This window comes from Girardinichthys multiradiatus, chromosome 22 (genome assembly GCF_021462225.1).
Source record: "Girardinichthys multiradiatus isolate DD_20200921_A chromosome 22, DD_fGirMul_XY1, whole genome shotgun sequence".
Classification (NCBI taxonomy): Eukaryota; Metazoa; Chordata; class Actinopteri; order Cyprinodontiformes; family Goodeidae; genus Girardinichthys; species Girardinichthys multiradiatus.
In genome coordinates this window covers 22,618,897-22,689,910 of record NC_061814.1, presented here as the reverse complement: position 1 = coordinate 22,689,910, position 71,014 = coordinate 22,618,897, and the positions used below count along the sequence as shown (strand labels likewise).

General features: G+C 38.1%; 5 protein-coding genes across 8 annotated transcripts; 3 read left to right on the top strand and 2 right to left on the bottom strand.

Annotated features, from left to right (window-relative positions):
* The first annotated feature begins 10,061 nt into the window (after positions 1-10,061).
* comtd1 (catechol-O-methyltransferase domain containing 1) lies at positions 10,062-14,208 on the top strand. The gene is made up of 7 exons (XM_047352058.1): positions 10,062-10,219; positions 10,329-10,447; positions 12,422-12,527; positions 12,980-13,098; positions 13,493-13,547; positions 13,643-13,776; positions 13,858-14,208. The coding sequence occupies exons 1-7, from the start codon at positions 10,165-10,167 to the stop codon at positions 14,008-14,010; spliced, it is 741 nt and encodes a 246-aa protein (XP_047208014.1). The 5' UTR covers positions 10,062-10,164; the 3' UTR covers positions 14,011-14,208.
* Positions 14,209-16,601: 2,393 nt separating this feature from the next.
* LOC124859471 (neurofilament light polypeptide) lies at positions 16,602-20,605 on the top strand. Its single transcript, XM_047352267.1, has 3 exons — positions 16,602-17,531; positions 17,621-17,745; positions 19,169-20,605. The coding sequence occupies exons 1-3, from the start codon at positions 16,602-16,604 to the stop codon at positions 20,316-20,318; spliced, it is 2,205 nt and encodes a 734-aa protein (XP_047208223.1). The 3' UTR covers positions 20,319-20,605.
* Positions 20,606-22,280: 1,675 nt separating this feature from the next.
* Positions 22,281-28,860, bottom strand: vdac2 (voltage-dependent anion channel 2). The gene is made up of 9 exons (XM_047352545.1): positions 28,708-28,860; positions 26,960-27,031; positions 26,815-26,864; positions 26,384-26,536; positions 26,241-26,293; positions 25,442-25,669; positions 25,188-25,338; positions 25,028-25,085; positions 22,281-23,204 (listed from the first exon to the last, which is right to left on the bottom strand). Exons 2-9 carry the CDS (start codon positions 27,024-27,026, stop codon positions 23,113-23,115), a joined length of 852 nt encoding a protein of 283 aa, XP_047208501.1. The 5' UTR covers positions 27,027-27,031; positions 28,708-28,860; the 3' UTR covers positions 22,281-23,112.
* An 18,167-nt stretch (positions 28,861-47,027) lies between these two features.
* On the top strand, positions 47,028-56,488 carry LOC124858574 (histone-lysine N-methyltransferase SETDB1-B-like). 2 transcript variants are annotated; one of them, XM_047350625.1, is made up of 9 exons: positions 47,039-47,088; positions 47,189-47,201; positions 48,166-48,240; positions 50,028-50,471; positions 50,982-51,155; positions 52,926-53,127; positions 53,223-53,296; positions 53,698-53,888; positions 55,500-56,488. In XM_047350625.1, exons 3-9 carry the CDS (start codon positions 48,171-48,173, stop codon positions 55,614-55,616), a joined length of 1,272 nt encoding a protein of 423 aa, XP_047206581.1. In that variant the 5' UTR covers positions 47,039-47,088; positions 47,189-47,201; positions 48,166-48,170; the 3' UTR covers positions 55,617-56,488. The 2 variants fall into 2 exon arrangements, with proteins under 2 accessions (XP_047206582.1, XP_047206581.1); XM_047350626.1 differs by lacking the exon at positions 47,189-47,201 and having other exon boundaries at positions 47,028-47,088.
* Positions 56,489-61,899: 5,411 nt separating this feature from the next.
* LOC124859288 (polymeric immunoglobulin receptor-like) lies at positions 61,900-68,223 on the bottom strand. 3 transcript variants are annotated; one of them, XM_047352000.1, is made up of 10 exons: positions 68,147-68,210; positions 67,885-67,908; positions 67,431-67,751; positions 66,978-67,274; positions 66,345-66,417; positions 66,126-66,220; positions 65,990-66,027; positions 65,728-65,784; positions 63,106-63,171; positions 61,900-62,784 (listed from the first exon to the last, which is right to left on the bottom strand). In XM_047352000.1, exons 1-10 carry the CDS (start codon positions 68,190-68,192, stop codon positions 62,722-62,724), a joined length of 1,080 nt encoding a protein of 359 aa, XP_047207956.1. In that variant the 5' UTR covers positions 68,193-68,210; the 3' UTR covers positions 61,900-62,721. The 3 variants fall into 3 exon arrangements, with proteins under 3 accessions (XP_047207956.1, XP_047207958.1, XP_047207957.1); XM_047352002.1 differs by having other exon boundaries at positions 63,117-63,171; XM_047352001.1 differs by lacking the exon at positions 67,885-67,908 and having other exon boundaries at positions 68,147-68,223.
* Positions 68,224-71,014: the final 2,791 nt, after the last annotated feature.

The window sequence follows — 71,014 nt, the reverse complement described above, 5'->3', positions numbered from 1 at the left end:
CACATATACCTGACACACAAACTCCGTCAAATCTGTGAATTGGAATGAAGCTCATCTTTTCACCTGGTCTGGAAACAGGAGACCTGGTATCATGCCAAGAAAATCTTAATCGGTGGTAAATTAACTGAAAACATGATTTGACTCAGATTGCAATGATTTATTGCAACCCCATTAAAGTAGTGCATTGCATTGCATATCAATGGTCTAAGTAGATATGCTTCTTTTGGTAAATAATGCTGAAGCATTACCTTACTACAAAACTGATACTGTGGCACACGCAATTTAATCACAAGCTAGGCCCAGACTTTTTTGGCATATCAAAAAAATATGACTTGTATACTTTACTCAATCTTTTTCATTTAAATATCAGTGTGAAAGTACCTCAGTATGAAAAACATGTGAAAGGATGACAATTAGCTCTTCTCAAATTAATGTTTATTTGGATGTTAATAATTTGTACAATTTATGTAAATATAGGTGCAGCATTGCATTTCTTTAGTCTGTTATCATCAAAGCTGTTTTATCACAGTGTCTATTCATGTTGCTCTGTATGAGTAAAAAACATGATCTGAAACTTGTTTTCATTTTATTTATTGACATTTCAAGCATAATATGAACCAGGGATTTATATTGCTATTATTGTCGGCAACCAACGTTCTGTGGACAGTGTGGCACTTCACTGTGCTTTGGTAATAAAATCAACCTGTGTTGTTGTTCTTGGTGAGCTGTCTGCAGAAAGATCCCATCTCAGGCCCCCACTCAGCATCATTTTATTGGTCCAAAAACATCTGTATGACCAAACCACAACTGGACAAAAAAATGGAGAGGGGAACAACACTGGTTCCCCTTCCAAACATCCACATTCTGCTTTGCTTGTTGGTTCATTTGCTTTCGCTGTTTGGCAACCGAACATAAAGCCAGAGAAACAAAATTACGACAGGATCTCCGTTCAAACACACAGCTCAATATCCTGCTTCTCAAACAGCTATCTGGAAGTCCTGTCGGTACACATCATTTGGCCTTGTACCTCCGCTAAACTATTGAATTCATCATGCATAAAACATCAAAGATGCACATCTGAAAGAGTGTGTCCGCCTGTTTATTGGCTCTCACTGCTCCATAAACCATTTTCATCCTCTGCGGGATGAGACACACATGCTCCTCTTTCCTATTGATGGCATTTAACACATGAATATAAACTATAAAACACAATAATAAACATAAGCGGTGCAAATAAATCAGATTCATAATAACCCTGAGGTGGGATTTATGTAAGCAAAGATGGAGGCTTTGTGCAAATTGACGGCACAAGCTCTATCAAAGCGCCGGTGAGACACTAATATAGTCTTATAAACACACCCTGCAACACTCTAAAGTAGCTTCATCTCTCCTCTTTGGCCAGCATAAGTGCTTAAGTAATGTATTGCTTTCATAAGTGTGCAACTTAGTGGTACTTTCTTTGGTGTAAATGTGTCTCCATCCTCTGGGTGGTATGATTAAGAATAAAATACAAAGACTATTGCTGTGGAATAAATTCAAACTGTGAGCTGAGCAGCAGAAGGAGTTCTCTTTTAGAGAGGCCCCTGTGACAGCGGCAGAGAGCCCCAGAGAAATCCATCAGCAGCACACACTGTCCCCATGGCACCCAGGCTAATGTATCACCTCTGAATTGCAGTAATATCTGTCTGATGGATGTTTTTGGAGCACAGAGGGCCATATGAACCCCAGACAGGAGCCTCAATTGCAGGATGTAGCGCTGAAGAGATGGGGTTCCAGCTCCTGGAGGTCCATTATACTTTTCTTCTTTCCTCTCCTGAGTCCTGGACCCTATACCTCCTTCCAGTCCATTCATCCTGCCTTCTTCACTCATTCTTCGGCTATTTGTGTGCATGCATGCCTGCTCGCATGTGTTAGTCACAGGTCTCCGCTGAGAGGCCGACAGCCGTCCTGGGGCAATGCCTGGGTTCCTCCAGTCAACTATACTGCCTTCATCTGGCCTGATGAATGGCTAGCTGCCTTATCAGTCCCTCTGCCTGCAATCTCAAGTGGTTCCCCGGAGCCTCACACCGCCTGCAGGTTCGGTCGCTCTCTGTGCCAAGCAGTTCCCTCTGTCTCACGCAGCACACCCAGAGACACAGCAAACAGGGGCACACAATTACTTACAGATAATAATATTCCGCTAGATGTACAGTTCAGAAAAGACACGCAGAGGAACGAAAGAACACACCAACGGTAGCAGCCAAGAAAACCTCCACACAGCCTCTTCCACAAAGGCACACGCACGTCAACAAGCAAATCCATCATCTTTATTTCCTCCCCAATGTGCTCATATTTTCTCGTGGCTGCAGCAAGCTCACAAAAATATTTATTTTTGCTGATTTCTTTTTTTTTTTTTTATCGAGGAAACAAAAGAAATCACACCTCTCTTTCTCCCTGGCTCATGCCAAAATAATCAATGCTTTCTGGAGAGGGACTTGTGGCGCGACGTGCATGGAGGGAAGGCAGAAGGATGCAGACATAGCTCCAGGGCTCAGGTTGTAGATAATAAGTGAGGAGAAGTCCTTGGGTATGTTTTACAGCTATCAAGACTCATCATATTTGACATGCATTCTGGTGTTTACACAGACTCTTCCGTAAAATCCTCTGCAGCTATAGAAGGGAACCGGGTGCACGGAGCAAATACAATGCAAGCACACGCAGAGCACACACTCTTGCACACACAAGTGCTTCAGAAAAGAGGAACCGGTTGTTGTCTCTGCTTTTTTATTTCTCCCTGCCTCTTTTCTCCACGTCCCATCTCTTATCCACGGCACAATTGGCGGCGTTAGCACCTGTCAGCTGACTGACTTCTTGTTCCCGGCGGCTTATGAAAAAATCATGTCTGCTGGGCTTCAGAGGCTGCTCTCCCATCAATATGAATTCACCATGGTCTTCATGCAACATTAGGCCAGGTCCTGTTTTTTTACAGCAAGCTGCACGCTGCTTCGTCTGTTATACACAAGAGGAGATGAAAAGAGTAAATAGTCCTTTTAGAATGTTGCATTCAATCATGGGTGGAACCAAGTCGCCTATGAAAGGGACCAGTATACTTGGCTCTCTAAAGCACATTTGCTTTCTACCTCTAGATATAAGGTCGCAGTGCTCCGTGGCTTTTATTAGTGTGTCCAGTTCTCCTGTAAATAAAACAATTCTCTGCATGGCCCCGGAAGATTGTCCCCTGTTCTTATATTCCAAACAAGCTCTTACAGATTTATGTACTTTTAGTTTTACTGCTAAAGCAGGAGCAGTAAAGGTGGCAACATATATGGGGATTATACATATATATTGCAAAACTAAAGAGCCGGAATACTACAGCCAAATACATAAGTTAAATTCGATTATTTTTACTCATATAAATACACGGAATTTTGAAATTACCATTGTTTATTTGTATCCTAAAACACAGAATATTGATATAAAATGCTTAACAAAAGGGTATTAGAACTTGAAAAAGGTCAAATCTAGAGATGTTGACAGATATTTGTTTTATTATACTGACTAAACATCCAAATAGCTCTCCATCAGTTTACAACTTGGTCAATTCCACACACTCTTTGCACCTGTTCATCACCATTTTTCCCTTCTGACTTCCATTTCACCCTATTCAAACACAACGATGAGAGTTAAAGAGAATTCTTACACAAAAGAGACGCACTTGGACTTTTTATAAAGCAATGAAACAGAAAAACTGGATGCTGTTTATCGTAGAGAATGGAGAAAACGCTCATAGAATGTAAACCATTTGCTTACCATTGTTCTCACTACTCTCTGGTTAACTGCCTTTTTCTTGTTCACATGTACACAGTTTGCACTGATATGTGTGATTTACAAATGAGTAGCTGGTTTCAAACAGCTATATGCAGTGTTCAAAATGCTCCTCAAACAGAGCAACTACAGGATGTGCAGAACTCGGAAAAATGTATTTTGCTGCAGTGTTTCTTCCACTTAGAACAAACTACAGCAGGACTTGGAGACGTGGAAGAATGTTTGCCCACCACTCTTTGCAGAATTGTTTTAATTCAGGCACATTGGAGGGGTATGCACTGCTTGTTAAAGATCACACCACAACAGCTCAGCTGAATTTAGTTCCTTCCAAATACTTCCTTTCTTTATTACCTTACTACAAATCTGATATTTTTCAATATTTTGTTTTATAATACAAAACAAATACAAAACACTTTTGCAGTAAATAATTAAATTAAAGCAAATTTTAAATTATGTTAGTGGATAAACAACTGTACAGTAGCCTCAAGAACCTTTCTATAAACATATATCATCAAATATGTCATCAGCATATACATAAATAAAATAAATATTGGGAAATTAGCAAGTAGAGCTCAATCTATTATCTTCAGTTACATGTTCAAAATGAGTTACTTTGGCTAACCTACAAGAGCTTAACAACAATAGTCCCATATTGACATCAACCTGCTGATAATGCATTGACTCATTCAGCCTTCCCATTACATTTGCTTGGCTGGACCAGCTGCGAAAATCTCTGCTTTCCTCCTATTTTTCTGTTTCTCTCCTAGCCCTTTAAACATGCCGACAGTCAATTATCTACACCACTTCTTCCTGACATCATCGTTCTAATACAAGCTGCTCCTGACCTTATGTTTGTGTGTCTTGAGCAGATGAAAGCGCTGTGTTTCCCCCTGATTGGATTAAGTTCAGATGTGTTGTGTGTCCGGGTCTATTACACAAGCCCTGTTGTGATTGCGAACCCCTAGCCTGAATCCCACCCCCCTCCAACCCAACCTCCAAATCCAAATCGTTGCGATCCTCTTCCTTACAGCCACAGTTCCACCATTCTCCTCCTTTTACACCTCCTCATAGGCCTGCTCCCCCAGCTAGCCAGCTCCTGCCGGCACACACACATGCAGCACTGTCATGTGCACACTCATACATGCACATATGCCCCAGCTCAGTCATAGTACATGTGGCCATTGTGGACTGATGGAATGCCCGAGGAAACCCTGTTTCCCCATCCGCACCCTCCTTTTTTTCCTGCTCAGTTTTTCCAAGTCCAGAGGGGTCATCTCAGACAGGGAGCTTATAATCAACTCAATTAAGTGAGTCTGATTGCCATGGCAAATTGGTCTGGGTTATAACATTATCATTAGTGCCTCGAGTGCGGTCACAACAGGACGCAACAATCAGATGGGAGTGAGACTAATAGGAAGGGAGGATGCAATGACTCTGCTCTGGAACTTAGGCAAAGACTGAGTTTGCTTTGGTAGAGAGAAGCAAATGCAAATGTAACGTTTTGTGCATAACATAACAGAGGATTGCTACAGTGGAAATGGGCAATTAAAGCATTATTACTTCTTTACAGAGAAATTCTCTCTGTGACAATGAGGACTGACAACAACTGCAAGATGTTATTGGAGAAGCTCTACTGTATTTGAAATGATGCTGGGAGAACTAGCTTTAAACCCGGGGTTCACCCAGTAATTGTTTTCAGGATGTGACATTTGCCTCTTTTTTGTGGGATGCTCGAGGTGTCAGCACCTTTCACATAGCCAAGATTTTTTTTTCCTTTACTGTGGCTCACGTGCCCTGAAGCGGCCCGTTTGATCTTCTTGAGGACTGTCAACTTATTGCGTGACTGCATGGAAATTGAATTCTGTATTTATTTACACGGCAGGTTAATAGAATAGATGCCTTGGTGATTTAAAAGTCAAACAACCACACCTGCCATTCATTCCTTTTCATTTTTTTTCAGCAGAGGCAGATCCACTGCTTTGTTCTGTTTGGCTTGAACACACAAAGAGAGGATGATAGTGAACTGAATGGCTTATCCTTAGCATTCTCGCTGCAGAATGCACTGTAGCTCAGACACAAATGAAGAAAATCCAGATTTTTATGATTAGAAAAACAGTTCTTGGGATTATTTTGTCACAGCCTCATCCACATTCTGCAACCATTGCAATAGCCTGTTTACAGTGCCTTGAAAAAGTATTCACACCCATTGAATTTTTCACATTTCCTGAAGTTACAACTGCAGGAAACTGAACCCCTGCCCCAGTCTCAGGTCTTGTTTTGTCTCCAGGAGGCTTTCCTCCAGGGGTGCCCTCTATTTTATATCTCCCCATCAGCCCTGACCAGCTTCCCTGTCCCTGCCAAAGAAAAGCATCTCAACTGCATGATGTTGCGACCACTATGTTTTCTACTAATCATGATATGTCCAGGGTGACGTGTTTTTTTGTTTTTTTTTGTTTTGTTTGTTTTGTTTGTCACACCTGACTTTTTGAAGTTAGAAAGTTACATTTTGGCATCAACATATGCTTTGTATTACCAATCTTCCATAAAGGCTAGATTTGTGGAGTCCACAACTAAATGTTTTGGTACCAACAGATGTGAATCTCTGCAGCCCCTCCAGAGTCACCAGGAGCCTTTTCACTGCTTCTCTGAAGAATGCTCTCCTCATCTTACCTGTCAGTGTAGATGATCTTTTGGTAGGTTTACAGTTCTGCAATAGTCATTCATTTTATATTAATAATCTTCCATTTTAGGATGAACTGGACAGAGCTCAGTGAGATCTGCAGTACTTGGAATATTGTTTTATAATGTAACCATGATATTTTGGGTGTGTTCCTTTGCGTTGATTATGCTATTTATTCACAAATAGCACCCAAAAAATTTCTGAAGTCTTCACAAAACACAAAAAAATTTAATTACACCCTGATGAACTGTTTACTACGTAGGCAACTTCTAAAGATCTACATTCAGTTACACTAAGTTGCATTTAGGGTTATCATAGTACAAGAGCAGAATACAAAAGCATATCACTCTTTTTTGATATTTTACTAAATTTGTAACATCCCAGTATAATACACTAAAGTTTGTTGTGGCTCTGTGACAAAATCTAAAAAGGTTTAAACAGTAGGGATACTTTCGCAAGGCCCTTTAACACGATGCTTTTTTATGTGCGTAAGTGTGTTCAATAATACCTAATTTGGCCTTTTTTCTCAGATAAAAACACACCAATGTGGTGGCCCAGTTGGAATAAAATCACGCTCAGTGCACGCCTAAATAGACATGTCATGCTGGAGGATGCTGTCGTCAAACAGTGGACAAATCCAAGCATGTCAATTGAATGCTGAGAACTGTCTGTCATCTGTCCTGATGTTGGTCTCTCCATTGTGATTAACATCACTTAATATTCATGCAAGCCTATCTGACTGCTGAGATGATGCCAAGCTGACTCCTGTTGTTTGAGTACAGAAGAAGCTGTCTCCCTATGATGAATATGCGGATGATGTAAGAACCATGTGGTGTTATGAGCACATCAATATGTTGCGCCAGTATAGGCTCTGATGGTGTCGCAGGTCAATTCAATAAGAGGAAAGTGATATTGCAACAGAGACAGGAGTGTGCAGGCCTTGGTGTCTCTGAAAGTTGCTTGCTTGTGCATTTGCTGAACAACAGTGCCACTTGGTGGTCAATGATAGGTACCTGAAGAGAAAAACGAGGTGAAAGTTGCACAGACTTGCAGACTTGTCTTTGGTTTAATGTCATCTGATATGTGAAAATCAAACACAAACCCCTGTCCACAATACGATAGGTCTGGTTTTAAACTGACAACATACCTCAGTTTAGCTTATGCATCCCCTAAAATTTAAAAGCCTGTATTTTAGTTGTACCCAGTCCTCCATCCCACATGCTAAACACATCAAAACAGGAAACTCCTGAATTATTTTGTTTTATATTAGTAGTTGTATGTGTCAGATTTGTTTTCTTGCTTTTCCACTACATAGTTTGTTTTTTTTTGTCCTCCCTTAGAGAGAGTGCTTCAACGTGTATCATTGTGGCACAGTGACAGTCAAGGCCGGGAGGGGGAACGGTGGTGGGCTCACCGCAGATGGCAGTGCACATTTTTTCATTCCTTAAACAGACACAAAAAGCAGCCAAGGGACTAGGCCCTGTCTGTGGAATGTGCTGGGGAAGAGTAGGTACTTGGCACAAGTAGCAGAAACAATTAGCATCACATAAGCAGGGGCCCGGAGCAGCAGGAGGCAGAGGGAGAGGATGGTGGAGAAGAAACACGGCATCTCATTTTCACCAAGAGGACTTTAACAGAGAAGCATGCACACTTTGAGGCATCCTCTGCCTTTACTTTGCCACAGCTCAAACATTTTTCTAAGAGACAGTTTGTGTCATGGCTCATTTAAATGATGTGTTCTTGTTCCCAGCGTATTTTTGTTTGTATCTGTGCATGCTTAATTGGGGAACAGACAGAGGAAACGCCGTGTCCTTAGAGAGGCGCTGCATCCCACTCACATCCCGAAATTCCTTTTTGAACAATCCTGGCTATACCATCTTCTCCATTCCTGTTCTGAAGTTGTGAGAAAAGATGATCTAAAAGTGTGGATTGTAAAACAAAAACAAAACAGCCTGGCGGTCTTGCTCTAGAAAAAAGGGCTCATTAAATTTTAAATGGTTCAGAGAACCATTCAAAGAAAACAAAGTACAGCCTGCAGAAAAGATTTTTCCAAATCTGTTAAAAAAACATACATGACCCAGAGCCAGCCCAATATACAAGCAAAGTAAGGGTGGTTTAGACCCTCCAGACCAACAAGGGGAGCCAAGAGAAATAGAGTTGTCATACATGTCAGGCTCTCACTTGTAAATTTTTTGAATGAGCAAGATATAAATAGTAATCATCATTGAGAAAAACAAATACAAAAAAATCAAGGAATGAGTCTTAATGTGTAATTTGGCTGGAAGCCACCAGAATCAGATTTTGTTTAGGGTTCCCTTTAATTTGAAAAGGGTTCTGACAGGACCTAAACGTTTCCTCTATTTGATAGTAAAGTGTTTCACTGTTTTCCATTGTAAACTATGGTCATGTTTTCAGGTTAAAATAACTTTATTAAGGCTAAGCATTAAATAAGGCTTTACAACAACTTTTTCTGTCACAATAATACATATTAATTGTAATAATACAACTAAATGCAGTTGTACGTTGTACAAATATGTAGGCTGCACATTAGTTTTTGATTTTTTAGGTCATGTCATGTTCCTGACATAATCCTTGCAGCTAATCATGTCCTCTTCACCTAAAATGCGTGAGTGAATGTAGACCTCGATCCATAAGAGCACCTTTGAGATATGGTGGAAGACATTATGGATGTGCAGACCCAAACTCTGCAGCACCTACAGTACCTTAAATAATGCTCTCATATCAATTTGAACCAAAGTCTCAGAAGAATGTTTCTGACACCTTGTTGAATCTCTGGCATAAAGGCAGTTTTGAAGGAATAGATGGTCCAACCCCGTGTTAGCAAGGTTTACCAAATAAATAGCCCGGTGAGTACCGTACTTCGACATTCTGCATTCTTTTGTAAAAAATGCACTTTCAAAAGTAAGCAGGTGTTGTTGTAATTTTAATGTTAACTTCACACTTGTGTTTTTTAAAAGGAAATTTCAACTTGATTTGAAAAATATTCTGCCCTATAAATTTAGCAAACATTAGCATTTCTAAGCCAGTCTCCCAGTGTCCAAACAATTGTTTCAACAAAATTCATTGCAAAAGAATATCACGTGGCTGTTTCTTATCACTCACTGGTGAGGATGTAATCATTAAAGGCCGAACGTAGGGTCAGTTGGTGGCAGTCATGATTTTTACATGGTAGTGATAGACAGCAACCAAAAAACATAAAGTCAAACCTTTTTCGTTTTTTAAAATTCCCTTCTATTCATGCAAGGGTGGAGGTGTAAAGAAGAATTATATACCAGTGTAAGCTACAAAACTGAAAGCTATTATTAGCTGTAACCTATGATCATACGCTGCTTGATAAGCAAGCAGGTGTTGTCAGAGAAAATGTTTAATTTTTACAATGTTTGGATTGTTGGGGTTTTTCAGTATTTCACAATTTGTGGCTTGAGCAAGTAAATAAAGTGAACCAAATGCAAAGTATACTGCCTTTTTTGTCAGATAAGCTTATCTTACAAAACTTAAAAAAAAAAAAAAATCAATAAGCGTGGCCTTCCCTTTAAAAGGTTAACCAAATCAAACACAGATGGCACTGTCCAAAAGGGAACAACACTGAGAGACTCATCACAGTCAAACCCGAGCTGTTTAAAATTTCCCCTCATAACATCCCAAGACAACAGAGCAGAATGGCTGCAGACATCAAGATGCTAGTCTGCATTGGACTTGCTGTTGTATTAACAGGTAACAAAGGTTTAGGCTGTGAAACTGGATCAGGAAGTCTTTGAAGATTATTACAGGAATGTTTATTACATTAATGTTTATTTCAGCAGTTTTGTTTCTTGCTGATCAGGCATGGGAAAGTCTGCCTTTGTTGGAAAGAGCCACAGCGAAGGAAGAGATAATCTGGTGCTGCAGTACGTAGTTGACAACTCCCTAAGAGAGCATCCAGTCCTCACCAAACTCAGACTGGTAAGAAAGCCCAAAAAACATAACATTCTGACGTTTGATATCTTTTTTTAGGCAACTGATGACTTACTGATAACACATTGTCTCTATTGTTACACTAACATTAAGGAGACCAAATTCTGAGTAGTTACAAAGGAACAAAAAGGTAACAAATGATTAAATTAGTGCTGATGGACTACTAGGTAATAAATTATTTCTAATCAGATGTGATGATAAATAACTTAATTACTGTGTGGTTTAGTGATGAAGAAATCCAGAGAGACTTTGATATTTATTTAATTATTGTATTGCAAATTCCTACTGGAGGCCTACATACTATTTTTACTTTCTGCCGTGCCCTATTGGGCTGCACGGTGGTGCAGTTGGTAGTACTGTTGCTTTGCAGCAAGAAGGTCCTTGGTTCAACTCCCGGCCAGCGGTCTTTCTGCATGGAGTTTGCATGTTCTCCCCGTGCATGCGTGGGTTCTCCCCGGGTTGCTTTTGTGTTGCCCTGCGATGGATTGGTGACCTGTCCAGGGTGCACCCCGCCTCCCGCCCATAGACTGCTGGAGATAGGCACCAGCTTCCCCGTGACCCACTATGGAAGAAGCGGTAGAAAATGACTGACTGAATATGTATTATTTGCCATGTACTCTTAATAATAACACTAATGACTGCTCAGTAACCATCTAGTTGGCACCAATTTGTTAAGAGGGCAGATGGTATTTACACTACAGGTCAAAGGTTTTAAACACATTCTCTCATTTAATGGTTTTCTTTATGTTTATGACTATTTCACACTTTTTGTTTACTATATAATTCCGTGTGAGTTCATTCATAGTGTTGCTGCTTTTGGTGAAAATCTACAATGTAAATAGTGATAATAAAGAGACCCATTAAGTGAGAATATTTATCTAAAACCTTTCATCAGTAGTGTATACAATGAGAAAATAAGAAATGTTCCACTATATTCCAAATTTCTCTTAAACAACTAAAGTTTCAGTTCCCAGCAGTTTTGTGTTGGAGCTATTGATCAGTCTGATTTTTTGAAAAGCATGAACTAATATTTATGAGTCATTAAAAAAGCGTCTTCCATTTTGTAATTTTGTTGCTTGTCCATGTTGAAAGCGCCACACATAATTTTAACAATATTCAGATAAAATTAATTATGCAAGTATCTCTGTTAAATGATTAACTAGCTACAGGAACATTTGGTCATAGGTTAATTAATAACTAACTATTAACAACCTCTTCTTTGCTCTTTCAGTGTCCACATTATGTGGGTTAATATTAAACATGCGATATTACATTACACATGTAGTTTATTATTTTTATTGCATTGTTTATGAGTTTGAAGTTCAGGATAATTAAAAGTCTCTCATTTTGAAATCACATCATGATTCCTCTGACTTTATAAATTGTCCCATTTGTTTTGTCTTCAATTTGCTAAACACTGTACGTTTGACACTACATCTACATCACACTAAAATACAATTAACACAAAAAAGTGCAGTTAATAACGTTGTGTGGTTACAGAGCAAAAGTAATATGCAGACCCACCTCAGGAAATACTATGTAGCAAGAAGTGTGTGTGTGTTTGTGTGTTCTTGTACTTGTTGCTGAGTGAGAACCATTTTTCGTATATTTATCGCAAAGTGAGGACATTTTGACAAAGTGAGGACATTTTCCTGGTCCTCACTTTTTCAAATTCCGTTCTTGGGACAGGGGTTAGGTTTAGGACAAGGGTATGAATTATTGAGTTATGAGAATGAGTTATTGTTAGGGTTAGGTATTAACTGGTTAGGGTTAGTGTTAGGGTCAGGGTTAGGCACTAAAAATCAAGGAAAATGAATGGAAGTCAATGGAAGTAACTGAAAAGTCCTCATAAAGATAGTAAAACACGGATGTCTGTGTGTGTGTGTATGTGTGTGTGTGTGTGTGTGTGTGTGTGTGTGGGTGTAAAGCTACAGAAATAGTTCTTGTGTGTTTTCATTTCAGAGGACCCTTGAAGATGAGTGGAGCAGAGTGATGGTGGCAGCAGAGCAAGCCCAGTTTATGGCAAATCTCATAAGACTGATCAATGCAACAAAAGCAATTGAAATTGGTAAGATAAATTCAGAATGTGAATCCGAAAGTTTTAAAAGTGACAGAAATAAATCTAAAATTGTATAAGCGGGTATTAATTATGTATGATTTCTATTGTGCAGAGCAGTTTGTTTTCCTCTAATAAAAGTTTTGTTAAATATATTACTGCATTCTGGTTCAGGTTTTATTTTTTTTCAAGTAAAGGATATTTTGACACTAAAATCAAAATTTAATGTAAAACAAAGTTCCTACTGAGATCTTTTCAATGGAAATGTCACAATATTTGTTCAATATATTTCTGAGTTTTGATCAATCCATTTATTTGCAGTCCAGCTTTTAGGGTCAAGCACTGATTAACTGTCATAATCCAGTACGATTCAGATGTGTACGGTCTGTTTTCATAACATGTTCTTGCCTTTTGACAAATATATTTCATGTACCTCAGTCTGTACTAACCAATGTATGATGCAGGGATGTACACTGGATACAATGCTCTGAGCATGGCTTTGGCCATGCCAGAGAATGGACGAGTGGTAGCTTGTGAAATAGAAGACAGCTATGTGGAAATAGCCAAACCCTTTTTTAAAGAGGTAAGAGCAGTAAAAAAAAAAAGAAGAAATCCGACTTTGATCCCTTTATTATGGAAATCATAAAGTTGCCAAGTCTTTAAAATATAAAAAAAATTAAAATGTCTCTTTTTAGTCTAAATTACATTACATAAGTGCACAATTATTGGTCTAACAACATCAGAATTTGGCATTTAGCTTTTGTCAGAGCTAATTTGTGCAGCTGACAGCACGTTGTATATCTAACACCTGTCAGTGTGTCTCCAGAAATCCTACAGGCTGGACACTTTCAAGGTGTCTGCTCAGGAAACTGTGTTACCGAGCCAAGCTGTAAAATCCATTCCTGCTTAGACCTTGACATAACATTATTTTGTAAAGACTGAATGAAACTCAATTAATAAAATTTTACTTTCTGCAGGCTGGAATGGAAAATAAGATAGATGTACAGCATCAAATTGCACTTAAAACTCTGGGTAAGTAGTTTTATTGTTCTCATCATTACTCTCCTATATAGATGAAAGTTTCATTTATATTTTTGTGTTTGTTTTGTTTACTTGTGTTTGATCAGATGAACTGATAGCAGCCGGGGAAGTAGGAACATACGACTTTGTGTTCATCGATGCAGATAAATCCAACTATCACAGATACTATGAGAAGTCTCTGGAGCTCATACGAAGTGGTGGTATAATTGCAATTGACAATGTAAGTAAACTTCATATATTCAGTTCACATTTTGACAACAAATGAAACTCAAATATCTCTGTGATGTTACTACACTTGCAGGTGCTGTGGAGTGGAAGGGTTGTGAACCCTGCACCCAATGATACCACATCTCAGACTCTAGATGCTCTTAATAAGAAGATACACAAGGATCAGAGAGTTGAACTGAGCATGCTCACTGTCGGGGACGGGCTGACCATTGCCATTAAATGTTGAAAGGGGAATTTTTATATGGCAATTGTGTTGTGTTTTGATTGTGCTATTCATTATCAGATTAAAGTGTGCAATCCTTCCCAAAGTTACCTTTCTTTTTATGAATTCAAAACTTCTGAGTCTCCACAGTTATAGACATCAGTATTGTAATAACATGTAATAGCATTTAATAACAATAAAAATATGTTGAGCTTCTCTGAACATTAAAGATCTCATTATGTGTACTGTATATATTATCTTACAAAAAATGAATAAACCCCTCACAATTTTGTAAATATTTAATTATATCTTTTTATGGGACAAAAATGAAGATATGACACTTTGATAAAATGTAAAGTACGGTAGTCTGTGTACAGCTGGTATAACTGTAAATTTGCGGTGTCCTCAAAATAACTCACCAAACAGCCATTATTGTCATTATCATACTCTGCCTTATTATGTCACAGTACATGTTGGCATTCATGATTCTCTCAATGAACTGTTGCTCCCCACAGCTGGCAGCACTCATGCCGCCCCAAACCATGACACTCTTTCCACCATGCTTGACTGTGGGCAAGACAGATTTGTTTTTTTACTCCTCACCTGGTTGCCGCCACACATGCTTGACACTATCTGAGTCAAATAAGTCTTGGTCTTATCAGACCACAGGACACGGTTCAAGTAATACATGTCCGTAGTCATCTTGTCTTTAGCAAATTATTAGGGGGCTTTCTTGTGCATCATCTTTCGAAGAGGCTTTCTTCTGGGATGACAGCCATGTCAGCAAGTTTGATGCGATGTGTCACATATGGTCTGAGCACTGACAAGCTGACTCCTTGTTTGACTAAACAATATCCCCAAGATAGTTAAAGTAATAATAAAAAAGTACCTTATTTCAGTTCTTGGGTTTTGTAATATGTATGAAAACATAATAAAACTGATCCTGTTCTTTCCAAGATCTGAAAAAAATATTCAAATCTAACTTTACATATTCTTCATCAAACAAAGATGAAGTACAATCCATGATTCAGTAGCTTGAGAACTATATTTAACAGCAGTAAGTTAAAATAGATCTTTTATGACTTAATTCATCTTTCACATAGTAGTGGAGGATGTTTGGCTCATACCAACCGCTCTGATCAGTTCACTGACGTTTGCAGACATTTATTTTTGCACAACTTAAGTTCTTTCCACAGTACTTCAATAAGGTCTGGGCTTTGACAGGGCAAATGTCACACCTTCATTATTTTCTTAGTTTTTAGCCAGTCACATGTGGGTTAATGTGTTTTGGATCAATGTCCTGCTGGATGACCCAATTTCTGCTGTCACACAGATTGCCCCACATTCATGTCTAGAAAATGATGGCATACAGATAGTGGTGGGTTTTGGTATGGATGATGTATATCCCTGTCCAGGGCATTATTCCATCAGGGGGCAGCTGTCCAGGGCATTATTCCATCAGGGGGCAGTATGACAACTCAAAAATTTGAAAGAAAATAAAAATAAAAAAACAAATTTTCTACTGCTAATTTGGATGTTCAGCCACAGGGTCTCCTGTATTGTTACAAAATAACTATATCAACTATATATGATAATCTCTAGTCCAAAATATAAAATTCTTATAGGTGGTTAAGTGGATTGACACAGCTTAAAGTTTATGAAACCTTTATTTAGAGCATGTTCAACGTCTTTTTAGTGTTAGATTAAGACAAGCATGAAAACAAGACTAAACACACTGGCTATTACTGGACTGGATTATTCCACAATGATAAACTGATTGTTTAAGATGGTTTTTTTTATTGTAAAAGCTTTAATCTATATGTAAAAACAAATCAAAAAATTGACATCAGATGCAAAAGGAAGGATTCACTGAGAGTTTCATCCATACAAAAACTACCATTGTAATGACTGCAAGGTGCCCAGAACCTGCGACTGCTAAGCGGAACCAAATCATTAACATTTCACAAAATCTGTGCTTGGGCAAGGTGGCTTACAAAACTGACTCAGTCACACCAGTTCTGTGATAAATGTGCCAAAGGTCCAGCAAATTGATGTGTGAAACTTGAAGAAGGAGAACAAAATATTTGACCCAAATCATAGTTTCAAAGGCAATACTAAGGAAATATGGGCACACTTTTCAGAGGAAAAGTTTTAACAAATTCTGAAAAAAAATGTATCTCTAATTATTCTGAGATTCAGGCAGAATTATTTGTTGAAATTCTGGCTGACTGATGTGAAGCCTGACTCTGACTTAATGACAGGCAGTAAGGAAAAACTTTTGTTATTTTGTTTTCAAACAGTGTGTGTAAATATAGTGCAATATGCAGACTGAGTAAGAAACACGTCTAAGACAAACATCTTCATTTGCTGCTTCTGTTGCTCCTACCTATAAATTCCACATATAAGGTTAATTGTTTTCAGATTGACATCGACACTGAGCTCGCCCACGTCATCGCTTTCTGCGACAAAATGTGGAGTAAGGGCTCATTAAAGCACCAGCTGACGCTACACCTTTTCAGCACCACGGACAGCTTCATTCTGCAAACAGGGTAGATGGCGTGGGGTATAAAAGCCCACACAGATGCCTCTCCGCACCAGAGATCCACACCGACTACATGAGTCACAGGATGGATGACAGGTTCGGCTTCCCGCACAGACTCGCTCATGATACGTATTCACAACACAAGCCGAGACGATCGGAATTAGAAACCAGGAAGACTTCTACGGATATGAGCTCAACAATCCCCAGATCTGGAAAGTGCAATGAGAAAGAGTTAATGCATGGCTTGAACGACCGACTTGCAGGTTTTATAGAGAAGGTGCACCAGCTGGAACAACACAACCAGCTCCTGGAGAGAGAAATTGAAGACATTAGAGGGAAAGTCAAGCCCGCATCTTGTTTGCAGGAGGAGTATGGCCCAGAGCTGCGGAGACTGAGGCAGCTGGTGCAGGATATCACCCATCAGAAGAACCAAATTGAAATCGAACATCATAATCTGGAGGAAGATCTTTCCACCTTGAGGAGACAGCATGAGCGAGAGACAGAGAGTAGATCAGAGGCTGAGAGCAACCTCATGGTCCTGAAGAAAGACATGAGCGACGCATATCAGGCCAAACTACTGTTGGACAGTAAAGTGGAGTCCCTTGTGGATGAAATCAACTTTCTGAAGGGGAACCACAAGGCCGAAGTGTCAGAGATGTTTGATCAGATCCAAAATGCTCAGGTCAAATTTAAAGCGCACGAATTTGGCCACTCCGACGTCACCGCGGCACTCCGTGACATCAGGAGGCAGCTGGAAAGTCACACCGTGTCCGACGTCAAGCAGGCCGGGGAAAGTTTCCGAGCTCAGTTCGCCAGACTGACGGAGGCTGCCGAGGCCAAGAGAGAGGCGCTAAAAGCGAGCCAACAGGAGATCCAGGAGTACAAGAAGCGTCTGCAGGCCAAGAGCATTGAGATGGACTGTGCTAAAGGCACCAGAGAAGCTCTGGAGAAGCAACTTCATGATGTCGAGGATCGCCACAAGGAGGAACTCATTCACTATCAGGTAAGACGTTCTTCCTCCGCTTCCTCCAGCGCTAACATACACAAAGATACACCATTTCCAGTAATTATGTCGTCTTCTCTCTTACTCAGAATACAATCAAAGAGCTTGAAAATGAGCTTATAAACTGCAAATTTGACATGTCTGGCTACCTAAGGGAGTACCATGACCTCCTGAATGTGAAGATGGCTTTGGATGTGGAGATATTGTCCTACAGGTATGATACAATTATTATTATTATTAATATTAGTAAATGATTATTAGCATTTCTTATTGATAATAAAAATAATAATAATACTAGAACATATGTATACTTGTAATGTTTCCTATAGGGGATATTTTATGCTTTCAATAGAGCATATTTAAATTTAAACGTGCAAAGGTACACTAAAGAATTGATGTAAATTTGTTGGAAATTCATTTATAATACATGTCATATAAACTGAAAGTGCAATAAACTCATATTGTTAATCAGATTAATTAGGTTATTAATGATTAATTAGGATTTGATTTATTAGGCAACTTATAACTACCCCTATGCTGATTTGTTTTTGTTTTTTTTGGTATACTCTAAGTCAAAAATACATAACTAAGTTCAAATCTGACATAAATTCAAATTCCTGTAAATAACAAAAACCCAAATTCCATTAATATTGGCTGAGATTAAGAACTTAAACTGCTTCAAGGGAAGGTTTTTGGTTTTTGTTACAGTTGCAAAAATATTTACACCCCAGTAACTTTTGCACATTTTATCACGTTACAACTACAAACTTCAACAAATGCTGTTTGGGTTTTATTTGATAGACCAACACAAAGTAGCCCATGTCTGTGATGTTGAACAAAAATGACATGGTATTCCATGTATTTTTAAAGTACAAAATCTGAAATGTGTGTCCATGTAACCTGAGAGGCCAGGCAGGGGTAGTATTGGTCACAGAATCAGTCAAGAGACCCATGGTAATGGTAACAGAGGGGTGGGAGAATCTAATGGCAAAAAGCGTTAGTTGTTCACTTCACAAACCTGACCCTTAGGGAGTAGTGGAAATAAGGAACACATTGTTAAAAGAAAATCAAGTCCTCTTTACCTCAAGCTAAGTAGGGGACATATGTGGAAAAAGGTGATCTGGTCAGATGACACTAAAACTGAAAGTTTTGTCCAACATGAAAAACAGTATATGTACTAACACTTTAAACACTGCATTCTCAGCATGAAACATGGTGGCGGCAGCTTGATACCGCGGTTAGGATTTTCTTCAGCCGGGCTGATTTAGAGCTCTAACTTCGAATAAGAATTATTTGCAAGGCTTGAAAATTTATGTTTACATATGCTTTCCATCCAGTCTGACTGAGGTTGAGTTATTTTGCTAAAAAGAATGGGTACAAATGTCAATTTCCAGATAAAGAGACATGGTGGAGGCATACCCAAAAGTCTTGCTGCTGTAAATACTGTGAAAAGTATTGACTGACACATTAATTTGTGTTTTTAACAGCAAAAGATGTGAAAAGGTTTGAGGAGTATGAATATTTTTGCAAGCCACTGTATATCAGATCTTTATATAGATTAACCTACAGAAAGATTAGAGGACAAAGAACCATTAGTCCATGTGCATTACATGTAAATTCTCTTTTCCATCCTGCAGGAAACTCCTCTGTGGCGAGGAGGCTCGGCTGTCCGCCATCTCTGACCCCCATGTCCCCTTGCCCCATATCTACCATCAGTCACCAATTTACACCCTCCCTAGCTTCAGTCGCCCAGGAGTCACACAAAGACGAGCAGAACCCAAGTACAAGTTTGTGGAGGAGATCATAACAGAAACCACCAGGGAGATCGAGATGACAGAGTTTGAGGAGACAGGATCAGAACAGACAGATGTGGGGAAGGATGAGCAGGAATGTGGAAAAAGTGAGAGAGGGGGCAGCAAAGAAGAGGGTGATCATAAGGACAGTCGACAGGATGAGGGAAACCAGATGTCTGATAGTCAGCAGAGTCAAGTAGCATCAGATGAAAGGTTGGAGAGGGAAGATGATGATGCAAAGATAGCTGATAACGTGGAGGATGATAATAAAACGCAAAATAGTACAGAAGAATCACAGACGGCAGCAGTTCTCCTGAGTGATGAAAACATGGACAGAGAGGTAGATAATAATAAAGCAGTTGAGAACACGAAGAACAAAACTGCAGAGATTGAGATACCTAATCAGCCAGATATCTCTTCAAAGTTGTATGATTTAAAGGTGGGGGAATCTGAGGAAAATCTTATTAAATCTGGGGAGGATAAACAGGGTTCAACTAAAGAAGAAAACTCTATCTCAGTTCATAATATAAAGCCCGCTGATGAAACCTTGGTTCCAGCATCTGAGGAAAGTGACAAAATTCAGCAGCATAGTGGTGTTATCCAGGTGCAAGAGAAAACTGATGAATTGACTGGAGAAGCAAAGACCAATGTATTGATAGAGAAGGAGGAATCTATAGAAATCCCTAAAGAAACTTCTGCAGCAAAAGAAAATGAGGAGAAAGAAGTGACCTACACTGAGCAAAAAGAAATTACAAAGAATGATCCTGCAAAAGTTGAGGAGGAAAACACAAAAAGCACTGAGGATGCCACACATGAAAGCAGTAAACACCAAGATGAATCTCCATCTCCCAAATCTACAGCGAAAGCAGAGGCCCAGCAACCAAAAAGCGGTGATAAAACCCAAATAACTTCATCTGTTTTGCAAAAGGAAAAGACTGTAGAAACGAAAGAGTTACAGCAGGCACCTGCAGACAGCAGTCCGATTCAAAGCTAAAATCTGACGGTTTAAAAAAAATGACAGCTTCTGCTGAAGTTAAGAATGGATGATAACACTTTGCATTCAAAGAGATAACAGCCAAAAATAGAGAAGGGCTCATTATGCAAATGGTAAATTATGGCACCAGCAGAGTCGAGTACAAAGAACAATGAAAATACTGAATTATTGTTGTATTTTCAGCATTATCATTTCAAAAGTACAGAACATGCTTTTTTTCTTATTCTTATTTTGTTTTTGCAGCTTGTCTGACCTCAAATGTTAAACTGGCTTTAAAATATCTTAAAATCACCTAAATAAAATCTAATATGAATGTAAAAGCAATTTGATCATTTATTTGTTTGTGTTTGCTTTGGTTTGTGCAAATAAAAGCAATACAAAATGATGAATTGATTCCGGGTTATTTTTCAAGATTGATGTAGCCTTTCTGAAACAGACAGGTCAACAGATTTGCATGCTTACACCAAAAGGTGTTTGTTTTTTTTTTTTAATGTTTACAATCATTAAATGCTTCAACAGTGATAAGGTAAAGGTTTTAGGTCAACACATCTCTGAATATGTAAACAGCGTCCTGCCATCCAATGTGATATTTATTTAGTCAAAATACACTGAAAACCCAAAAAATCTGTGCGTATGCTTAAACTAATGTTTTGGTTCCCGTTTTCATTCAGTTTTAGCATTCAGTCTGTTTCAGAATCCCAATACTTTCTTGTCAATATTTTCCCTTTTTTTCTGGTAAAGTTTGTAAAACAATCAGATAGTGAGGACATCTCTTGTCCACTCTACTAGTCACCGCACAGATTTAGTCAGATTTAGTTTTAGACTCTGGGTAGCCCCTTCCAAAACTGTACATTTGCTCAGGTGACACCCTCATTTCATTCATTTAAACGTATGTTTAGGCACAGAGTTATGCCGAAAATCAGATCTTTCTTTATCTTCAGCATTTCTGCAGCTACTTGAATGTTTGGTGTCAACACTTACTGGTAAGTGGAACTCTGCATAAGTTTATCATCTTAGACAAAGAACCCAAATCCATTTGAGGAAAATTAACCCCAGAACATTGTTTCCATTACCATGTTTCACTGGTGTTTTCTTGGTGATGCACTGTGAGGTGCCGGAGTGTTTAAATTTGGTTTTATTAGACCATAACACATTTTTGGGAGATTTTTGCATGATCTGGATGTTTTCTTTTTATTTTGTGGAAGAAAACACAAGTCCCATTCTCAAATCACACATGGAACTTTTATAAACAAACCTTAAATGTGAATGCTGCACGTTATTCAGTGAAATGATTACTTACTTGAGAATACACGGTAATGATTGCAGCTGTAAACCATAAGTTATAATTATTTCAGCTAAAGTGTCTCTCTGACCTTCACACGAAACGCTTTATAAACTAGTCCTTATTGTTACTCCACATCCTGATAGGTCAAGAAGGTCCCGCCTGATGAGTTCACCCTTGAAGTTAGGTCATCTGCTGAGCTTAAGTCAGTGAATGCAACACATATTCCATCCTCGGAGTGACCACAGGCTGATTGGACAGCTGTCTCTGCCAATTAAACTTGTAAAATGTCAGCATAATGTTAGGTTAAATTCCTCATGTTATTGGCTATAAGTTCTCTCCAGTTTTTATATTTTTAAATCAATTTTCATGTTGATTATAAATTCTTAGTCCTGTGAAATAGATTTTACTTCTGCTTTCTTTTAAGTTAGATTCATTACATCAGATAAAAATCATATTTATCAGATATCTCTCCATCTCCTTAAATGTACAGTTTAAAGGATGTAAATGACTGAAGAAAAAAAAAACAAAAAAAAACAATCCTTAAATCAGGTTAATCAGTTTTGCTATAAATGCACTTTTCTTTTTATTTTCTAAACCAACCTCCTTCCTCACAAAACCCAGACATTGTAACAGAGGTTTGCACACTTTGTATATCCAATGCAACTATCACTCTGGTAGATGTTTATCAAGCTCAAAGACTTTATTGAAAATCCATACATACACAAAAGGGACCTCAAAGACTTGCAGGATCGGTCTCCACTCAGAACAGCAACACAGCTTAACAACTTTACTCTACAAATCCTCCAAATAATTCTATAGCTTGGCATCAATTTAAATATTATGTGCTCCACAGTTGTCTGTTGTTGCATAATAAACAAAATATAACTCTGCTTGGGCGATCCAACATACAGGTTTCTCCCCCACTTTAAGTAACCCCCAAACTGTTCAGTTTAGGGGAAGGTCACATATGTAGCTTTGCTAAAACATCCCAGCACCAAACATTGACATAAACAGAACATCAGTATGTGTCCTTGTGTAAATGGTCAGTATTTAAACACAAGTCTAGTGTAATTTACGTCTGAATTTGATTCCTGTTAAGATGACAAAGAATAAAGACAATCTTCAGGAAACAAATGATTGAATTTATGTTTTTCACATAAAAAAGGAGAACAATGGAGTGTCTGGGATTATTACAATAAAGCCACACACAGTTATACAGAGGGATTGGATTATTAAAATTATTATGGCAGTGCTGGATAAGAACAACAACAGTATTTATAAATAATATGACTATCTTTTGAATTGATGCAACCACAAAGTAAAAAGCATCAAAAAGATAAAATATTCTGAAGACAACAGCACCGACTTGATGTGGTGCCCGAGAGTGTGTTGCAGAAGCCTTTGAACTGATCTCTCCATGATTTCCCCCTTTGCTGGTTTGAGTTGGACATACGTTTAAGGCCTGATTCTTCTGATATATCCCCTAGTCCCTAGCAGTATGAGGACAGTTTAGGCTTCCAGTTCCAAGCCCAGACCCAGCTTGTGGCCTCCTACATTGATGTTCTTCCCATCAATCAAACCAGAGAGGGTCAGTTTCACACCTACACACACACAAGGAAGCAGGTTTAGTCAATCACAATAAAAGAGGTGGTCCTGAAACTGCTGACAATAAGTTCTGGCTACAATTGAAAGCTGTTACAGTTCTGATTCATAAAAGTATTCATTTAGCCGCTTTTCAACATTACAACCACAACCTTCAATGTACTTCATGAGCTAGACCAACACATTAAAATTGTATTCCCACAGTATTCAATATTCCTCCACAGATTTCCATCCTGTATTTTAAAATATAAAGCATGAAAGTTTGCTAGGAACGTATGGCAGACATTTCTTGAGCGGGAAAGCTTTAAATATCCTGGAAATACCTGAAACAGGAAAGAAAATAAAAAGGACACAGTGGAGGGATGGAAAGAGAGCGACAGACAGGAATGGGAGGAAGGACACATGGATAGGACAGAGGCAAAGAGTTAGGGGAACAAAAAACAAAAGGAAGAAGGAAGGAATGACTAGGAAAAAAGGAAAAAGGAGAAAGGCAGCAAGGATGAAATGAAGAAAATAAAAAAAAATAAGATGGGGGATATAGTCTGGAAATACATTTTTATTTAGTTTTTTTCATACCAATCCAGACCTGGAAAATACTAAAATCAAATTCCATACTTTTCCCGAAAGGTGTAGAAAGCCTGTAGTAAAGAGATCCGTGTTTTTTCTTTCTCTACAAATAAATATCTGATACCTAGGAGAAGCAGCTCTGAGGTGAACCAATTATCTTCAGAAGTTATGTAATTAGTAAACCGTGTTCACCTGTGTGTAATTTATTCTCTGGGTAAACAGGCTGTTCTGTGAAGGCCTCAGATAATTTGTGAGAGAACATTAGAGAACAAACATAGAAGAACACAATCAGGTCCGGTTTAGAGCTGCGGAGGCGTTTAGAGTAATGCATTTTTAAAACATTATTCCAAGCTTTGATCCACAGCTCAGGAGGGAGAATCTGTTGAGAGGACAACTATAAGTCGTACATTCCACAAATTTGGCCCATACAGAAGAAAGGCAAGTCTTTAAAAGAAAGCAATAAGAAGTAAAGTCTGCAGTTTGCTACAAGCCATGTAGGCAATCATGAGGAAGACGGTGTTTTTTGCAGATGAGACCAGATTTTTTCAACATGCATGCAAAATATGTTTCAAAAAGCTAATACGGCACATCACCCTGAATATACCAGCCACATGATCTTACACATAGGTGGCAGCACTGTGTTGTGGGCATACTTTTCTTCATCAGTGACAGGGAAACTGGTCAGAGCAGATAGAAAATGGATAGAGCTAAATACAATGCAACCCTGGACGAGAACCCGTTGGAGGCTGCGACAGACTTGAGACTGGGAGCGAGGTTCACCGTCCAGCAGGACAACGTCCCTAAACATACAGCCACAGCTACACTGGAATAATTCAGACACAAAGACCCAATCACAGTCCAGACCTAAAGTGTATGGGAAATTTGTGGCGAGACTTTTTTCCCTGTTTACCAATAATCTCCAGTTATGAGGGAATTTAGATAATTTGCAAATGAGAATAGTCAAAAATTTCAGTTTGTAGATTTACAAAGCTGGTAGACAAAAAATCCCTACAGCTGTATTTATAAAAGTACTGACTCAGAGTTGTTGTATACATATGCATGCCACACTTTTCAAATATTTATTTGTAAAACAACTGAAAACCATATCATTTTCCTTAAAAAAAGCACAATAAATGGAAGTTTGTGGTGGTAATGCAACAAAATGTTAAAAGGTGCAAAGGGTAAGAATACTTCTGAAAGGTACTGCAAGGATTCCTGTAAATTACACTGTGGTATACTGTAGCAAGAAACTTACCTGGTCTGAGAGTTTGGGTGTACCCAACACCTACAAGGCTGTTGTTGTTAACTTTAGCCTAAAACATCCAAAAAGAGAGAGAAAGAAAAGTAGTAATAAGTTGTGTTTTATAGTAACTTTTGTTGCCTTAGAAACATTAAAGTCTGTAAGGAAAACTTACACTGATGGAGGCGTCTTTGTCCAGTTGGTATTTGGCGGCAATGCCGAAGTTTGTGCTGTTGCTGCCGGCGGTCCATGCCAAGTGGACTGCAGTCTCCAGCTTGTCACTGGGCTTCTGGTAGATGGAGCCACCGAACTCAGCTCCATCATTGCTGTAATGATCAAAAATAACAATGGAATACATCGAAAATGTATTTTCTTCCTTCAAAATAGCATAATAAAAAAAATCAAGAGAAAAAAAGTAGGTCTACATACACATTGGTGTGTAGCTGGAAGTCTCCCGTCTTATAGCCAATGGCGAAGTTGTTCTTGGTCATTCTGGATTTGGCGGTGTCGAAGCTCATCTGGTAACCGGCGAGCCATCCCTCGTAACCAACGACGGCAGCTCCGTGGATCGTGGGGCCAGCGAAGTCGAAGTCAACATCGCAGCCCAAGTTGAGGTACTCGCGCTTGTAAGCGGTCTTAACCTTGCCGCTCTTTTTGCTGTTGATACAAGACGAATATCGTAAAATTACATATTACTCGATGGATATGACATCCTACTGGAGTCGGGTAACATCTCCCACAGCAAGCCCTTTGTCCTTTTCACCAACCTTTTTGTGGAACTACATTTTTGGGGGTTAACTTTAAATCTAAACAATAAACACTTAGGTTGACATGATACTGCACTTTTGAACATGGCGTCTTAATATCGCTCCATGACTTAAAGCCCTGACAAACTCTGCATGAAAGACGACACACCTCTCTCTGGGCTGTGCGCCAGAAAGCAAATGAATCTCAAAAGATTTCCTCAACTATATGAACACATTTTTCTTTTTACCCCAAACAGGTAAGATAAAAACATGTAAAACAAACATCTAATCCCAGTAAAGTGTTACAACATACTGGTTCCATACTGAGAGTCTGGTCACATAGCTGTCAAGGACACTTGTCAGAAGTATCTAAGGCAAAGATCAGGTTTCTATAATTTCTCGTGGAGTGAAGCAACAGGCTCCTCCTGTGGAGTCCTAAACTAAAATACGTGTAAAAAATAAAACCTTAACCATCAGCTTACCCAGTGTTGGGTGAGAAGGTTGTGTCAAATGTCAACTTTAGCCCTTTTGTAATCTGTAAGAAGAAAAAATATAGAATTCGTTAAAAATTAGAAACTTTTGTGGCTGCTAATAATTCACGAAAATGTTAAAAGATTACACAAACCTGATCTTCAACAGTAATTTCAGTTCCCAACGTGTTGTCAGTGTTCCACTTCTCAGTAAAGGTCAGGCCATATTCAGGCCGTTTATATTTGGTTTCCAGGGTACCAGCAACTTTGCTGGTATCAGTGTTGGATGAGCCAGATGTCTTGAATTCCTGCAGGAGACATTTTTAGAGAAACTGGAATCATATGGAAGCCATGAATTCAATAACATTACCTATTGTGGTAATTTCTAATAAAAATGAATTATTGGATAGATATATTTTTATATTTTGTTGTTAAACAGAAAATGAAAACAGGAGACTGTAAACCATCAAGCATGGGACAAATTAAAGATTTCTGAAATTCAAGGCTGAGTGAAAACAATAGTTGTAACTATTTTTAACAACAATATAATGACTAAATCACTTCCAACAAATCCAAATGATCTTACAACTCCACTAGCTGACTTTGTCTTGACATCAAGTTTCACCAGGCCAAATCCTGCATGAAAAATGAGATTCAAAGGTCATTTAAATGATCAACTACAGTTGGAAGAGAAGAAGCTTCAACATGTTTGCACATGTAGGAAAACCTACCATAGCCTTTGTTGAAGATATCATTGGCAGACTTGCCCAAATCAGCATAAGTGGGAGGCACGGCCATTGTACCTGCAGATAAAAGGACAAAAAAAAAAAAAAGTTACATTTGGTTTATAGGTGATAAAAAAAAAAAAAAAAGGGTGCAGTGCAGTTTTTTTTTTTTTTTTTACATGTTACACTGAAAGTGTGACAAGGAGAGAAATTAAGCAGAATAAAAAGGTACAAATATACTTTATGTGAACACAAAAACTCTTGGAACAATGGTCATTGAAGGTAGTTTTTTTTTGTTTTTCTGTTTTCTTTACATACCTATATTTTTGCACATAACCTTTATGCACAAATATAAATATACAATTTAAACAGAACAATCAATTTTAAAAACACTTGCACAAAGAAGCATATATTTTTCTATTTATTGCACAACTGTAAACATATTTATTACTGTTATGTTTGTTTGGGTGTATCTTGAGATTTTCTATTTGTCAACACACTGAATTTCCCCAAGGTGACAAAGGCTTATTCTCTTCTATTTTAAGACTGTGTACGTATTTTATATTCCATTCAATACATGGTATGGGTTCAAGGTATTAGGCAAACATAAAATTGCATTGTTTTTGTTGAATGTTGCGATGTTTATAACCATTGCAACTATTTTCAACCATTTTCCTCAGACTTCTTCTTTTCCTCCATCACAATGACCCCACCACTCTCCTTGAACTTCAATATTTTTTAATCACACTTATATGTGGCCATAAAAGGCAGCGCATGTCCATCCAACTATTATATTATTAACAAGCAGAGTTTGAGTGTACGGCATATGAAATAGAGCCAACAACAACAACAAAAATACCCAAGCAGTGCACTTTGTGGTTGCGAAACTGAAATTGCAATGACTGATTTGGTATGATGTGCAGCTCTTAAACATATATTTATTCCTCATTAAGCTACAAACGACTGTTGAAATGATTTATTGTAACATTTTTGGAAAATGATCAAACACATATTTTTAAATCAAGACAAAAGGTTTCTGCACTTACATGTTATTAAAGTAATGCTTCGTCTTATGTCACCATATATAACCAATCTATTAATGATCAGATGAAACACCTTTCTAGGTCCGAACCTAATGCCTATAACATGCAAAATACACAAGTCTCACATCAATTGTTTAGTAAAAACACAATCCAACTTACTTTACAGACTTAGGTGTATTCTAACAAAGTTTCTTGGGATCACCATTTTCACTTGTTAGTTGAACACACCGGACACACCTGAGAGCATTCCTGCGGTTCAGGTAGTTTAACAGCCAGTTGGCAAGGTAGCCGAGGATAGACTCGTTCGTCGTGGCTCTTATTAACTTATTATTTTAAGTCAGTTGCAAGACATGGTTGGACATGACAGGGGATTTACCGGTGCCAGGTACTGGTATGCGCTAATTCGTCTGTTCACTTTGCCAGTTGGTGTCGGCTATTTACCGCAATGCCAACAGGCCTCAAGGAAATAAAGCTAACCAAAAAAAAAAAAAAAGATCCGTTAATGTTTTATTTAAGTTACTTTAAAAGACAATGTTTAGGTTTTCGACAATGACGAAAACCTTCCTGATAAAGCACATGCGTCGCTCCTAGCTTACTGCCACAGCTACTGAAGCTAATGATTTTAGCCTGCAGAGTGCCGGTGTGAGAACAACTGCTCTGTTCGGTGTCTTGGAGATCGATAATACAACAATAAATAAAGGGGACCCTTACCAGTTGAAGACGGTACTAGTGTTATACTAAAGTGACTTTTTGGAGATGTTCCCCACAACACACAGCTGAGGCAGAAGTCACCGGTTGGAGGGCGAGCTGAAGGAGACTTCTTCTGTAACGAAATGCTGACCTTTTGGTTTCCGGCTCAGGGCCACAGGCGCCCAAACGTTTGCCTGAGTAAAAATGGGTTTACGTTACATACAAAAATATTCTGTTTTGGTTTGAATTTTGGTTTAACATGTCTGTAGATGTGGAAACTTTTAGCTAGACATCCGTTTTTGTTTTGTTTTTTTGCAAACGAGTTAAAAGAGTTTCTTTATTTTTTTAGTAAATCAAGATAAAATAAAAATCTGGGGTTACCTTTAATGCCCGATTAGTCATTTTTTTTTTTTTCAAACGTCAAATTATTGTTTTATTTTGATGTATGAAGTTTCTTCTTTGCTACTTATGTTGTTTCAGTGTGTTGGTGTAATACAATGTTGCCAAGCACAGTTTGTATACGTTGATAAAACGTGTTCAAGGCAGTTTGGTGTTTGGGGAACAATTTCTGTAGACGTTCTGCAGGTCTTTCGAATATATCATTTGAATAGTGCCCTTTAAAGCCCACTCATTGAAGATAAGTATTTTTAGAGATATGTTTTCATTTATTCAGAGTTTTTTGTTTGTTTGAGGGACTTAACACTAATTAAGCAAACAAAAAATATACTCTCATCTAGGAATAAATCAGTGTTCTGATTACGCATACAAAACTTGCAAATATACAATTGTAACTTGCACTGGATTACTTGTTTGTTGTTTTTTTGCTAGAAACATATAGCACAGACACAATTTATTATCATTATTATTATTAATAATATTGTTGTTCTTGTTTTAAACCAATTTTCAGCAAGCTGCTTGTATCTTTTTCATAACTTACTAGATGTTTATGTTTGCCTCAACATTGGTAAAGTAGGCAAAATTTGCAGTGGCAATAATATTGCTGTAGACCAGGGAGACGGGACAAAAAGGGGAACCAGTAACCATAGTATTACACTTGATATAACAGGAAGAAATCCATAATGTCGTCATAAATCACATAACATTGTGTCATATACAAAAAATAAGCTTGGAAAAACTGTAAAACTTTGAATACATATAAAACATACAAAATCTAAAAAGTTTGAATCTGGCCCCAAGGCTACACAGTGGCACAGTCACTAGCACTGCTTCACAGCAAGAAAGTCCTGAAAGGAGTTTGCAAGTTCTCCCTGTACATGTGTGGATTTTATCAGGGTAGTCTGGCTTCCTCTCACAGTCCAATACAGGTCTGTTAGGTCAGTTTATGTATAAATAATTCTTCATCTATGCATTTAGACAATGCATGGATGGGTAGATCAGGGATTCCCACTGTGAGGGGTTGCAAGATGATTTTCAGAATCATTGTGATGTGACTCCTGAGGCGTATGGAGGGCAAAAAGGGAGAAAATTAAATAAATAAATATATAATAAAATACATAAATGTTCCATGAAATAAAGAAATGTAACAATAAATGTCCTGTTAAATAATTTAATTGCACCATTCATTTATTCAATATGTTAAGAATAACCTTTATTAATATGCTTATAGCTGTTTTTCCCATTTATACCATAGTGAAGTAAAGTATAAGTTCTAATGTTTCCCTTTTGTTACAATAGGATAAGAATGCTCATAGACATACAGTACAAGGATAAATGGCCCAAGGTTTGTCATAAAATTACCTGAAGCTGGGGCACTGTGGTAGATAGTGGAGCAGCCGGTATAACGGGGTTGATTAGAAAGCTACAGCACACTTAGATGAAGGATGGACACCAGCTACTACACAATCTAACAGATAGACACCACAATGGTGACACATAGTCTACTGATAATCACTGAGGGAGGGCACATCCATTGCATTGGAGTGCCAGATATAAAACTACATGTGACCTTCTATCAAGGCTCTTCGTCATGCTCTAACAGATTGCGATGTTCCGAGACGAGATCTTCAGCGCTGAACTCTGTAATCATTCCTCTACCTTAATTTAGATTAAAGGAGCTAAAAGTTAGAAACTGGTTGAGAGTCGTTCCTTTAAGAGTCTTTAGATAGAGTAAGTGACTGTTTCCGGGGTTCCAAAGGACCGGAGGGGCTCCGAGGCGTCTGACCGCCAGCAGGGTGCGGTAGCTCGGACAAATTAGTGTTCCCGCCCGCGCCCCAGAAGCGGAAACCATTTTTGGATAGGGTTTCCACGGAAGGACAACGCATCACAGCAGCGGCCGCAAACAAAAAGGTAAGGAGATCCTATTAAAAATCTCCAGTGCTGTGATGTTAGTTTTTGAGTGAGCTGTTTTTGTTTTTGGAGGCAGAGAAATGGTTCAGAATAATTGTTGCGTACACATTAAGTGATAAGACGTGTTAATAAGCGGTGCGATTTTAACGGTGACAGCCCGGGAAGAATGGTACAATCTTCTAAAAGACAGCTAAAATCTAAGGGTGTAGGTTTGGAGTTCCTTTATTGTATGCAAGGGAAGATCGGTTTCCCTCGCACACAATATAAAAGCTAACCCCCTGAATGAGGCACCATACTTGGCTAAGGTTTGAACGGATCCTGAGTTCCGCTTAACAGAATTCGAAAGCGCCGCCAAGGGGGAAGTATTAGATTTTGATAGTTCCTTGGGGTTCTTAAAAACCCTTAAAGCTGCTTACTTCCTTTACAGAGGGGAAGTATTAGGTTTTGATAGCTCCTTGGGCTTCTTAAAAGCCCTTAAAGCTGCTTACGTCCTTGTGAGTAAAACACGCAGAGATAGATGCGCATCCTCGGCATGGTTTAAAGGTCCTGCGGTTCTCTTAAAGAACACAAAAGCGCCGCCGAGAGGGGGTCTTGAGTTTTCCATAAGAAAAATTTAAAAGCGGCTGGCTCCTTTTTTGAATAAACAGCTGTATAAATATAAAGGTGTAACATCAAACGGCCAGTATGAATGTGTGTGAGTCGGAAGTGAGCAGACGGAAGTGACGGGGGACATATTACACTGACGAACACTGGCTGACTGCTACATGCTACATGCTAAGTTAACATCCTAAGCTAACAAGCTAAGCTAACAGACCCTAGCTCAGGAATAAACTCTGCTGTGATAAGCTTTGGTGTCTGAGAGATAACGGAATAAGCTCTCATGTGGACCAGGAAACGGTGCTGTACCGCCTGGTTGGCCAGAGTGTGTGAACGTGTGTGTGCGAAGTGAGAGAATGACTGAGACGTCACTAGAAAATGAGCTCCCTGCTTGTTCTGCTTGGAGACAGGGAGGATAAATACATTAGCAAGTTTCAACCACAAAGATGCTTTAACAAGTTAAAACAATTTGATGGAGCTTGTTTGGGTCCCGGAAATAATTGTCGACTCACCAGAAAAGGGTAAAAAATAATTTTAACCATTAAGTGACACAAAGTGGTTCCACTCTAAAATGTTGTATTTACAGGGCAATTGAACTTTTTATGTGGCCAATGTTTGTCCATTTTGTCTGTCTGTTTTTGTGAAATGAGTGTCTGTTTCATGTTATGTAAAGAATTAGGGTGTATGTGGCAGGATATATTTAATTTAAATTGTTTTCTGATATGAAACTAATTGGAATTTTGAGTGTTTAGGTCTGGAGAAGCAGTCCTGACCATGGACCGCCTGCTTGAAAGCTTAAAACATTTTAAACTATCTGTCGTTCTGATCCTCAGCAGTACCATAATAATATTAGGTCAGTTCTTCATGATAACACCAGAAAGGGACAACCTCTCCCCTCAAAACATGATTTTAACAGATGGTTTGACTTTTTCCAGTCAGGTTCAGAATGATCAAATTAGACTCAAATTTAACACAAGATGAAAGGCACCTTAACAGAATTACTGGACTGGACTAAAATGGAGAAAACTTGAGATAACTGAAACAAACTTTAGTTAGTTGAAATAAATATAAAGTGTAATTTATAGCTGACTGAAACTGTACGGTTTGTTTATAAAACTGGGTAAGACAAATTAAGATTATAAGACGTAACATGCCCTTCATTGTTGCGTTCATCAATTTCATTAAGCCTTCTAAATGGACAAGAAGCGTGTTTTTCCACAGGACTCAGTTACAGTTAAATGTAATTGAACCAGCTTTTAAAAAAGGGTATCTATGGTTCAGATTTAATACTTACATTCACAATTAAATGAACACAATACTCTGACCCTTTTTGATGCCTACACTACGCATGAGAAGAGACCAATCGAGGTATGGAAAGAGATTAAAATAAGCACTAGAACTAATGAAATTAGCACAAATTAGAAGAATAGCAACTAATAAAAACTAGTGACCCCATTCTTAAATATAATAAGGACTTACTGCATTAGAAAATATAGATAGATCTAAATAAAGCTAGATTAGAAAAGAACATTCAGAGCCGTTATAATCTTGCTGATCAATACCACAAAAATTGTTATGGAACCAGATGATTACAAGAGAGCAGCTTTATCAGGGCCAAACAGAAACATTTGCAGGGAAGATCCAATGTCCTTCAACCTGATTTTGACTTTATTTAACCCTATCATGACACATATTATGTATGGAAATAAATAAAAAGTATAATTGTCAGCACTGAAAACTGATTATTTCAAGGGTAACCCCTTGAGATGTACCATCTCATTTTTGAGAGGGTCCTTGCAGAACAGAAGATAAAACAACAGTAATACGTATCGAATATTTGTGAAAAAATCACACAAAAATACCCACACATTCTCAAGGACCCACAAACACACACACTCTCACAACCACCACCATAGCAACTGCATGGCACATAGACTTAACATCAAGACACAAAATAAGAAAACACATACAAATGCAGAGTTCCTGTGCATATCTCTGTGAGGATTAAGTCCAGAATAAATGAACCTTTATTCTTACTGAAAGCAAGAGCAAGATGTTTTACAATAAAGTAAGTAAAAGTTTGAGGGGATGAAGATTAGTTTCTGTGGCATGGCCATAAATAACATTTGCGTGTTCTAGGATTGGCAGCACCAGTTGTGGAAAATTCTTTTACGAGCTGGAAGAGAAAAACATTCTCAGAACGATAATGTGACAATTTTAAGGCAACAGGCTTTCAAAAAATATTAAATTTAGGATTTTAGCTCAACCAGTTAGGCTCAGATTTTATCTGACTCCAAAGGATGATTTTTTCAAAAACTTTACAACAATTGATTGCAGTGATTAAACTTGGAAAAACTTTCACTCATTTAAGACTTTCAGCAGGAGGAAAAAGGCTGTTAACTTTATATAATTTGAAAAAAATTAATCTACAATCGCCTTCTGACGAGATTAAAATTAATGTCCTATATTAAAACTTGGTTTTCACCAAAAGTGATAGTTGCATTAAATGATAGAGTTGATTTAATTACAAACAATAAAATCCCTGGTGGATTATACATACCAATTTATGTCAAGTAAAATTTATTTATATAGCGCTTTCCAGCAACAAGGCACTCAGGACGCTGTGCATAAGGAGGGGCATTGCAGTGACGCAAAATCAAATAACAGAGGTAAGAATAGAAGGATGGATAAGAAAATGAAAGGAAAGTTGGACTGAAAACTTAACTAATAACGTTTAGATGTCACAGTAATTATTTATGCATAAATAGGTTCATTGTGGTAGGCAGAAGTACAAATTAATTTTCAACTTTCACTACTGGATGCTGCAAAAAGGGTGAGAAGAGGCCAAGTATCCATAGTGTTTGTGTCAGACCACCAGGTGCTACAAAGGTAGGCTATCCTTTCCTTTTTCTGAACGAAATGATTCTGTTTATAACTAATCTATTTGCTTTTTATCTTCTTTTACTCCTTAAGCTGGTACACAGCAAGACTGCAATGTAATTTATTTTTGTCTTCTTTGTATATAATAATAACGGAAATAACAATGTACAAATATGATTATGTGTTGTGAAATGAAGATGGTGAAAGAAAGAAAAATGCTGATTTCACTACCCAAGTTTGTGATTTGTTGTTTGTGTTGATTTGTTGTACTGGGATGGTTGTATGATCAGATGTTTATTTTCAGGCATTGCACAATGCTCATGATTTCTCTGGAAAGGTTGATGAAGAGTCGTTCCACTATATTGCCTGATGATGTGAGCGATAACCCTAAACATGTATTTTTCTCCTAGGTGAAGAAGGCCTGAAAAGGTGGCTGGGACCAGCCTGACAAATGGGTCTATTGACACATTATTAATAAGAACATGAGATCTCTGGGGTTCAGGAACAATGGGAATCCAAAGATTGTGTTTGAGGGTTGAAACGTGTGGTTGAGAAGGGTGTGACAGGAATGAATGAAGGCCCAAGGTATGAATGATGAATGATGTGGGCCACATGAGTGAAAGGTTCATGAATCAAATGGTATATTTTAGTTTCTGTGAGCTCATTATTTGTTTTGGGTTTTGATTCATAGTTGTGTTCGGACAACTAATGAATGTTTTGGAGTGCACCAGGTTTTGTTTTTCATTAGTTTTTCTCTAATACAGTCTGGGCCACAGTGGTAACTCTATCAGAAATGAGCATGTCCAGGAAAAACTTGGGCCCCTAATAGGAGATAGTTGTAAAATCTCTGTGCTTATACGTGACAGAAAGAACAAAGCCAAAAGGATAAAAGACAGTAATAAACAATCAAAAAAAGCCATGGTCAGGTACAACCAGCCACAGTGTTAATATCAACAACTCAGTCATGTAAACTGGCTTTACTCAACATTAGATCTCTGTCAGGAAAATCATTTTTAATCAATGACTTCATTACTCACCACAATCTTGATGATATGTCTTTAACAGAAACATGGTTACAAGAATTTAATGAAGCTCCCATTCTGATAGAGGCAATGCCTCCGAACTACAATTTTCTTTGTGAGAGCAGACAGCAAAGAAAAGGTGGAGGGGTGGCCACTTTGTTTAAAGATTTATTAGAGTGTAAAAAAGTATTTCTGGGCATATTTGACTCTTTTGAATATTTGGCCCTCCAGGTAAAGAGCCTGGTCCGAACCATGTTCTTGAATATTTACAAGCCTCCTAAGTCCAAAACAAACTTTATCAGTGATTTTAATGAGCTTTTATCTGTGATATGTGTTTATTATGACTGTTTAATTATTGTGGGAGACTTCAACATTCATATGGACAATCCTGAAGACAGAAGTGCAATAGATCTCTGTGACACTCTTAGAAATTTTGGTTTGACTCAATATGTTAAACAGCAAACGCACAAACAGGGACATATTTTGGACTTGATCATCACTAAGTGTCTAAACATTTCCAAGGTGTCTGTAACTGATGTTGCCCTTTCTGACCACTTTTCTGTTATTTTTGAAAGCATCATCTGCAATGACTCAGTTTGCCAAAGAGACATGATAAGAAAACGCATCTTTATGGACGGTGCTGCTGAAACCTTTAACCAGATTTACTCTTCTACCTCCACTTTGCCCTGTAACACTGTAGATGAGCTGGTAGATAACTTTCATTCTAAAATCTCGGACATCATTGATTCAATTGCTCCAATTAAAGTGAAAGTCGTTTCTGGGAAGAAAATGTCTCTGTGGAGAAGTGCTCCACCAGTCAGAAGTGAAAAACAGGAGTGTAGAAAAGCTGAACGCAGGTGGCGAAAGACTGGACTCCAGGTTCACTATATTATCTATAAAGAGAGACTATACAGATATAACCTGCAACTGAAAAATGCAAGGGAATCTTTCTTTTCTGAGATCATCAGCAAAAACATTAACAATGCTCATGCATTATTTGCCACGGTCGACAGGTTAACAAACCCTTCTGTAACTGTAGCATCTGAACTCCACTCTACCAGGGCCTGCAATGAATTTGCTAAATTCTTTACTGAAAAAACCCAAAAGATCAGAGGGGCAGTCAGCACATCCACATCAACTCCAGTACCAATGTTGTCTCCAACTAGAACTGATTTTGACAAAATTTCCCAATTTCACCAAATAAACTGCAAAATCTTAGAAGAAATCGTACAGCAACTAAGCTCTTCTTCCTGCTGTCTCAATCTTTTACCCACAGCTTTCCTTAAGAAAGCTTTGCCTGTAATAACATCTGATTTAACACAAATAATAAACGCGTCCCTTTTGTCAGGTGTTTTCCCCCAGGCCCTGAAAACAGCAATTATCAAACCTCTATTGAGAAAGAGCAACTCGGACAAGCTGCTACTACAGAACTACAGGCCTATATCAAACCTCCCCTTCATCAGTAAGATTATTGAAAAAGCTGTCTTTCAGCAGTTAAACAACTTCCTAACAATGACCAACCGCTTCTATGTCTTCCAGTCAGGCTTCGGTGCTCACCACAGTACTGCTCTTGAGACTGCTCTTGTCAAGGTGTTCAATGACATCCGTATAAATGCAGACTTGTGAAGAACCACAGTGCTGGTATTATTGGACCTTAGTGCAGCATTCGACACTGTTGATCACTCCATTTTATTAGAGCACCTGGAAAACTGGGTCGGCCTTTCTGGTACAGCACTCAACTGGTTTAAATCCTACTTGAAGGACAGGGACTTTTTTGTGTCAGTAGGTAACTTTACATCAGAGACCACAAAAATCACATGTGGCGTTGCCCAAGGGTCCATCTTAGGGCCCCTCCTATTCAATATCTACATGCTCCCCCTAACTCAAATTTTAATAAACAACAACGTAAGTTATCATAACTATGCAGACGACACACAGCTATACGTTACGATGTCACCAGGTGACAATGAACCCATTCAAGCGCTGGGTAAATGCTTAGAAGAAATCAATGCATGGATGGGCCTAAACTTTCTTCAGCTGAATCAAAACAAAACTGAAGTAATAATCTTTGGACCAAAGGAAGAGCGTTTAAAAGTTAGCACACAGCTTCAGTTAATACAGCAAGAAACCACCAGTCAGGCTCAAAACCTGGGTGTAGTGATGGACTCAGACCTGAACCTTCAGATGCACATAAAGGTAGTAACTAGGTCGGCCTTCTATCACCTAAAGAACATCTCCAGGATTAAAGGACTAATGTCTCAGCAGGACCTTGAAAAACTAATTCATGCGTTCATATTTAGTAGAATTGATTACTGCAACGGTGTCTTCACAGGTCTGCCTAAAAAGTCGATCAGACAGCTGCAGTTGATCCAGAATGCTGCTGCCCGCGTCCTCACTAGAACTAAGAAAGTGGACCACATCACCCCGGTTCTACAGTCCCTACACTGGCTCCCTGTAGCTCAGAGAATAGAGTTTAAAATACTTCTGTTAGTCTATAAATCACTGAATGGCTTAGCACCAAAATACATTACAGACTTGTTGTCAGTGTATCAACCAGCCAGACCTCTCAGGTTATCTCGCTCAAATCTACGCTGCGTACCCAAAACCAGAACCAAACATGGAGAAGCAGCTTTTAGTTCTTTTGCTCCACGAATCTGGAATAACCCTAAGTTGCTTTAAATCAAGATTAAAAACTTATTTGTTTAGAGTGGCCTTTGACTGTGCCATCTAGGTGTGATTAGTTGCGTTTTCAGTCCAATTTTCCTTTCATTTTCTTGTCCATCATTCTATTCTCTTTATTTTATTTTACTTTTTTAAATTACCTCTGTTGTTTGATTTTACTATTTGATTTGTTTTTCTGTGTCTGTATCTGTGTTTATTTGCTTTGTGATTGTATTGTAATTGTATGTACAGCGCTTTGAGTGTCTCGTTGCTGAAAACGCTATATAAATAAACTTACCTTACCTTACCTAATGTCGGTGTTCCCTATATGTGTTCAGATGCTCGTAAGTTGGAACACTTTTCTGGGTTTTAGTTTCAGAGGGTGAAAACTTAAATTTCTTATTAATTTTCTTGAGGTGAAATTGGATCTAAATTCTCTTTGGGATGGGAACAGAACCAAATAGAACCTGTCATTCTGCCATAGGGTTCCGGTTGAATAATTTGATGGTAAAAGATTTGGCCGCCCAATCTTCTTTAAGAGGGGAGGCTGAAGCTGGCATGTGTTGTGTGTCTAAAGTGTTTGTCTAAATTTCTGTTTTAATGTTTGTCTCAATTGTTTGTCTGACTAACCTTTAGACTTCAGAGAAAACAAAAGGAAATAATAATAATCATAGGATGGATAAATGGAAATGGATAAATTGGGGAAAAAAGGACTGTTTATTGTGATCAAATGTTTAACTGGAATGAATAACTAAATAATGGTATGATTAAGCTTTGAACATATCTAACTTTTGGCTACTAGTTCACAGACAATAAATTAGCAACTAACTGGGTTACAATATAAATATGATTTTTGGTTAAAGGTGAGAAGATGACTCTATTATATTATCTACATATAAGATTCTCATGAAAACAGGTATTGGAGCATTTCCTGTTCCCAACAAGCCCTAAAGGAAACTGTTATTGATTTTATGGTTGCTGACAACAGAGTGAAAGGATGTAGAGATGTGCTTGACACTTTCACCAGGTTGGCTGAGAGAGCTAATCACACAATCAAAAAACAATTGGCTAAAGTTTGTGCTGATACAAAAATGAAGTGGCTGAATGCGCTGCTCTTGGTGATGTTTTACATAAGATTATCACCCACTGAGCGCATGGGCTTAACTCTCCATCAGCTGCTGACAGGAAGAACCATGCCCTGTCCTTTCACCTCCTCTCTCCAGTTGGGGTGTGAACCCAGTCTGTATTCACAGAGAGAGCAACTGACACACTATGCTCAACGATTCTAATCTGCTGTGACGTTTTTGTCTCATTTTGTGTCATAACACACAGGAGGCTCTAACCAAAGAACCAACAGGAGAAACAAATGGAACTCTGGATGAGGACAAAACTAAGGTAAGCGGATTATATTGTAGGAAGGGAGAGCCTGAGGAAGAACATACGAATAGGTTCGATTGGATATCTTTTGACTTAACATTTCATTTCCAGCTAACAAATCAAAAATGTGCTTGTGAAACTAAATTAATTTATTCCAGTAACCATAACGTCAAAAGGTAAGATGAACTAATCTTTTTGCTATCAACTAATAAAATACAATTATGTGGAACCTGTTTTATGAATTTCGAGTGGGCTGGGTTACTTCAACAGAGGAAACGTGATAAAGATTTAACAATAAAAATTCTATTTGTTGGGTTAATGCTTGAAAGAGTATGTCCTGGTAAATTTCACAAAATCAAAAATCACAGGTGAGAAGGATTTCTAAAGTAAAATTGTGAATAATGAACAAAAAAATACAATTTACTTTTGTGAATGTGGGTAATTGTGGAATAATTTGCATGAAGGGTTAAAGGAGTGTTCAACTATTTAATCAATTCAAATAACTTGATGATTAGAAATTATAACTTCATATGTGCTTCTGAGTTATTTATTTATGGATGATGTTGTTTGCAACTTAGATTGTAAGTTAACTTGATACAAGGCCTTGAACCTTTACTTGCTGCTGAACAGAACTGATTTATGGGTAATAATTGCTTTGGGGGTGACTACCTATTGACTGGACAGGAAAGCTGTGCCCTGGTTTCCCTCTCCATCCAGGACGCCCTGACACCGATTGGCCTACTTCGTCAGGGGGAACCTTTCAGAAAATGTGTTTTTAAATTTTATATGTCTGCTAGAATACAAACTGCTTCCTGTTAGAACCGATTCTAATCTTTTAAATGACACCAAGGTAAAACATTAGAGACAGCTGATGGCTGTGTAAACAGGATGTTGAAATTATTTCTTGTCAAATTAGAATAGCTTTGGATATGATCCTTACAAAAAAAAAAAAAGAAAGAAAAACGGTTGTGTGGTGTTTTTGGAGATGTTTCTTGTTCTTTTATTCCCAAAAATTATAGCACCTGATGGATCTCTAACGAAGGCCCTAAAAGAATTGCAATCACTATCCATTGAATTAAAATCGCACTCAGGAATCGATGAACAATTCACAAAAAATATTTGAGACGTGGTTTAGAAAATGGGGAAACCTACTGGTGAGTATATTCACTTCATTGACTGTTGTGGTGATCGCAGTTTGTGTATGCTGTTGTGCAACGTGTATTCAAGTTCTCATCCTCAGGTGTATTAATCGTGCGATTGGTTCCACTGATACCAGAGGTTTAAGATTACCAGAATATCAAATGGATGTGGTGCCAGAGCACACACTGATGTTGTCCACTGAATATTTAAGCACAAGTGATGATGTGGATCCCATGGAACCAAACTAAAGTGTTGGAGAAATTATGATACTGTGCTATGAGGAGAGGAACCTGACCAAACGACAGCAATAGATAATTTAACAGAGTTTACGATTTAAGGTCTACAATATACTGATACACATTGTGCTGCTCATTTCCGCTGTGTTTCTAGCTTTTTATTATTTTTGTTGTTTTAATTTTTCAACAGGGCATTATTATTTATTTGCGATGTTTTAATCATTTAAATGTCAGACACACATCACAGGTCTGTTCTATGGGAAAAAGAGGGGATGCACACACTGAGGGCTGCAGGCAGTTACCGGAGAGATGGCACTCCGTTTGGGGGACGGAGTTACGCGATGGACGGAAGGAACTGCCTCCCATATTCTAGCTTAGATCCATATGCACTAGACACATTGATTGATGTGAGGTGGGTTTTTCCCACCTCAACAGGGGTATTGTTATGGATGTATGATTCTATGGCCTTTTCTAATTATCTCTTTGCTGCCTTAATTAAATATATATCTGCCCTTGTTGCTCATCTGCCGCTCCGCTCACTGCTACAGCTTACACAATATAACTGTTGATTTCACATAAGATGTAACACATAGTCAAAGATAAACTGATACAAGAGGATGACACCCTTTAGGCTCTCATCCTTAAGGGCATGACTACAACCATGGGCTTCATGGACTCCGGGGGTCCGGGAGTGCCAACCGCCTGTCAGATGCCGATGGTTAAGGGGTCGGGCCCCTCAAATCAAGGATGTAAGAAAGAGGGGGCCGTGATCAGGCTCACTGGATTGACAGAGGATAACCCATAAGTGAAAAGGGGGCCACCGTCTGACCCGATATCCTTTACAGTGATTTCTGTGACTTAATGAATAATGTTGATATTAAAGGAATCAGAATATTTGATTTAATGGTATGAATGCTGTACAGATAATCAGATAAGTTAATGACAGATTGATTAAATGAAATTAGTTAAGCACATGTCATGAATGAAAGTATTAATAGGACCTCGCAGGTTATTTTTAGTTATGTGTTCACCTCTCCATAGGTTGATTTTTAGGACATGTTAAGTAATAAACGGAGGCTGCTTTAAAGTGAAAAGGTTTCTAATTGTGTTAAACCGGTACATTGTTCTTGATCATGATGAAATATTTTTGACTAAGATCCATTTGATTAAGCCACTACGTGGCCTGCTTTAATAATAATAATAATAATAGTTGATAATTACCTACAATTGGGCGTAATCTGCCCGGTATGAACATATGATTATATTCCATTTTAAGACTAACCTTTTCAGGTAGCTGAACCTGCCAAAAGACGCTTGGGGATGGATGTCGCTCAGGGGGCAGAGAAGATGGACAAAGACAATCAACACTTAGGGTCTACATTAACTGATTCACATGATGTTAGACAGAACTTTCTGCTGTGCTTCAGGCTGTTGTCCTTTCTCTTTTTTCTCTAAATCATGCACATACAGGTTTGATGGGGTTAGACTTGTCTCCACTAGGTGTCTCAACTGTTGCTTAGACACTACCAGGGGTCTACCGGAGAGATGTCGTTCCTCCTTGGGGGGGAGGAACGACATGACAGCTGGAAGGAGATTCCCTGGTCATATATAGGTTTAACACATACAGGGTTGAATGATTGTCTCGGGGGGTGGGTACCCAGTTGCAGGTGGTCCACTACCCAGTGCCTAGGGGGTTAACTGATCTAAATTAGTGAGGTGCCTTTAAATGACACCTAATCAGGGGGGTTGTTAGGAATAACCCTTATTAATATGCTCATAGCTATTTTTCCCTTTTATACTATAGTGAAATAAATATAAGTTCTAATGTTTCCCTTTTGTTATAATAGGATAAGAATGCTCATAAACATACAGTACAAGGATAAATGGCCCAAGATTTGTCATAAAATGACCTGAAGCTGGGACACTGGGGTAGATAATGGAGCAGCCGGTATAACTGGTTTGATTAGAAAGCTACAGCACACTTAGATTAAGGATGGACACCCGCTACTACACAATCTAACAGATAGACACCACAATGGTGACACATAGTCTACTGATCATCACTGAGGGAAGGAACATCCATTGCATTGGAGTGCCAGATATAAAACTACATGTGACCTTCTATCGAGGCTCTTCGTCATGCTCTAACAGATTGCGATGGTCCGAGACGAGAGCTTCAGCGCTGAACTCTGTAATCATTCCTCTACCTTAATTTAGATTAAAGGAGCTAAAAGTTAGAAACTGGTTGAGAGTCGTTCCTTTAATAGTCTATAGATAGAGTGAGTGACTGTTCCAAAGGACCGGAGGGGCTCCGAGGCGTCTGACCGCCAGCAGGGTGCGGTAGCTCGGACAAATACATGATAAAATAATTGAATATACAATTAAATTAAGAAACTTTATATTTATTTCTTAAATAAATAAAGAGCCAAATAATTGTATGTATTTTTAGGGGGTCGCCAGTCTCTGGTACTGTTATTTTGGGGGTCACAGGCTGTAATGAGAACCCATGGGATAGATGAATCTTGCTCCCCTCCACTAGGTGGCAGTTATGCAGCTATTCTTTGGTTACCAACCGCTTCGCTGTTCACTTTGGCGAAGAAGAAGGAGAAGCTTTGCCGCTTGCTAGCTTGTGGGCTACAATAATAGCTTGACGGGTATTTTTTTCTCTTCTGTTGGCTTTATTAGAACTATTTGATTGTTTTGAGGATTCGGAGTTGTTTGCAACTTAGATTGTAAGTTAACTTGATACAAGGCCTTGAACCTTTACTTGCTGCTGAACAGAACTGATTTATGGGTAATAATTGCTTTGGGGGTGACTACCTATTGACTGGACAGGAAAGCTGTGCCCTGGTTTCCCTCTCCATCCAGGACGCCCTGACACCGATTGGCCTACTTCGTCAGGGGGAACCTTTCAGAAAATGTGTTTTTAAATTTTATATGTCTGCTAGAATACAAACTGCTTCCTGTTAGAACCGATTCTAATCTTTTAAATGACACCAAGGTAAAACATTAGAGACAGCTGATGGCTGTGTAAACAGGATGTTGAAATTATTTCTTGTCAAATTAGAATAGCTTTGGATATGATCCTTACAAAAAAAAAAAAAAGAAAGAAAAACGGTTGTGTGGTGTTTTTGGAGATGTTTCTTGTTCTTTTATTCCCAAAAATTATAGCACCTGATGGATCTCTAACGAAGGCCCTAAAAGAATTGCAATCACTATCCATTGAATTAAAATCGCACTCAGGAATCGATGAACAATTCACAAAAAATATTTGAGACGTGGTTTAGAAAATGGGGAAACCTACTGGTGAGTATATTCACTTCATTGACTGTTGTGGTGATCGCAGTTTGTGTATGCTGTTGTGCAACGTGTATTCAAGTTCTCATCCTCAGGTGTATTAATCGTGCGATTGGTTCCACTGATACCAGAGGTTTAAGATTACCAGAATATCAAATGGATGTGGTGCCAGAGCACACACTGATGTTGTCCACTGAATATTTAAGCACAAGTAATGATGTGGATCCCATGGAACCAAACTAAAGTGTTGGAGAAATTATGATACTGTGCTATGAGGAGAGGAACCTGACCAAACGACAGCAATAGATAATTTAACAGAGTTTACGATTTAAGGTCTACAATATACTGATACACATTGTGCTGCTCATTTCCGCTGTGTTTCTAGCTTTTTATTATTTTTGTTGTTTTAATTTTTCAACAGGGCATTATTATTTATTTGCGATGTTTTAATCATTTAAATGTCAGACACACATCACAGGTCTGTTCTATGGGAAAAAGAGGGGATGCACACACTGAGGGCTGCAGGCAGTTACCGGAGAGATGGCACTCCGTTTGGGGGACGGAGTTACGCGATGGACGGAAGGAACTGCCTCCCATATTCTAGCTTAGATCCATATGCACTAGACACATTGATTGATGTGAGGTGGGTTTTTCCCACCTCAACAGGGGTATTGTTATGGATGTATGATTCTATGGCCTTTTCTAATTATCTCTTTGCTGCCTTAATTAAATATATATCTGCCCTTGTTGCTCATCTGCCGCTCCGCTCACTGCTACAGCTTACACAATATAACTGTTGATTTCACATAAGATGTAACACATAGTCAAAGATAAACTGATACAAGAGGATGACACCCTTTAGGCTCTCATCCTTAAGGGCATGACTACAACCATGGGCTTCATGGACTCCGGGGGTCCGGGAGTGCCAACCGCCTGTCAGATGCCGATGGTTAAGGGGTCGGGCCCCTCAAATCAAGGATGTAAGAAAGAGGGGGCCGTGATCAGGCTCACTGGATTGACAGAGGATAACCCATAAGTGAAAAGGGGGCCACCGTCTGACCCGATATCCTTTACAGTGATTTCTGTGACTTAATGAATAATGTTGATATTAAAGGAATCAGAATATTTGATTTAATGGTATGAATGCTGTACAGATAATCAGATAAGTTAATGACAGATTGATTAAATGAAATTAGTTAAGCACATGTCATGAATGAAAGTATTAATAGGACCTCGCAGGTTATTTTTAGTTATGTGTTCACCTCTCCATAGGTTGATTTTTAGGACATGTTAAGTAATAAACGGAGGCTGCTTTAAAGTGAAAAGGTTTCTAATTGTGTTAAACCGGTACATTGTTCTTGATCATGATGAAATATTTTTGACTAAGATCCATTTGATTAAGCCACTACGTGGCCTGCTTTAATAATAATAATAATAATAGTTGATAATTACCTACAATTGGGCGTAATCTGCCCGGTATGAACATATGATTATATTCCATTTTAAGACTAACCTTTTCAGGTAGCTGAACCTGCCAAAAGACGCTTGGGGATGGATGTCGCTCAGGGGGCAGAGAAGATGGACAAAGACAATCAACACTTAGGGTCTACATTAACTGATTCACATGATGTTAGACAGAACTTTCTGCTGTGCTTCAGGCTGTTGTCCTTTCTCTTTTTTCTCTAAATCATGCACATACAGGTTTGATGGGGTTAGACTTGTCTCCACTAGGTGTCTCAACTGTTGCTTAGACACTACCAGGGGTCTACCGGAGAGATGTCGTTCCTCCTTGGGGGGGAGGAACGACATGACAGCTGGAAGGAGATTCCCTGGTCATATATAGGTTTAACACATACAGGGTTGAATGATTGTCTCGGGGGGTGGGTACCCAGTTGCAGGTGGTCCACTACCCAGTGCCTAGGGGGTTAACTGATCTAAATTAGTGAGGTGCCTTTAAATGACACCTAATCAGGGGGGTTGTTAGGAATAACCCTTATTAATATGCTCATAGCTATTTTTCCCTTTTATACTATAGTGAAATAAATATAAGTTCTAATGTTTCCCTTTTGTTATAATAGGATAAGAATGCTCATAAACATACAGTACAAGGATAAATGGCCCAAGATTTGTCATAAAATGACCTGAAGCTGGGACACTGGGGTAGATAATGGAGCAGCCGGTATAACTGGTTTGATTAGAAAGCTACAGCACACTTAGATTAAGGATGGACACCCGCTACTACACAATCTAACAGATAGACACCACAATGGTGACACATAGTCTACTGATCATCACTGAGGGAAGGAACATCCATTGCATTGGAGTGCCAGATATAAAACTACATGTGACCTTCTATCGAGGCTCTTCGTCATGCTCTAACAGATTGCGATGGTCCGAGACGAGAGCTTCAGCGCTGAACTCTGTAATCATTCCTCTACCTTAATTTAGATTAAAGGAGCTAAAAGTTAGAAACTGGTTGAGAGTCGTTCCTTTAATAGTCTATAGATAGAGTGAGTGACTGTTCCAAAGGACCGGAGGGGCTCCGAGGCGTCTGACCGCCAGCAGGGTGCGGTAGCTCGGACAAATACATGATAAAATAATTGAATATACAATTAAATTAAGAAACTTTATATTTATTTCTTAAATAAATAAAGAGCCAAATAATTGTATGTATTTTTAGGGGGTCGCCAGTCTCTGGTACTGTTATTTTGGGGGTCACAGGCTGTAATGAGAACCCATGGGATAGATGAATCTTGCTCCCCTCCACTAGGTGGCAGTTATGCAGCTATTCTTTGGTTACCAACCGCTTCGCTGTTCACTTTGGCGAAGAAGAAGGAGAAGCTTTGCCGCTTGCTAGCTTGTGGGCTACAATAATAGCTTGACGGGTATTTTTTTCTCTTCTGTTGGCTTTATTAGAACTATTTGATTGTTTTGAGGATTCGGAGTCACCTTACCTTTTATTTGTCGTTTGATGTGCATATTCAGATCGGTAAAATAGGTAAGTTGGGAATTTTGCTTAGAATGATAAGCCTGTGAGCGTTAGCACCTGCAAGCTTGGCCACGACGTTATGAATGCAAACCTTACAAACGAGAGTAATGTGACCCCCCTTAAGCTGCAACCGTTATTGTTCGACGGTGAAAATAAAACCGATGTTCGTGGTTTAAGCTCCAGCTCTTGCTGCAATGCTGACAGAACACGTTTACTCGCTGTTTTAGATCCCAAAGTTCCCACGATTGCCCGTCTTTATCAGTTGCTTCAGTTATATCTACCCCCAATTCCAACCTGTAATATAGTGCGATCTGCAGGGGGAGACCAAACAACTGAAGTGGGGGTCGTTTTCATTAATGTCATACTAGTCTGTAACGTAATCTGATACATATATTTGTATAAAACAAGCATTATTTGCTTCAAACACGTGGCCACAATGAATTCTAAAACACAATTATTGTTAAGGGCCTGGCTTTTCTCTTCAGGCTGTCCAAAAACCAGCGGCAAGACTATTGACTCACTCAAAGAGTGGAACTCATACAACCCTGTTTAAAAGTCGCTACACTGCCAATCAGATCTAAGTTTAATTTTAAAACTATAGTCTTAAGATTCAGTGCTTTACATGGATAGACTCCTGCCTATATTTCTGATTTGATTCAAATATACACTTCTTCCCGTAGTTTGAGGAACCTTTAGTGGTCCCCCAGACCCGTTTCAGAACTCGAGGAGACCGACATTTCCAACCTGATAAACTGCCCATCTTCCTGGTGATTTTGATCTGTCTGTGAAACCATGCTATTTAAAAGACTTTTACCTTACCTAATTTGTACATTAAGTCATGTTAAGAAATGTTCCCATAAACGGGAAAATTCTGTATTTTCTTGTTTGATTGGTATTTTTAACGTATTTAACTCAAGGCTCATAAAACAATTAATTACATTCTTTGTCATCTTTTAAATGTTCTATTTTTCAGTGGATATGGAGGTTGATGAGCATGAGGTGATGACATTGGAGCTTCAAGACTTCAGACAGCCAGAAAATTCTACAAGTTGGTGCAAATGTATTTTTATCTAAAAATAAATGTCATATTTTCTATGCCAAAATAAAAGGCTCAAGGTCCAATTCAGAACACCTATTGCATTTCAACTGCAATTACATTTTGTTGCTTTCTACTTCCCTTGCCTAAACAAACCATTTTCCCCATGTACATGTGCATATAATCTTTTTGCAGTTAATAATATACCTACAATATAATATGAGACTTGGCATAGATGTCATAGCATTCTGGGTCTTTTTGTATGAAAAAAGACATTTCTAGAAATGCCCCAGTGTTTTTGAGGAACTTCTTAGAACAGAAAATAGATCATTTTGAAAAATGATTTTCATTTGGACAACGGCTGAAAACCTTGGCATTCATGTGCTTGTAGTAGAGGTGTAACAAGATATCATGGCATAAGATCTTGCAATATTCAGAGTTCCTATATGTTGAATGTTGGGTACCCGGGAGTAAAATGAAATGGTGATGGAAAAGATGTGAGTGATTTCTAAACTCTGCATTGCAACAATAACCTTTTCCTTTTTAGTTCTGTTCAAATTTATTCATATGAATTCCCATTATTCCAAAGGAAAAGTTCCATCTTTAACATTTGCAGAATTATGGAACCCTAGTGTGTGCTGAATTTGATACCCCCTGGTTAAAAAGCCTTTTAGATAGATAAAACATAAACTGGATATTTCTATACAGAAGAGAGGTTATAGTCATAATTATGAATATGGTTTGAGATTCATAAAAACCTTTATAAAAACACAAAATAAGCATTTTTAATGCTTATTTTGGAACTAGAACCACCACAATTAGACAGATGCTCCCCAGTGGTCCCCTCTAGAAAGATGTCAGAGTTAAACAAATGCCATGCGTGATGCATCTTCTTTGAAGACAAAAACAGAAAGAACATAAAGTTGGCAGCAATATTTGCAGATAATGCGTAATTAGAGAGTAGTAGGAGAAAGTAGCAGAGTGAGGAAAAGTAGTGAGTTTGTCCTCCAGCAGCCTAATCCTATAGCAATATAGCTAGAGAGAAAGCTCAGGATGTCAAAAAAATAAATTAAGGATACTAGGGTGGGGAGGGCACCAGCAATAGCTCATGTCCCAACATCCTGCTAGGTCCAGCTTTTGGGGCACAAAACCACATTTCAATACTGTAGATAATCAGTACATTATAGTAAATTACTTTAAATCGTTATTAAATTTCTACCTGTGGTCCCCCTGTAGCAGGGTTGGGAAACTCCAGTCCTCGAGGGCCGGTGTCCTGCAACTTTTACATGTGTCCTTGGTCCAACACACCTTCATCAAATGGCTGAATTGCCTCCTCAGTATGCAGTCAAGTTCGGCACAGGCTTGATGATAAGCCATACATTTGATTCAGGTGTGTTGAGGCATCGACACATCTAAAACCCGCTGGCCACCGGCCCTTGGGTACTAGGGTTGCCCACCCCTGCCCTAGAGGATATAAATTGACGCATGATTGGCAGGAAACGTCTTGAGACAGACCGCCTTATTTCCTCCCTTTTCGGGGTAAAACACAACGAAAACTGCCCAGATACAAAATTGGTGTGGGGTAAAATGTCAAAAATAGTTGACTGTTTTTAGCATTGAAATATTAGTGGTTTTGCTTTGCAACAGTGTTACACAAGAGCTTTCATATATTTAGTTACTTAGGCTGACAGAAATAGTCTGATTATAGCATAGGTACTTTCTTTTATCGGGACAAAATAATTTCTGTTTTTTTTTCTTTTCTGTGCCTATGAATCAGAATCATGTTTTTTTTTTTCCAGAATACATGCATACGGTAAGATATGAGCCTTCCCCATCTGCAATTGAAACCCACAGCAAAATAAGACATTGCACTGATGGTCTGGACGATGACAATCTACAAAAGAAACCTGTGGTTGTTTTGAGACGGCTTCCTGAGTTCACAGTCAATGCCCTTCAACCACCAACACCTCAGCAGTTCTACAGCGAAGCGGAGTCCCCCGGCAGCTCCGACTCCGACATGCTGTGGGAACCAGTAGACGATTCAGGAGACTCGGATTTTGGAGTTTCAAAAAAGAAAAATTCAAACAAACAGAAAAGTTCAAAACACAAAAAGATGAAAGGAGCGACAGTGCCTCCACCAACTGTGAGCATCAACAACAACAGCAGTAACATTGCCAGCGGCAGCAACAGCAATAACATTGCCAGCAACAGCGGCAGTAACAGCAGCAATAACACCAACAAAGGTAAGGACAGCCATCTGACATGAGCGCATAACTAAGGCTGCAACTAACAATTATTTTGATAATCGAGTTATCTGTCAGTTATTTTTTTCAATTTATCTATTAATAATCAGATTGCAAAAGGTGCTTAATAAGAGATTTCTTACAGAATTTGAACCAGGTGAAGCTAAAGCTATGCCTCTTGAGGAGTTCTGGATAGAACATATTTACTGTCAAAAAAGGTTTTTCATCTTCAATGCAAATGTATATATTTTTTTGTACAATTTTGGGCTAATTGCTGCTCTGAGTGGGTTGTTTTTTGAGCAAATGGCATGTTTTAGAGTCTGTATACTCCAGTTAATGATTATTCGATTGCTAACTTAGTTGAGGATTATTTAAATAATCGATTAATCACGATTAATCGTTTCAGCCCTACACATAACCACCCACAAATACAAACCAGTAATACATCAGAATTTATAGCGCAGTCAAAGCATTTCCACATTGCATTTATGTGTTTTTGTTTTTCCACAGCTGTTGAAGCAGCTCCCATCATAGTGTCATCAGCTTTTGCCAGCAACTCCAACGAAACGAGAAAAGTTAGGCCTGATTTACCGGAGGTAGAGATTACGTTGAACATGGCAGTCCTGGCCAGGAGGAGAGCCATGAGGTGGCAACGAGGCAAGATAGTAGAGATTATTAACAAGGGTAAGAGAGAGAACTTGAATGTTTTTTTTAAATGAGCTAAGATGTGTTGTTAGACGTTTGAATCACCGACGTTTGCTTTTGGCCATCTGCGGAAGCCGACGGAGTAAATCAGAGGCGGAGGCAGTGTAAATGCTCTCATTGACTGTTATGGGTGCATATTTACTTCGATGTTTGTACCGGAGCAGAGTGGAGGCAGTATGAATTGGGGGTAATGCTTCTAGCGGCTCCAACATATAAGGAGCTGCACCAAACACCTGTGCTTTGCCATCTGATAACAGCTGACTTTCTTCTCCTGATTCTGCTTCTTCTCTCGGATAGTGACTGAAATATATCTAAAGACACATCAGATTCTATGCCACTCTCTGTGTTTTCAGCCATTTTAGCCACGGTCAGTTTATGTGCCGGGTTTTCCCATGTCACATCATGCATTGCAGTCAATCTGTTGTGTAGTTTGGAGAGACTTTAGATACGTTAAAGACTGAAAAGGGAGTGAAACAAGCATCAGTTACAGTTATATTGCTGAAAATCACTGGTTTTATTTTTGCCCGGGCAGCCTTTTATCCTTCAGTCATTCCAGTCGCAGATTTCTACAAAGATTTTCCAGTTTTTTACTGATGTTTTACTATGTATCTGCTATAATTGAACCATAGGTAAATAGAATAGAATTCTTTATTTGTCATTGCTCCACATGGGTGCAACGAAATTTTCAAAACAAAACAGTGATGTGGTGTCCTACTCTCACCCTCTGGGAGCGGTCTGTCACAAAGTCCATAATCCAACTACAGGTGCTGTTGGAGAGACCCAAGTGTCCCAGTTTGCTCACCAGCCAGGATGATGGTGTTTTATTGGGCTTGCTTCACTGTTTTCTGGAGCTACCCCACCTGATTGAGGCCAGGGAGTAGAACTGTATTCAGAGCAAATTAAAGCTGCAGTAATGAGTTTTAATTGTTGTGTTTGCAAACATTATGCCTGCTGTACTGAACGTTATTAGAATAACCAGCTGAATACAATTTCTAGAGGCTGCGGTACACATATTATTATTTTTTTAATTGTCCAAGGAGGAACACTGAGGCAGGCAGAAGCTGTTAGCCACTTGAAGTCAGCGGGTATAATTTAGGTCAGCAGCATGGCTCTGTATCGCGCTGGAAAGGTAAACAACGAACATCACAGAACCAATTAACAGCTCTGCGCAAAGAATTTACTGCGGATAAAAGACACTTTCTGAGTTGTAATTTTAGTCCTCTTATTATAATAATAATAATAATAATAATACATTTTATTTATGGCGCCTTTCAGGGCACTCAAGGTCACTCTACAAAGTAAAAATCAATAATAGCAAAAACAAACAAAAAAAAACAACAAAAAATAAAAGGAATCCGAAGACGATATAAGGAGGAGCATGGTGCTTGATCAGAGTAAAAATGCTTGTTGGAACGGATGAGTTTTTAGTCGGGATTTGAAAAGGGAGAGAGCGCCAGTATTGTCTTTTGATGGCAGCCTCCAACTTTCTTTTTTAAAAATTTATGATTAAAGTAGAAGAGCATTATCTGGGTTTAAACACAAAAGGTCAGTTTTTAAGTTGCCTTGTAAAACAATAAATATTTTACATGTATTGTCTATCAGACCATTGATCATTTTTCATTCATTCCCATGCTCTTAATCTTATATTTTAATGAACTTCACATCATCACTTTAAGAGTTTCTGATCAGCAATAAAATTGCCTAAAGAAGATTCAATCTATTTGTTTGTTCATTGTTTTGTCTTTGCAGATGATGGACGGGTAAAGTACAAAGTGATTTTCGATGAAAAGGGGAAGAGTTTGGTATCAGGACACCACATCGCCAGCGACACCAACCCAAAGTTGGAGCAACTTTACGTCGGAGCCCGTGTTTTAATTCAGTCTCCAGAAGACGAACAATGCTTCCTGCCTGGACTTTTGGCCGAGCTCCCCAGCAGAAAGAACCGCTTAAGGTCTTGGATCAAATAAGTGTTCATTTATGAACCCCCACCTTTTAAATTTTGGACAGATGATTTAAAGTGCTTTTGAAAATCTTCTTGCTTCTCAGGTTTTTGGTGTTTTTGGATGATCACACACCACTTTATGTCAGCTTACCTTCACTTTTCCTCGTGTGCAGGCAAAGTAAGTTTGAATGTTTGCTCCCCTTTTTTTTTTTGTTCATTTTGATTTCTTTTTTCAGTAGGATCACCATAATTAATATTTTTTATATATTTTATGTTTTAGAGACAACGTTCTCTTGCAGTTAGCTAGGGTTTTGTCCTTTTTTTTAAACTTTGCTATTTTATGCCCATTTGGTTTGTCGTGTAACATGTTTCATCAAGAGGGGAACTGTGAAAGCTAGTTCAGTGGAGTGCGTCCTTTTTGCTGTTTTAACCAGAAGGTGGCACTGTAAAACATTAAGTGCTACAAACTTTCATTGTCAGAAACGTGAGCTGCTGTGGAAAAATAAGATTTTTTTTCCTTTTATACTTTGTGATCATTACTTTCTGTCCAATTGACAACACCACTTTATTTTTAAACAGTGGACGAGGCTGTAGGCGACCTTCCAGATGGCCCACACAAGTGCTTCATGGAACAATACCTGAAGACTTGGCCGTATCCCCACCTAACCCACTACAAAGAAGGGCAAAGCCTCAATATAGAGCTAGATGGAGTCCATCAGAAGTGTCAAGTTGAATTGGTTGACTGCAGCTTGATGAAGGTTGTTTTTCAGGTTGGTGTCTTTTCTTTTCTACATAAAATCCAAAACAGAATCTGTTCAAATGATGGGTGGTTTGAATGGTTTTGGTGCTATTGCAAGGAAATGATTCAGATGTGGGAAAGACAAACATACACCAAAATTTAGGAAACTAGGGATTGGAGACTGACATCGATAGACTGAAAATTTGGTGATATTTTGTGATATTTGTTGTAATGACAATAAAAAAAATATAGTGAAATTGTTTTTGAAGTAAAGTTCTCCCTGCATACAATCTAGAGGCCTCACAACAACAAATTCTGTTTTAAAACTTGCATTTCATGCTTATACTGATTGCATCATATAACTAAAAGCCCCAGGATTTAAAGCCCTAAGATTTGTTTTACCCGGGAAATAGGAATCCCAGGGAATTTTGTACATTCTGTTTCAATTGCTCAGAAAGGCCACAAACCATTTATTTAAATCAGCCAAATGACTGGGAAAGTTGTGAAGAAAACTGCACTACACCGTTAGTTCAGCAGATGGCATTACTCCTTTACTCCATTTAAAAGACTATGGCTGATGAATCATTTTTTTGTTCCAACTGACAAATAATAGACAATGAGCAGCTTTAGAGTTATACAGTTGATTCATTATTTCCATTGTTCTTTAAGTTATACTGGATCCATAAGAAGAAAAAGTTTAAATCATTTTTCTGCATAAAATTTTTTTTACCAACCTGCATCTGTTCAGAATTGTTACTTTACAACTGCATGATTCATTTACAATAATACTAAACACTGATTAACACACTTATTTTTCTTTTATCATCAGGTAAACCCATAACAGACAACTACAGAAATGTTTTTAGCTAAAATTGTATTTATTAGAATGGAAGAAAAAAAAAGCTGAAAAGACCTACAATGGTGAAGCATTTTAAAGTATTTTTTTCCAGTTTTGCTGTATGTCAGAAAGTGATTTCTTCTAATTATATGTAATGTCGGACCATTTATCCACGAAAGTAAAGCCCCAAGAAAGTGAAGTTTGCCAGGCAAATGTGTATCGAAACGTGCCCTGGGCTTTCCACAAGCAATGGAAATGAGGCTTATGTTTTTAAATATTAGACTTAATGATCTCCATCAGTCATATGTTGCATCATGCAGGTTTTAGATATTCCTTCTGTCACTAAACAGCCAAAGTAACAATCCAACCATACTTTTCTTTTTGGGGGTTTGCAGACGTCACCAGTTAGTTTGTTGATTTTCAGTAGGAAGAATCTCTTTCCTCAATGTTGTTTTTTTTTCCCCCACTGACAACAGTATTGCATTTTTGACAGAAGATTATTTTTAGGTAAATTGTTTCCTGCATGTAAGATGGCTGAGCCCTAAAGCACAATTAGAAGTTGTTTGGTTGAAGGGAAAAGGCTTTAATCACATCTTTTAAGATTAGAATATTACATACAACCAATAAAAATAAAACATTTTAATACAGAAATGTGGGCTTAGTGAGAAGTATGTTTAGTACCGGCTTAAAGGTAAATCTGTCAAACGAGCCTCATTGGAACCCGAATTCTACTTCATTGAATTACACTGTGCATAATTCTGAGATGAGATCTTTATTCATGTATTCTATGCCGTTGTCACACAGGAGAATGGGGAGAAGGACTGGATCCACCGAGGATCCATACGTCTGGAACACATGTCCAAGTTCTTGGAGTTGAAGCAAAGTCGAGAAGCAAAGGCAGACGGCTCTGACCCGAAATGACCTATGAATTGTCATTAAGGAAAACATTAAACTATTTTAAATATTAATTACCACAGGAAATACATGTTCCTTTCCAGGCCCTTGATTAAAAACTGCCTCCTCACACAACAGATAGCAGGTTTAAGCATGTAAACTCCAGCTGGTAGTGAAAAGTGTAAATATGTTCACGTATACTACGGTTGTTGCATTTTACCATTTTAAGTATATTTCCAAATCTTTGTGCATAGACACCATACTTAGTTAGTTGTTGAAGAAAGGAAAAATGTAAAAGTACCAGTTTGCTTTCTGATAAATGATGTGACACCCTTAGCCCAACTGACTGAAAATGTATCCCCATGATTACAAAATAGTTTTATTGTGCAGGACAACACTTTGATTTGAACTGATTTTATTTTATTTTTTTAGGTTACACTTTATTTTGTATCCAAAAGTGTTCCTAAATCATCCCCCCATGTAACATTCATGTATATAAGTGTCTGGTGCTTTCATAAGTGGGGTACTTAAAGCGAAATTCACAATTTGATCGACATAAACAGATAATGCTTCTATAGCAGTGGTTAAATCACTATGATGTAAGCTTTCCTTTTTTGCCCTTTTTGTATAATGCCAATTTGTTTTTGTCCTACAGAATATTTTTGTTGGACCGTTTTAGTTAAAGATGATTTTTTTTTTTTTTTTTACATTATTTTCACTAATTTCTCTACAAACTTTGCTCACTATGTCTATTCTGTCATGTAAGTTTTGTTTCGTTATAAAAAGGAAAAAAAAAGTTTAAACATGTGTTTTAGTTTATGCTTTGTAATTAGCTTTTGGGTTTTCTTTTTGTGTTTGAGTCCAGTCCAACACTAACAATAAATCCAGTGCACACGCCATGTCCCTGTGAAGTAGACCAACTTTTTTCATGTTGGATTCTGAACGAGGACGACTAGCGCTCCTCTTTAAAGCTTGAGCGTAACTGAGTTAATATTACAGCATGAACATGTTAGTGTTTTGTTATTCAGTTCATTTAGAGTTTGACATTGAGTTAGAAATTGAATAGGAGAGATCTACGCCTTGCTGTTATTTCAAACTGAATAACATTAATGGGTTAATGGAAAGCTTTCCGTTTGAGGACCTGGCAGAATGCACTGTTGTGGTCAGAAGTTTACATACACCTACAATAGGTACTTTGTCCACAAGTTCACGGCTTCTTGTGGAGGAAAGTTGACGGAACCGTTTGAATGGTGGTCGATGCAATTTCTGGGTTGTTTCAGGCAATAAAGCAAAAAGTATAAGAAAACACGTGTTTCGTGAGTTTTAGTTTTGGATGTGATGGCAGACAAGTTAAAAAGGCTTTCAATATAACTGCATGTCTGCCAAGCAGCTTTGTCATATTGTTTTACTTTTCTGGCATGATATTTGAACACCTAAAACTTATAAAATACATCTGTTTATTTAGAGCTTGAACCAAACAGCCCAGAAGTTACATTAGACTAGCGTTTACTTTCTGCTGTTTGTAGGAGACTGAGGTAACGTGACATTTAATCCATCTATTGAGTGAAGAGGTTTGAATTGATTGCGGATAGCTTTTAATCCAGACACATGACCACAATCTTTATTACCATCAATGAGCTTCTGGCAATATTTGTGGCTGAATTTTTGAACACCCTTTTTGTCAGAAATCTGTCCATCCATTGTCTAAAACTGCTTAAACATGAAGGGTTGCAATCTCCAGCAGTTATTGGGTGAGATGTAGGGTACACCCTGGAAAGATAACCAGTCATTTTTGGCAGAAATGATAGAGTTCATTTAAATTTATTTTAGTGGCTGAAACTTAGCTTTTGAGCGTAGTGCCACTAGACCACGCTCAAACATTAAGTGTTGAGACTGCATCTTCAACCCTTCTACCGCACCTGTAGAGAAATTGTAAGGCTTTCAAGACTAAGGAAGTTAGAGCCACAGGTTTAAAATCATTTTTGTCCTTCGGGGCCACGTTTTTAAGCAGAGGAACAAATGCGTTTTTTCTTTTTTGTTTCTTTCCACAATGCAGGAATCCTTTGCTCTGAATGCAGCTTAAAATGTGGCATAAAAACACCGGAGAGTTGGTCTGAACGATGCTTAAGGAGGTTACTAGAAATCTCACCACCCTGGCGCCAACATTCCCACACCCAGTGGGTTGCAGAAAAGCAACCCACTTCCCATGCCATTAAGCAATGTAACAAATTATATGTATAATTTTAACTGGATTTCAGAAAATCCAAAATTAATTCAAACATGTTCATACAATTCTTGTAACAAAATCACCAGTAGGCTCATTTCATCTTGGACCAACAGTAACAGTAAAAAGTAATTTATAAAAGGCTAAATCTATGCTAACCTGTGTGTGTGTATGTAAACATCCTAACGAAAATTGTATGTAAAAATTATCCAAAAATGTTGAGGCAAATAAAATTGTTCTGGGACTTTTTACCAAACTCCTCCAATAGAAAGAGGAACTATATTGAAATTTAATCTGCTGTTTATGTGAAGTGAAACCGGGTGTCCCAGATTTGACTGCTTCTCTGTTATAACAGAAACAGTAGGATCTTTATTAATAGCTTAATCCAAAATTGCGCTGCTGGTAGAGATATTAACTTAACATTTGTATATGAGTTACAACCTTATTTCACTTCTTGTTTAAAAAACAAGCTTATAGGCATGCTGACACTCAAAGAACAGTACAAAACGGTGAAGCATTTATTTAATTGAATTTATTAAATGTTTTTTCCAGTTTTGTTGTATGTCAGGAAGTGATTCCTTCTAATTATAAGTAAAGTGAAAGTGCAGCAAGTACTTAGTAGCATGTACTTCGTAACTTACTTGTTTGTACAAGCAGAATTTTTCAGGCAACTACTTTATGTCAGTGAAAGACTTCTGCCCCTTTTTGTCCTTCTTAAGCTGTTGTAGATGCCTTATCTACAAAATGTGGTTGCAAACATCATAATATGGCATTCTGTCCCAAGTGCATATATGAACCAGCAAGGATTGCAGAATTAGTTGTTTTTTTCTAGCTTCGTCGATCGCCTATGATGGCATGGTCATGGACATGTTGTGTTATTTTTTCCAGAGTTGCTTTTTTCACCAGTTCATATGATTTTGGTTATTTAATCAACAGTTCCCCAGAGATACACTCACTTTTATAGAAAACAACATTTTGTTGATAATTGTAACCAGAGCCAGTTCTTGCATGAATGCCACCCTTGGGGAGACTCACCTTTTGTACCTCAATCCCCATACATAACAAAATATGCACCCACTCCTCAGATTAACTTTACTTTGTTAGAAATTAAGAATAATAACAAGAAACATGTTTAATTATTTAGCTTATCAAAAAGATTAGAACCTAAATAGTATTGATATGTTTGATAAGGATATTTTAATCTATAAAAAAATAAATAAAAATATGGAGGACTCAACTATTAGGGCTGCACAATAATAGAAAATCTGTTTTTTGTCATTTGTGCTTCCATCACTCTATGACCTTTTAGTATTTGTGTACAGTGTAAAAATGTGCTGCTGTGAGACTGTCCAACTGGTGAAATATTATATTAGCAGGTGAAATGCAAGTTCATAACACTTGTAAAATATTAGTCAATTGTTGCACTCCAAACAGTCCTTTGCAATATGAATTTTGCACACACCGATTTGTAATGATGAAACATTTGCGATATATTGTGCAGCCACTCCACCAACTATACTTCAAAGTATTTGGAATTTTAAATTTGGGATCATCAACTGCGGTCCAGCTCCTTTAAAAAACAGTAAAACAGCCCTCAAATTCAATATAGATTTGAAAGATGTAAATCAGACAGTGACTTCTGCATTCTTACCTAACCATGGGAGGCTGGGTAATGGCAGTTCACCTCGTAATGGTCTGGTTTACAGGAATCTCTTTCCAATTCAGAGGGTGACTGTAAGTCTCTCTTGTGTCTGGTTTCGTTGTCCGATGAGCTAACCCCTCCCTCCTACTTCCCTATGTCTAAAGGGATTGCTCAATCCAGCTCTCCATCCAACGGGTCCGGACTTCCCTAAACCTGAAAGATCTTACTAAGCAGGCTTACTGAAAGTTCTGTTTAAGCTGGTGTCGGGAAATGACTTGCCTAGCCTCTGACAGCCTTCATACAAAAGTCTCGCCCTTCTTCCACTGGAGGTCTGGAAGACTGAGTAGCCTATCGCAGTCATCACACTTTCAACAGTCACTTTTGTTCACGGCTGCTCATTCCCTAATTTTACAACTGGCTCTTGGTATATGGGCTAGGTTAATTTTAGTGGCTCAGCACGAGCCCCAAGGTGCTGTTTTAACAAACTTGGCTGAGGCAACCTATAAAAACCTCCTAAAATATCTTAGAACCAGGCAACAAGACTTTTTACCACCAATGAAAAACTACAAAAATACGGTGACTCAAATAATTGAATGTCCACGATTTAACTAGAATTTTATATACTTTCTTTAATTAGTAACGTTTTACAGGGGTCATTCTTAATTTTGAGGCACAGTCCTTTCTGGGCACACGGGTTGATCCACTTTTTAATGCAGTCGATCAGCTGGGCTGTGTCTCTGTTCCTTTTCCATCTGAGCTTTTCTCGGTCCGATCTTGTTCGCTGGTCTTCTGCGAGGAAACAACCGCAGTTCCCTCCTTCAGTATTGCCTTTATAGTGCTTGATGCTTTCACCAGTCAGCCCCTTGTTAGGCTTCTCAGTTATTGCACAACCTATTCAGCTCAGCTTCTTGGTTATTGCTCAATACTTCAGTCATGGTCATCGTGACCTACTCATGCTGTTTTTCGGCCTTGTAGATGCCGGTAATAGCCCTGGCTGTAGTCGCATCCTCCCTTCCTCCCGTTAGCCTTCAAAGGGTTCGCTGTCAGCATGCAGCTGGCTCTCGTCACTCCTAGTCATCCTACAGTTCTTTCCCTAATCTGCTCAGTTTTAAACTTTACACAGTATTACACATTCCATTCTTCAGCTTTCTGCATTTACTTTAAACCACAGTTACAAAACCATCACTTCATTCTTTTTATTCATGCTTCACAAATGATTAATGTTATATTTCTTTCATATATAGCTGATTGAGAATGTCAAACCTTAATGTTTTTTTTACTTTAATTCCCAGTTCTTAACCACATTTCAATCATGCATCTTTTAACTTGTTAATCAAAGACTACTAATTTCATTTAATACATGTGAAAGAATGTAAAATCATCATACATCATTTCTTTGGATATACTTGTTTATATTTTCGCAAAAGATAAGACAAATAACATGTGGCAGATAATATGTGGCTCCACACAGGCCTCTCCAGTCTCTCAGCTCCAGAATATGAGAACATGCTTGTTTCACTCTCTACTGCTTCAACTGTGTATTTTAATAAGTATTGCATGGATTACACATAAGGATATTTATTGTAACTTTTATGGAGTTAACTGTGAGCGGTTACTAAATGTTGTATTTTGCATGGATTACATGGAGAGATCTCACCTTATTTTGACACTGGTCACAGACAGCGAAAAATACACAAGTACAAAGGAAGCATTTGTCTTATGTTATAAATGCATGCAGGGCTCCAAACCACTTGTTTTTTTATTCAATTCAATTAAATTCAATTCAAAAATGCTTTATTAATCCCAAAGGGAAATTAAATGTTGTTGTAGCTCATTATGAAGGTTTCCTCAAAGAGCCGTTGTAGATGCTGTGGGCAGGAAGGATCTCCTGTACCATCTGTCTTACAGTAGATCTGAAGAAGCCTCTGACGGAAGACACTGTTGTTGTAGGACAGTCTCATGAAGAGGATGCCCAGGGTTCTCCATAATGTTCTTCATTTTATGAAGAGTCCGTCTTTCCACAATGATCTCTAGAGGTTCCAGAGGAGTCCCCAGAACAGAGCCAGCCTTCTTTATCAGCTTGTTGAGCTTTTTTAAGTCTCTGGCTCTGATGCTGCTTCCCCAGCAGATGATGGCAGAAGAGATCACACTCTCCACAACAGACTTATAGAAGATATGCAGCATCTTGATCTTAAATCCACGTTCAGTTTTTTTTTATCAACACAGTTTAAAAACTGCATTCAGCTGTTGGCTTTGTGCACAAGTAAGTGAAATTATTAGTCATGCTGGGTTTTTGCATGAGTTATATATTTATTAAAACTGGATAACTGTTATTCATTCATATGCTCCACACAGAAATACAGTAACAATTTTCGCAATTTCAGACTCATGCATTCAAACACTTGTTATAGTTAAGCCTAAAGAATGTTCATACCACTATCAGATTTAGATCTATTCAGCCAAAATGTTTATTATGAATAGGAAAGAAGACAAACATCTCTCAAAATATAATAGAACAAACGGAGTAAAATGAGTATCTACAGAAAGCAAAAAAAAAAAATGTTTTTTGTCTTTGAGAAATGGCATGTTATAAAATGTATACTGTTCTAAATTATCACTGGAAAATACTTTTTTAGCAATACAGCAATCAGTCCCTTATACTTGTGAAAAAGCTTTTTGCATGTTTCTGCTGGTAGTTTTGACCATCTATCTTCTGTAATATTTTGAGCATTTATCTTTAGAGATGAGCTCCAAGTCCCTAATCTTCATCTACCTCCACAGATTATCTGTCAGTTTCAAGTTGGGACTCTGGCTGGACCGCACCTAACGTTTATGATACTACCAGTCAAAAGAAACATTTTTACATAGATCATAATTCAGCAATAACTTATCCAGATATTGCTACGAAATGACTAGACATAATAACAATAATATTTACAAAAATATTTTAACTTACTCAGTAAAAATGAATTAAACTTTTTACAATATCCTAATATTTTTATTTTTTTGAGTTGTTGCTCGTACACACATTCTGTCCTCAATAAGATCATATTTAAGAGCAACAAAAAAAGAAAAAGAAAACATACAAAATGTGAAAAAGATAACTTTGCTGAAAAAGAGGATTGTTATTCACAAATCAGTTAAATGTAAAATAAACACAGCCAAATGCCTTTTCAAAATGATCACAATGAGTCATTGTTCCACACTTGCACAGACAGACAATATCCAGCATCACTTAGAGAAAAAGAGAGAAAAACTGCATAGATTTAAACATTTTGTTTGTGATGAATGACCGTGTTGTAAGTAACATCCTCATCTTTTGCTTCAGTCTATAAATGAAAAATAATTGCAAAGGTTAGATATAAGGCCTAAAATGTGTGAAGTATTTTTAAACATATTTGAAGCATTAACCAGCCTGACTTGAAAGACAGAAATAAACAGTTTGTTATTTTTTTTTTACTTCTTTTGGTCTTTTTTTGTAGTTTTCAGATTTCATGTCATGTTTTATAGGCAGATATTACGGTAATTAGCCTTTAACAGACATAGTACACATATTGCAAACATCCTGTGTCAAACAAATATTAGGAAACACATAGCTAGTCCGGTTGTGAAAAATAATGCGTTCATGAATTAGCTCTCAGAATAGTTACCCTTCTCACACCTTCTTGCTTCACAGGAGTAACAGAGTTGTAGGTCACATCTGCACCACTTTCATCCTGTTCCAAACAGAAATATACACAATAGAGTTTTATTTGTAATTGCACATTGTCAAAAATATCATAACTAACAGTTATTATCTCAACAGTTTCCCAGTGATACACTCGGAAATGCACCTTTTATGAAAACAGCATATTGTTGAAAATTGTAACCAGAGCCAGCTATTGCATGAATCCCCATACATAACAAAACACACAACCACTCCTCAGATTAACTTTATTCTGTAAAAAATTAAGAATAAGAACAAGAAACACGTTTTATATTTTAGCTTATCAGAAAGGTTAGAAGCTAAAAAGTATTTATGTGTTTGATATGGATCTTGTAATTTATAAAAAAACAAATATTATAGAGGACTCAACTATTAGGGCTGCATAATAGATAATCTTGCAATGGTGATAAAATTGAGAAATATTATGACAACGATGTCAGGTGTTATGTACAGGTCCTTCTCAAAATATTAGCATATTGTGATAAAGTTCATTATTTTCCATAATGTCATGATGGAAATTTAACATTCATATATTTTAGATTCATTGCACACTAACTGAAATATTTCAGGTCTTTTATTGTCTTAATACGGATGATTTTGGCATACAGCTTATGAAAACCCAAAATTCCTATCTCACAAAATTAGCATATCATTAAAAGGGTCTCTAAACGAGCTATGAACCTAATCATCTGAATCAACGAGTTAACTCTAAACACCTGCAAAAGATTCCTGAGGCCTTTAAAACTCCCAGCCTGGTTCATCACTCAAAACCCCAATCATGGGTAAGACTGCCGACCTGACTGCTGTCCAGAAGGCCACTATTGACACCCTCAAGCAAGAGGGTAAGACACAGAAAGAAATTTCTGAACGAATAGGCTGTTCCCAGAGTGCTGTATCAAGGCACCTCAGTGGGAAGTCTGTGGGAAGGAAAAAGTGTGGCAGAAAACGCTGCACAACGAGAAGAGGTGACCGGACCCTGAAGAAGATTGTGGAGAAGGGCCGATTCCAGACCTTGGGGGACCTGCGGAACCAGTGGACTGAGTCTGGAGTAGAAACATTCAGAGCCACCGTGCACAGGCGTGTGCAGGAAATGGGCTACAGGTGCCGCATTCCCCAGGTCAAGCCACTTTTGAACCAGAAACAGCGGCAGAAGCGCCTGACCTGGGCTACAGACAAGCAGCACTGGACTGTTGCTCAGTGGTCCAAAGTACTTTTTTCGGATGAAAGCAAATTCTGCATGTCATTCGGAAATCAAGGTGCCAGAGTCTGGAGGAAGACTGGGGAGAAGGAAATGCCAAAATGCCAGAAGTCCAGTGTCAAGTACCCACAGTCAGTGATGGTCTGGGGTGCCGTGTCAGCTGCTGGTGTTGGTCCTCTGTGTTTTATCAAGGGCAGGGTCAATGCAGCTAGCTATCAGGAGATTTTGGAGCACTTCATGCTTCCATCTGCTGAAAAGCTTTATGGAGATGAAGATTTCATTTTTCAGCACAACCTGGCACCTGCTCACAGTGCCAAAACCACTGGTAAATGGTTTACTGACCATGGTATCACTGTGCTCAATTGGCCTGCCAACTCTCCTGACCTGAACCCCATAGAGAATCTGTGGGATATTGTGAAGAGAACGTTGAGAGACTCAAGACCCAACACTCTGGATGAGCTAAAGGCCGCTATCGAAGCATCCTGGGCCTCCATAAGACCTCAGCAGTGCCACAGGCTGATTGCCTCCATGCCACGCCGCATTGAAGCAGTCCTTTCTGCAAAAGGATTCCCGACCAAGTATTGAGTGCATAACTGTACATGATTATTTGAATGTTTACGTTTTTGTATTAAAAACTCTTTTCTTTTATTGGTCGGATGAAATATGCTAATTTTGTGAGATATGAATTTTGGGTTTTCATGAGCTGTATGCCAAAATCATCCGTATTAAGACAATAAAAGACCTGAAATATTTCAGTTAGTGTGCAATGAATCTAAAATATATGAATGTTAAATTTTCATCATTACATTATGAAAAATAATGAACTTTATCACAATATGCTAATATTTTGAGAAGGACCTGTATTTCTTCTTTCTTCTTTTTGTCATCTCTGCATTCATCACTCATAACCTTTAGCATTTGTGTTCAGTGTGAACATCTGCTGCTGTGAGACTCGTTTCTTCTTCCCTCTGAGTTGACTAATTAATACCTAACACTTTGCAATATGAATTTTGCACACCGATTAATGATGACTATATATTTACGATATATTGTGCAGCCATTCTACCAACTATACTTCAAAGTATTTTGGATTTTAAACTTGGGATCATCAAATATGGTTCAGATACTTAAAAAAACTGTGAAACATCCCTTTAATTCAGTATGGATTTGAAAGCTGCAAATTAGTCAGTGACTTCTGCATTCTTACCCAACCATGGGAGGCTGGGTAATGGCAGCTCACCTCGTAATGGTTTGGTTTACAGGAATCTCTTTCTGTCAATGACTTGATTTCAGTGGGTAACTGTAAGTCTATGGTGTCTGACATCAAAACTAACTGTAATAGTTCAAACATTTTTAGTACCAGTTTACCTGGGCTGCGTTGGTTTTCTTGAAAGTGACTTCTGAATATACTAGTTCCCCTTCATTCTGTAAATAAGCAAATTCAAAAATCAGCAGGCAAGATCAAGCTTAAAAAAAATACACCACAGTTACCACATGGTACAAAACAGAATATTGTAAAATCACAAATAAATCACAGACACCAGCTTACGATAGAAAAGAGAGACCTTTAAGTAGATAATTAATCATATTAATGTTGCCATTATTATCCACTTGTTTTAATATCACTAACCAATTTTGAGGCTGTTGAATCCTGGATTTTGGGACGTTCTGTAAAACATTATATTGCTGTTATGCATTTTGACACCTAAATAGTCTGAATTTAATAATTATAAACCAAGTGGAAACAGATGTCCGGTTACACTTACTTGTCCTCAGTATAAACAGGAATGATAAAGCAACAATAACAATGAAGATCAGCGAACCCAGAAGGATGATGAGGCTTATTGGGACAGGGAAAGATCTGAAACACACATTTTAATATGTCCTCATCTGCAGACACTGATGATATCTACAACTAAGACACATGTTATCAAACACCCAATGATCACTGTGCCTAATGGTGCAGCACTTTGAAGAGTACTGACTTATCTTGTGCAGTGTTCTGGTTTTGCCCTTCTGTTGCATTTTCTCTCGCTCCTGTAACAGTAGTTGGGGCAGCTACAAGTCAAACACGAACAGCATAAATAATTCATAAATGTTACATTCCAGTAATATGAAAGTTCAAAAGTCTGGTCTCAGTTGGGATGTCACTGCTATGGGTATAAGTAGTAATGCATTCACTGTAAAATTCTGTTCCATTACAAATGTGGAAAATAATAATTTTATCAACAGACAATTGTGTTTTTAGCAACTAACCATTGAAGTACAAATATATGTGTACATGTATAAAGAAAACATATAAAGAAAACAACACTCTTCTCTATTGAATAGTGTGAGAATAAATTGTTTCCAATGATATAAACCAATTGGTAAAGGACCAGCTGTTAGAGATGACAATTGTAAGCTTTTTTAAACATGAATTAATTAATATAATTATTTATACGTTATTGTGACATTACCAGGACACACGAGGTAAAGATCAACATCTGCCATTGATTACTGTTATCTACATTGTTGAATAATCATGAGAAGACAAGAAGCTTAATATTAGCTGACACACATATTTAGCTGATGTACTTGGGCAACCCCAGTTCAAGTTACAATCTGTGATCACTTACCAGTGGGTTTGGTAGTCACAGTTAGGTGAACTGGCATCTGAAAGTCTCCTTTGGTACAATAATACCAACCACTGCTCTCTGGCCTCAGTCCACTCATAGTCACACTGAATACATTAGTTTCTTTCATGTTGATGGTTACTGTTGTTCCATCTATTAATCCAGACACATCGGCCACACATGTGCTGTGCAGTTTACACCACTTTATTATTCCGGAAGTTCTGGAGTGACAGTTTATGGTCATGCTTTCTCCAATAAATCCTGTCACCTTCTGATCATCCACAAATAGACTGGGTGTACCTTGATAACAAATAAATACAAACACACAATTTGGCAGCCTTCACACTTTAAAAAGTTCTTATTTGTTTTGATCATGAACATTTTGGTTTTATTATATTTTCATTATTACTATTATTTTACAGGATATTGAATTGAGTGTTTAGAAATAGCGCTTACCTTTGGTGACTGACAGATGAAAGTACTGTCGGTCATCTGGTCCACTCTTGATCTCCACAGCACACCAGTAATAAGTGTTTATAACTGTCAGCCGTTTTATAGTCACATTGAAGATTCTTTGAATTTGATCATCAGAAATTGAATACTTCTCTGATTCATGTTGTGAGTTTGTTTTAATAGCATATGAGCAGGAATTCCAATAATATCCTTCACATAAATATTTCACATTATTTCTGTGTTGGGAGCTATAAGGACAGGGGATGGAGACTGAAGCTCCAGCCTTCATTGATACCTTACTGATTGTACCAGCACTTTCAGTTCCTGGGGGAGAAAGATACTATGAAAGAGTCTGTTTTGCATGTCATATTGATAATATTTATAAAACATAAAGTATTGAGTTGCTCATATTTCGGTAGAGGATGGGAACTGAAGCTCCAGTCTTCACAATACTTACTGACTGTGTTTACACTTTTAGACTCTGCAAGAAAATAAGCTATTTTATCTATCTACAGCAATATGTTTCTGTAAAGCAGAAATAGTGACCTATTAATAGTAGTGATCTTCTAGGATGTCAAATTATAGATAACCCTGAAATATAAAAAGTTAAACACTTCTAATTTATTCCAAATGATAACTGAAACCAATATGGCCAGAGCTTAGGCTCACAAAGATAATGTGTACATATTATAAACAAAGAGTAATCTTAAAGCACTGACCTGTTATCAGAGTAAGAATAAGAAGAAAATGCAGAGAAACAGTCATTTTGATGTGAGGACAGCAATAACATCCACTGGTTCAGTAACATTGAGTCACCACTTCCTTGTTTTTGAAATGTCTTATAAGATATCAACACGTCACTTCCAAGTTAACTGCCACATCTTCACTATGCATATAATAGTATGAAAAAGTGTTTGCCCCTTCATGATTTCTTTTTCTTTTTGCAAGTTTATCACACCTAAATGTTTTAGATCATCAAACATAAATATTAGTCAAAGACAAAACAAACACAAATTGAAGTTTTTAAATGAAGGTTTTTATTGTTAAGGGGAAAACAATCCCTGCTTCAGGACCTGGAAGACTTGCTGTAATAAATGGAACCATGAATTCTGCTGTCTACAAAAAAATCCTGAAGGAGAATGTCCGGCCATCTGTTCGCGACCTCGAGCTGAAACTTGGGTTCTGCATCAGGACAATTATCTAAAACATACCACCAAGTCCACCTCTAAATGGCTGAAGAAAAACAAAATGCAGAGTTTAGAGTGGCCTAGTCAAAGTATTGACCTGAATCCTATTGATATGCTGTGGTATGACCTTTTGTTGCTCAAAAACTTTCTAATGTTGTAATATTTTTGGCACGTTCCTGACCCACAGAGACCCAGAGAGAGGGGAAGGGAAACAGGTGAATGGAGAGATGGCAGCAATGTGGAGGTTGCTCAAAGGAAAACTGTCCTTACTGTAATTGTGTGAAGGGCCAGACCTTCAAAGGATTACAGTAGATAGAGTGTAGACAGTCTAGTGGGGTTTTTCTGTGGGAGATGTTGGTGTGCAGATATTTGATGTTTGATGGAGGGCAGGCAGGTAGTAATAGGAGCAAGTAAGAGAAGCTTAAGGTTACCAGTCATGGAGCTGAGATCCGGGAGGTTAATAAACCAGAAAGCTTAAGCAGGGAGTCTTGTACTTCACGGAGGTGAAGGAGCCAAGGAGAAACCAAGAGTTAACATTGAAGAAGGGAACAGAAAGTCAGGTCAGACCAGGACTTGGAGAAGACAAGGAAATATGTTTAACAAGACACGGCCTGCTACAGATACCACCATGTTTGACACTCAGGCGTCGTATGACCGGCAGCTAGCTCCTCTTATGCTCCAGCGCTGAGACTGATGAGGATGATTTGTTACAGCAGGAGCTCAGCAAACCCTCTGTAAAATTTAGCAACCAGGAACGGGAGGATAAGAGCACACAGACAGACAACCACTGGATCTCTGACAAATGTGGTGAATTACAACAATTCTGCAAAGATGAGTAGGCTAAAATCCCTCCACAGCGCTGTAAAAAACTCATTGCAAGTTATCACAAATGCTTGATTGCAGTTGTTGCTGCTAAGGGCCCAACCAGTTAATACGTTCAGGAATTAATCACTTTTTCATACAGGGCCATGTAGGTTTGGATTTTTTCTCCCTTAATAATAAAAACCTTCATTCAAAAACAGCATTTTTTTTTACTTGAGTTGTCTTTGACTGTTTGATGATCTGAAACACTTATGTTTAACAAACATAAAAAAATAAGAAATCAGGAAGGGGGCAAACACTTGTTCACACCACTGTATCTAAATTACACTCAGTTTATACTCTTCTTCAGTTTGTCAATACCTAACTCCACAGGCAACATCTTTAACCTTAGAGTGGAAAATGTGTCTGGTTTTTAATATTTTAAGTACAAGAAAAAGTTATTTTACAACAGGAAATTACAACAGAGGTGGAATTTTAGTTGTGGTGTCAAAAGAGGTTCTGAAGAGGCCTCATCCTGTTACAAAATTGACATCGGCTTTTAAAACTAATGTGACACGTTGACACAAGAGTGATTCAAATGAAGTTCTACTTACTAAGATTTGAATGGGTTCTAAAATTGTAGAGGTTGATTTCAATCTGATCAGCAGAGAAAAAACCACCAGTTTCAATATGTGAAAGTTCAAGCCTACACATCGGATTTAGTCTGCCTGTAAACCTTACCATGTGTAGTAGATGTAAACTTTAATAACATAATTAAGTGTTTATAGTGATTAAAACATTAAAACAGTATCTATCTGTTGTAATATCTTCTTAACACTAACAAAGAAAACAGTTAGCAATTGGTTCTGAAACCTAGCATCAGAATAATCTGAATTGGCAAGAAATGTGATTTCACCTACTCTTAATGTGGCATGGTTGTTTGTTCCAAACTTGCTAGCTTGGTCTGAATATTTTAGAAACTGCTGATCTGACTAGATTTTCCTTCACAAGCATTTCACAGATTTGCAAAGAATGGCCAGAAAAAGAGAAAATATCCAGTGAGCAACATCTGTATAAAATGCTTTGCTGATATCAGAGGTCAGAGGAGAATGAACAGATTGGTTCAAGATAATATAAAGGCAACAGCAGCTCAAATAACCATTCGACAGAACCAAGCTATGTGCAATTCCATCTTTGAACACGCAGCAGGCTGAAACTTGAAGCAGGAGGGCTATAGCAGCAGATGACCACACCAGGTCAGCCACCCCTGTCAGCTAATAACAGGAAAATGGATATATTTGTGCAAGCTCTGCAACATTTATGAGTCTCTATTTCAGCTGAATGTTCAGAATTTGGACTAAACAACATAAAACATAAATACATCCTGCCTTGTATCAAAGCTTGAGACAACTGTTGGTGGTTTAATGGTGTCGGAAATTGTTTCAATTAAGCATTCCTTAAATTACATCGAGCAGATTAATTTTAATACTTTAAGTTATGAGTTATTGCAGAATGACTTCAGTTCTTGTTACCCAAATATTAAACCTGCTATTTACAGCTGTACATCAGGAGTTAATAAAATTGCTCATTGTAGTTAGG

Bases quoted from the DNA above. Each gene is read 5' to 3' on its own strand.
- comtd1 (XM_047352058.1), top strand. From the start codon at position 10,165: ATGGCTGCAGACATCAAGATGCTAGTCTGCATTGGACTTGCTGTTGTA. The intron at 10,448-12,421 runs GTAAGAAAGCCC...TTTTCATTTCAG, and splicing joins TCCTCACCAAACTCAGACTG to AGGACCCTTGAAGATGAGTG. The intron at 13,548-13,642 runs GTAAGTAGTTTT...GTGTTTGATCAG, and splicing joins AATTGCACTTAAAACTCTGG to ATGAACTGATAGCAGCCGGG.
- LOC124859471 (XM_047352267.1), top strand. From the start codon at position 16,602: ATGAGTCACAGGATGGATGACAGGTTCGGCTTCCCGCACAGACTCGCT. The intron at 17,532-17,620 runs GTAAGACGTTCT...TCTCTTACTCAG, and splicing joins AGGAACTCATTCACTATCAG to AATACAATCAAAGAGCTTGA. The intron at 17,746-19,168 runs GTATGATACAAT...TCCATCCTGCAG, and splicing joins GTGGAGATATTGTCCTACAG to GAAACTCCTCTGTGGCGAGG.
- vdac2 (XM_047352545.1), bottom strand. From the start codon at position 27,026: ATGGCCGTGCCTCCCACTTATGCTGATTTGGGCAAGTCTGCCAATGAT. The intron at 25,339-25,441 runs GTATGTAGACCT...TGATCATTACAG, and splicing joins TTCCAGCTACACACCAATGT to CAATGATGGAGCTGAGTTCG. The intron at 23,205-25,027 runs GTAAGTTTCTTG...GTGTGTGTGTAG, and splicing joins CACCCAAACTCTCAGACCAG to GTGTGAAACTGACCCTCTCT.
- LOC124858574 (XM_047350626.1), top strand. From the start codon at position 48,171: ATGGAGGTTGATGAGCATGAGGTGATGACATTGGAGCTTCAAGACTTC. The intron at 51,156-52,925 runs GTAAGAGAGAGA...TTGTCTTTGCAG, and splicing joins AGTAGAGATTATTAACAAGG to ATGATGGACGGGTAAAGTAC. The intron at 53,297-53,697 runs GTAAGTTTGAAT...ATTTTTAAACAG, and splicing joins TTTCCTCGTGTGCAGGCAAA to TGGACGAGGCTGTAGGCGAC.
- LOC124859288 (XM_047352000.1), bottom strand. From the start codon at position 68,192: ATGACTGTTTCTCTGCATTTTCTTCTTATTCTTACTCTGATAACAG. The intron at 66,418-66,977 runs GTAAGTGATCAC...TTTGACTTGTAG, and splicing joins TGTGACTACCAAACCCACTG to CTGCCCCAACTACTGTTACA. The intron at 66,221-66,344 runs GTCAGTACTCTT...TGTGTGTTTCAG, and splicing joins CAGAACACTGCACAAGATAA to ATCTTTCCCTGTCCCAATAA.